The following is a 71,036-nucleotide window of genomic DNA, read 5'->3' on the forward strand; positions in this document are numbered from 1 at the left end:
AGGCAAGGCAGTAGGAGTGGTGTTGCCTTTTTCCTCCCTGATCCAAATCTAAATAAGTCATAGTTCTTAGTGGGTGTTACATGAGAGAAAATTAAAGAAAGATTCAAATAGTAAAGCTCATATGCTTTTATTGAAGTCAGGACTCACCAGTAAAACTCCATCATTAAATAAAAAATTTAAAAAAATAATAAAAAATAAACAAATAGTAAAGATCTCCTTTTTCACTTGTTTACCTTCAGGTAATTTTTGCAATTTTATTTAAATATCTATCATTAGATTTTGTTTTTAACTAGAAAGAAAAAGAATTCTGCAAAATGAATTATTAAATTTTGTACTTGTAAATATAACTGACATGTTTTTATGAACTCCTATATTATTCAAAATTCACTAGATGACTTCTAAAGATAAAATTATGTCATGGTTTGTACATGTTTTTGGTTTTAGTGAAGATGTACATTAGAAAAATTATGCATTATTCATTAAACACAATTTTAATAAATTTTATAAAATATTTTTGAGTTTATTCAATCCTAAAATTAGTTAATCTCAGGAAGTGCTTCCTGTTTTCTTAGCAATATATGTTTCTTGTTTATCTTATAATAATAAAAATTATTGTTAAGTATAGCAAAACAAATGGATTTATTTTGATTTTTATATATGATTTATATTTATTTAATCCCAAAATGTCATACAGGTTATAACACATGCATGCCCACATATGAATCACAGGGTTTTTGTGTTAATTGCTAAGCTATTGCCTCTCAGTTTCAAACCCTCTGTGCTGTGCTTGGGGATGCCTTGGCTGGGACCCCACTTTCCCTCTACCTGCTGGCTGGCCTTCAGACTCTGCCAGTAGAGGGCAGTAGAAACCGATGAGCGAGCTGCGGCAGGGGTAGAGGATTTGTTTATCTCATGCACCCTCTGTTCCTCTTGGTGTCACCCAACCACCTTCTGCTTTCATTGGCTGTAGCAGTAGATTCTAATAGAAACAGTAGGTTTTAAGTGGAATTTTTAAAAAATTGCTCCTTACCTTGAAGCAACCTCGTCGTGTTCTTCAGATGTACCAGCCCCACCTGGCTGGAATGCCTCCTCAGAACCTTCTATGAAGGCGCTTTCCTTGGCCAGAACCTCCTCTCTGAAGACCATTGCTGATTACAGAGGTTAGTCTAAATTATGGCTTGATTCCCACAGTGCAGAAAAACAACTCCCTCCACTCGCAACTAAGTTACCTTTTATAAAAGTAAAATTAAGAGTACCTAAGTACAAACCCCACTTCACTGAATCAATACTGACTAATGAATACACGAAGCTATTTGGAAAAAAGTAAAAGCTCCATCCACCTCATTAAGGAATAACATTCCAAAAACAAATTAGCCTTATGTACATAATTTATAAAATTTAAACATTATCATATTGTTTTCATTAATGGTTATAATAATTGTTCTAGTACAACATTTTAACATTTGCATCCCATCGTTACAGGAAATCAAATCTCCTTGTACTATTGGAAGTATGTAAGTGTTATAATGAGATATTCAAGCAAAAATATACATGTGGGAATATGAACCAACATCAAAGAGACAGAGCAATAATTTAGAATTTCTTTTTTTTGCTCAAATACTTTTAAATGGGCAGTGCTGAATTGCAAATTTCTAGGACATACAATTTCCACAAAATAAATTAAAAACCGTCTTCTGGGAGTTTTAATTTTAAATGTCAATATTCGCAAAACCCTAGAAATTTTGTCCTTTTCTTCTCTTTAAAATTTTAATGAAAATTCTCAGAGTCTTCTTAAGTTTTGAAGGGAATGTAGTGATTTGAAAAATCCTTTAGGAAATAGTGAAATATTTGAAGACAATATGAAATATTTGGAGACCACTACATTATGAAAACTTGAGAGGAGAGAGCTATGTTACAAAGTAAGAGAATTGAGTACTCTGAAGTCATGGAAGAAAAATCAACTATCCTGGAAAGGGCTTTGACATTGAGAATCCTTGGTGCAGGGACCAGAGAGATGGCTGGAGTTAGGCTGCTGAGGGGGTCTACCTAGAGCACTAATGTCATTTCCTACCAACCCTGGCTTCATGACAAACGAGCAGGACAGTTACATGGTGTCCATGCTCAGAAGGGGACTTGTGCCTAACTTAAAATTATGCTTTTGTCATATTCAAATTCTTGGTAATTTGATCTTTGAACTTGTGTTTTGTAAGTGAAGCCTACAGTACAATGATGTATGCACTTGTCCACCACCATTATTTGCTGCCCATGAGCATAGAATTCTGGTGGATTCACAGTGAGAAGGACTTCTAGGAGGCCCAGAAATAAAGAGAAGAAAAGAAGGGAAGAGACAAGGAAGAAAAGAGAAACAGAGAGATGAGAAGGGAAGATAAAACATAAAACAAAGTATTCCAGATGTTTCACTTCCACATTCCTGGCAAAGTCATCAAGGAAAATTCTCTTTCCTTATTTCTTCCTCATTTTAACACCCTCCGCCCCCTCCTTCTTGTTCTATCTCTCAAAGTGTGCCTCACGGGCCAAGTCCCTGGAGGTCACCACTTTGCTTTACACTCCAGAGCATCAGAGACAGTCCATAAATAAACTCCCTTATCAAGCCCATTGAGCAGAGGAGGCTGGGACATAGAGCTAAGCTGAAGACATTCACTGAGGCCACAAAACTCAGGTGAGAGAAAAGATCAGCTATTTCAACCCAGATTACACGTTCAGCCCCCTCTGCTCCCTCACTCCACATCCACCCAAACCTGCACAGAAACACAGCTTTCACCTCCTTCAGTCACAGCATGTGTTCAGATACACACCTCCTGCACAGGCTGTCACTCAACTACCCTCTTTCCCCTCAGGACACCTACAACCTCAGTGTGCCCCGGCCGCAAGTGTGTGTCTACCACACAGGTATGTTTTTGATACCAGATTCCAACAACTGTGTTCAATGAAATAACACCAAGGTAAGTAATTGAGGTCTAGGTCAGAAGGGGGACTCAAGGACAAGGCCCTGGGACATTTGGAAGGATGCCCCCATTGTGGACCAGAGTGGTACTCCCTCAGTATCCTTATAGCATTGCTTCCCAGGGGGAATAAATCCAACACTTCTCTAACCACAGTTTTTCTGCTCTTCAAACCTCGAATACCACAGAGAACCACTATCTTATAATAGCCACTTAAAATCTTCCTTAAGGGGCAAGAATAGGTTGGGAAGAGAGGGAAAGGGAAGATGGTAATAACTGTTGCTCTCTGCCCTCCATCATCCAAGCCTCTCTCCCTTACTGTCAATGCTCATGTCAAGGCTGAGACCAAGACACTTAAATGTCATCAGTGAAAGTCTCTGTCCAAATAGAAGAGGCTCCCCAATTCTCTTTATCTCTTTGGTATTCAGATAACTAATAAATTGATTTCAGCCCTATGAATTGATATTAGACAAAGTGCCTTGTTTGAAAGAGATAGGAATTCAGATATTGGTCATATTTATGCACACTTGGGTGAGATAAAACCTGAAACTCTGAATCATGACACAAAAGTCAGGACCCCTCATTTCAGTTGTGCAATTAACATGCTCTGTGATGTGGAGGACATCAGTTTACCTCTCTGGACTTTGTTCTCCTGTTGATTAAGAGTGCAAAAGATAATTACACTCTATTTTCTCCAGAAGGTTGTTAGGTGATAAAAAGATTGCAAACAAAAAAGGGGGGGCGATTATTTGTGGTGTCTAAATTTTTAATCTCTAGAATATTACTTTTTGCTCAACTGTAAGTTTTGTGAGGGTATACACCACATGATGTCTTTTTAAATTTAGTGATAGGAGAAAAAAAACAAAGACCCGAAAAGGTTGTGGGATTATTCCAATGCCACATAATGAGCAGATACAAAAGAGAGAATGAATTTTTCCAAATTACTTTTTCCAAATGAAGACTGCCCAAAGAAGAAGAACATTTCTTCAGTGTCACAATCAATTCTGTTAGAAAATCAGGACTAAAAGTCAAGTTTCTCAGAATCCTGTACAGATTTCTTTTTAGTAGACAATATGTTTACTAAGAGAGAGTGTTTGAAAATACCAGCTAGACTTCTATGACAAAAAAGATTCCCTTTCCAAAATACCCTCACTGTGAGCAATGCCAGGACACTCCATTTTCTCCCTGATGTGCCTCTATCAGCTGTGGGTCTTCTGATCTAGCCTCAGAAGGGGGAAAATAAAGACAGAAGACTCTGTAAGTATGAATGAAAGAGAGAAGGACCATCCCTTAATGTGAGTGGACTAGACATTAATAAATGGTGGACAGGATGTGTATGAGGTAAATTGTGAAGGATCCGATTAGAAAGATGTTTAAATGTTTGATGCTTAGGGGCGCCCGGGTGGCTTAGTCGGTTGAGCGTCCGACTTTCGCTCAGGTCATGATCTCGCGGTTCGTGAGTTCGAGCCCCGCGTCGGGCTCTGTGCTGACTGCCAGCTCAGAGCCTGGAGCCTGTTTCAGAGTCTGTGACCCTCCCCTGCTCACGCTGTCTCTCTCTCTCTCTCTCCTAGAAATAAATAAAAAACATTAAAAAATTAAAAAAAAATAAAAATAAAAAAAATAAATGTTTGATGCTTAGAATACAGAACTAAACACATCATTGTCAGGAATTAGCAGAGAGAAAAAAAGACTATATGTGATAGTATATTTCAAGACTCTTGAGCAACTTAAACATAATAAATATTTTCCTCAGCTTAAATAAATATTTTCCTCACCTTATTTTCCTCAGTCACAGAAAGTTCATCATTTTGTGTGACTGACTCAAGCACCTGATGTTACAGGGCAAGCATAACATGACCCCTTGGATGGGGGCCTTTATTTCCAAGCAGAATGCCAGCTTCCAATACCAGTGATGACAGTCTCCCAGTCACTCTCGTCCTGACGGGGATCCCAGGGCTGGAGTGGGCCCACGTCTGGATCGCCATCCCCTTCTGTGCCATGTATCTGGTAGCGCTGGCTGGGAATGCTGCCCTCATCCTGGTCATTGTGACAGACAGCACTCTTCATGCACCCATGTACCTCTTCCTGTGCCTTCTCTCACTCACCGACCTGGCTCTCAGCTCCACCACTGTGCCCAAGATGCTGGCCACCTTATGGCTCCATGCTGGACAGATTTCCTTTGGTGGCTGCCTGGCCCAGATGTTTTGTGTCCATTCTATCTATGCTCTGGAGTCCTCAGTTCTTCTTGCCATGGCCTTTGATCGCTATGTGGCTATCTGCAACCCACTGAGATACACAACCATCCTCAACCATACCGTCATAGGCACTATTAGCCTTGTTGGGCTATTCCGTAGTGTAGCCATTGTCTCCCCATTCATCTTCTTGTTGAAGCGACTGCCTTACTGTGGTCACCATGTCATGGCCCACACCTACTGTGAGCACATGGGCATCGCTCGCCTGGCCTGTGCCAACATCACTGTCAATATTGTCTACGGGCTGACTGTGGCCCTGCTGGCCATGGGTCTGGATTCCATCCTCATTGCCATCTCCTACGGCTTCATCCTCCATGCTGTCTTCCGCCTTCCATCTCAAGATGCCAGGCACAAGGCTCTGAGTACCTGTGGCTCCCACCTCGGGGTCATCCTGGTCTTCTACATTCCTGCCTTCTTCTCCTTTCTCACCCACCGTTTTGGCCAGCACCGAGTCCCCAAGAATGTGCACATTTTTCTGGCAAACCTGTATGTGCTGGTGCCTCCTGTGCTCAACCCGATCATCTATGGGGCTCGGACCAAGGAGATTCGGAGCCGACTTTTGAGACTCCTCCACTTGGGGAAAATTTCAACATGAAATTTGAGCACAGGTCCAGGATAAGGAAAGTAAATGAGTTCTGAGCTTTCTAGATGTATTTACATGGATGGAGACCTCTGACATGACAGAAATCTGTTTACTGTAGAGGAAGCAGTGAAAGCAAAGAGAAGGTCAGATGAATTGGAGGTATCAAAAATCACACTGAGGGACACCTGGGTGGCTCAGTTGGTTAAGCCTCCGACTTCGGCTCAGATCATGATCTTGCGGTCCATGGGTTCGAGCCCCGCATTGGGCTCTATGCTGACAGCTCAGAGCCTTGAGCCTGCTTTGGATTCTGTGTCTCCCTCCCTCTTTGCCTTTTCCTTGCTCATGCTCTGTCTCTGTCTCTCAAAAATAAATAAATGATTAAAAAAATTTTTTTTAATTTTTAGTTTTTTATTTTAATTCCAGTATAGTTAAAACATAGTGTTCTTTTAGCTTTAGGTGTAATATAGTGATTCAACAATTCTATACATCATTGACCAATGCTCATGATAATAGATGTGCTCTTTTTTTTTTACCCCTTAGGTATTTTATTTATTTATTTATTTTACAAATAGTGTTATGTGGAAACTAATTTGACAATAAACTATTTGTAAAAAAAAAATAAAATAAAATAAAATAATTTTTTAAATCATATTGAACATAACGCATTTCCTCAGGCTCCTTGAGCAACTCTGAATAACTCAGAGAGATGATAATATTTTCACTCTTGGGTAAATGTTACAATAAGCACACCTTGAAGAAATCTCAGTACCTATGATAGTGCCAGTATAAAATGCTCCTGTTTTTCTTTTCCTGCAAATGTTTCTGTGACTTACTAAAGATCAAAACAATTACTCTTCTTAAATGAGTCTCTGTTTCATAGTGGAAATATTCTTCTGTGAGCCCAAGTAAAAAAAAAAAAAAAATGAACATTTGAGGTAAATTCAATCTGATTTCCAGTGCTTTGGATAGTGATGAAGAGCATAAAGTCTCAAGTCAGAGTACCTGGGTGTGAATCCTGGTTCCTCTGCTTGCTGTCTTTGTGGTCTTAAGCATGTTACTAGATCTCTCTATGTCTCGGTTTGGCCAACTGTCAAATGAGTAATGTTAATATCTCACTGTTAATGCTGTGGTGAGGAATAAGTAAGTTCATGAGTGCAGAAAACTTAAGACAGTGCCTGACATGTAAAATGATCAACCAATAAATATGAGAATGTTAAGTAGACTCTGGACTTTATTAGCCAACTTGTAACTTATTTAGGATGATTTTATACAATTTTACAGGCTTATCATGATAACTATATTAAATAACAACTCTAAAATATTTAGACAGTGCTTGGGATATGTATAGTGCCTGTTAAAACTATATTTTCTCCCATTCCTCCTCTCATCTTCCATTTTTAAATCCTTCCAATTTTAAATCCTTTTCTGTTAGACATAAAATTATCCCTCATTAGGAATTCAGGGAAGCCTTCTCAAAATCCAAGTGCTTTTTTAAATAGCCTTCCTTTGCCCTAATAACCTCAGTTCTAAAATACACAAATTAGTCACTGGTTACTCCTCCTCATAATTCAAAACATGGTTAGTATTAGCATCTTTAATTAAGAGCCTATGATTCAGAGAAGCTAATAGTGCTATGGTTATGCATCTTTATGGACAATATCTCATACCTTCTTCAGTGTGAGGTACATGTGAGAATGTCTACCTGCACAAACACACAGTAATGAAGGTGAAGACCTGTTGTCATTTGAGGTAGTAAATGGTAAAGAGACCCAGTGGTGTGATGATCTCAGGAACTGAGAACAACATATATAAAGGAGCCAAAGGTGGGAATGTGGAAGGAAAGTGCTGTTTGGTTCCTGAAATGGGCTCCTTTGTGGGCCATATGCCTGCTCCCCTAAGATGTTGGCTTCATTTGCTCAAAAGGTCTACCTCACAAGGTAACGCTCACCATCATGCTAATCACCTGCTGTGAACCTCGCATTTCTCCTGGAAGAAAGTGAGGCTCAGTAACCCAGGAAGTTAGTATCAAAGGCAGGGCCAGGATTCAGGACTTTGGACTCTCATAGTAGTATTCAAAATGCATCCATCTGTGGACTAGATTTACAGGACCATAGAGCTACAGGAGACTGAGGTACTGGTAAGGAAGTTTAAGTTCATGAGTGGACAAATAATGTGTCCGATATAGTTTGCAGGCTAGCGCTCTCTCATCTCCCCAACAAATTTCATCAACCATTCTCCTCTTCCGTGTCTGAAACCTCAAAGAAGCTTAGAGGAGAAAGCTTAAAGGGAAAATAAAAGTGGAAAATAGCATGATTCAGAGTTAGTATGAAATCAGTATCAAATAGTATGATTCCACTTAAAAGTGGAAAATAGTAGACAAGGAGGGGTGCAGGATCACTCAGCTGCTAATACCTTGGTACTGGGGTCAGTCTAGCTACGGCCTGTACTCTGGATGGATACCCTGTGGATACAGCACTGGGCATGTCTTCCCCAGGGTTTCCCATTACTGAGCGAAGTCCAAGTTTCACATTATATAGATAAGAGACAGATGAAGGATTCTACAGCCCTGGCAACAAGCTCCACTCTTTAAAGTTCTGTTTTTGGCCCTTTTATCATCCTGAAGCTCAAGTATAATAGCTCCCTAGATGGGGAAGGGGTTTGTAGAAGTCAGTAGGCTTCTACAAAACTGGAGGTAACAGGGTCCAGTCTGCAGGAAGACTATTAACATTATTGCCAAGATTTCCCACCTCACTCAGGTGTCTGACTGTGGGACTCCACACGGTAAAAGAGTCAACGTGCTTCCAGGAGCTCAGGATACTGCCCTGCCCATCACTCACACTTGACCCCAGACTGTCACTCTTCCCTGGGACCAAATGTGCATCCCTGGTCTCAGAAATTCAGACTAACATCCTGGTGCCACAGAGTAATGAAGAATAGAGTGAGGTGTATCAGGATCATTGGCAGGACACGTGGTCCCGAAGGTATTGTGTCCATACTCCCTGACTGCCACAACCTCTGGTCTCTAGGTGAATGGGATGTCACAAAACAATTAAGTCACAGTGTGCAGCTCAGAGATGTCCCTCCTCTCCAGCCATCAGGAAGCACAAGATTCAGCTGTTGTTCAGCCCAGGGTCAATTGACCCCTGGAGCTGACTCTGAATCTATAGTCGATGGTTTCCCCAAAGTAATACTTCCAACATGTTTCCTGCCTCTTTCATCCGCTATTATCCTGCTGCATGGCTATATATGGCCACAGGTCTTCTGGGTTGTGCTTTATTTGCCTACACTCTGAATCACCTCACTGATAGGTGGCAGTATACCACAGAGAATGAGTGGATTAGGAAAGTATTGGTGACTTTCACTGAGAGAAGGAATGGGGTCCAGGAAAAGATGCTGAGCTCTTTCTGACCATGCTAGCCAAAGGCTCCTCTGTGACACTCAGGGGTAGGCTGGTAGGCTAAGGAAAGTACAAATGGACTGAGAGATTAAGGAACTACGAACATAGAAGGAAAAGCCACAGCCAAGGACATGGTCAAACTCCCTGAAGGGTGAATAAGGAATCAATCAGTGTTGCATACTCTCAGGAATAACTCTATAAAAAAATGGATAAGAAATGGACTCTATAAAAATGGGTAAGAAAATAGAGGAAATAAAACAGCTATATAGGTCAGTATATAAGACTCCGTACAAAAAAAAAAAATAATGGGGAGAGGAGGAATGACTTACTGGGGGTAAGCGTCTGATTGCAGAGGATGGGGAAACGTGGCTGTTGGAAGAGGAGGCACTTTCAAGAAACTCAGAGACAAAAGGAGAGAGAAGTTCAGTGGCTGATAAGGCAGCAGAGTCCAATATTTTATAACATTAGGGAAGATGCAGGCCTGGGGCTGGGTTGGGGGGTGGAATGGGGCTTCAGAAGTTGGGGGGGTTCACCTCCTAAGGCAGGATCCCAGCACAGGCTGACAGGACAGAGCCAGAGCTGAGAGGGACAGCTTTTCTGTAATACGGAGACAATGGACCCAAAAATGAAGAGATGCGGGCTTCCTAAGGGGAAGAAAGCTGGGATTCCTTTAGAGTCACCCTAGCATTGGACCAGAGGTGGCTTGTGATGATGATGGTAATGTTGATGGGGAACTATGTTGCTGGAAACACTTAGGATTTCCCCATATCACGTTCAAATTTGGAAAACACTCTGAGATTGGTGAAGCCCAGACCCAAGACTCTATAACATAATCAATCTCTACCCCAAATAATATTTTCTTTGCCTATCTACCCCCAAATTGACACCACACATGAGCTCCAAGCAATCTTTTTAATGTAGAACAGGCTTGGGCAGTGAGGGAGGGGGGGTTGTTCAAGTGTGCACATGATCTGAGTAGGGGAAATTCAAAATACACTATTTCCTCTCCCCACCTCTCCTTCTCCCTTCCCCTCCCTCTCTGTGAGGTGGTGGACTGAGGGCATCAGCTGCAGGCACCTGGGTCTCTGGTACCGCCAGCATCCTCTCAATGGCAGCATGAGTATCTCCGCCTGTAGTCATGAGGGCCTGTAGATTGGCATCATGATTAGTAAAACCCATGACCCTCAGATGTTCCAGTTCTTGCTGGTAGAGGCCTTCAGTGAGGGGCAAAGAGGGTAGTGAGGATTGAGCAGATTGGGAGCAGGCATTGGCCAGTGCGTGAAGAAGCTGAAGGACAGCCAAAGTGGGTTGCATGGAGTCTTCTCTCTGACCCTGCCCTCCAGCCCTAGCTTCAGGACACTGTCTAGTCCCGTGTGGCCTACCCTGGCCCCATAAACAAGGTCCCAGCCCAGCCACCTCCTTGGACAGTATCTGCAGGCCATTTTCTATCTGTATTAATGCCTGCAGGGCTCGTGGATTGGTCAGAATGGGAAGCAGTGGCATATGATGTCGCAGGGGGCTTCTAGTTGCCAACTGGTGGAGCAGAGTTGGATTCTGCTGCAGGACGTGCAAGGCTCTACGCAAGGCAGAAGGTGAGGGTCTAAGCTGACCAGTTAGAGAGGGTTTCCCTGCAGGCTGCTGGCCATCCTGGAAGAGAAGATCCTGGCCCAAGCTTACATCTGGCAGACCAGCCCCACATCCTGAATTGGCCTGATTTGAGGCTATGCTCCTGGCCCGGGTAACCTCTTCTGTGCTGACCTTTTGTGCGAATGGCCTGGCAGGTGCTGAGGCTATGGGGATGTTGGTAGTAGGATCAGTACTGCTGTGAGCATTGGCCTCCTCTTTACAAAGCTCTGAACTTGGGTTGTGGCCTTTGGGGGCAAATAATGGGGCCAGAGTGAAGAACATGAGCTGCTGGATATCAGGGCAGACTGGATGCATAGCATTGTCCCCACCTGGTACTGCCTTCAGGGCCTCTAGCCCCTTCTTGTCTGCCTGCAGGAGCTCCTGTTGCCGGGCTGGGTTCTGCAAGGTTTCCAGAGCCTTAAGAGCCAACTCAGGTTTCTGCACTGGCCTTGAGGACTCAGGAGCATGGCTGGCATTGGCTGGCTTCTCATTCGCCAGGCCTTGGACCATAGGGTCTTCCAAGAAGACCATTAAGAGTTGAGCCAGCTGGCCAAGAAAGTCAGCCAAATCAGGGGAGCTTCGGGCCAGCCGGCCCAGCCTGGCCAGCATCCCAGCACTGTCAGAGGCAGATGCTTCAGAGCCATGCATGCAGTGGCCGGTGGGGCCCAGCAGAGTTCTGGCACCAGGCGGAGTTCCTTTTGGACGGGTTCTCACCACCAAGTGGACCGTAGTGCCATCAAGGATGCCACGCTGGCTCAGTATGTCTTGATCCCGGAGGATCTTTCCAGTGAAAATGAGCACCAATCGGTCAGTGTTATAGTGAAGGCGTTTAGAGATCTGTTTCTTAAAGTGGTGGACGCTGCTATTTTCTGCCAGCATAAATTCCTGGCAGTCCTGTGGGGTCTTGACAGACACTCTGATGATGCGTGATGATGGCTCCCTACCAGACACCAGCTGGCTGTCCCCTGCTTCTTCCCTAGCCCGGGCCATATGTCCTCAAGAGCAGAATGCAGGGCCACCTGAGGACGTGTAGAAGCCCAGATGCAGCACTAAGCACCCCTGGGTGCAGGGACCATAGGTGTTCAGTGACGTCCACTCACCCACTAACTCCGGACACCGCTTCCTAATGCAGCCCTGCAGCCACCTGGCTCACATAGGGTGTCAGCAGCCCTTGGCCATGGCCAGCCTCAGGGGATATGATGTCAGTGGTGAGGTCACAGTTGAGAAGTAGACCAGAATGGGGGAAGGGCAGAGGGCTCTTCTCCCTGTGTGAGGTTGGCTCTCTGTACAATTTGACTTAAACAGCAATAGAAAAATTAAATCTTTCTGTCTAGAAACATGTTTTGCACCAGCCTATTTCACTGTTGAAAATCATACCACTTGCATTCGGTAAACGAATATAACTGAGCAGAAAAGGCACTGGCCTAAGAACTGGCTCAGGAAAAGCTGATTCTAGTCACCTGTCATTCACTGAATTATGATATACTGACCATGGCCCAGTCAAGGCCAGAGTGGAGAATAAAGACATACATACAGTCCATTCAGCCTTATCGACGGCTTGCAGGCACCTTGTATCTCTGAGGCCCACCACGCCGAGTAACTTACTGACATGGTTCTAAGAAAAACAGCATCACATTCCCCAGGAACTTGAGAACCAAATAGTTCTTAGAGAGATCAAGTATGATCTCAGCTCTCAAAGATCAGAGCGGAGACAAAAGAAACTATGAGAAAGTAATTCTACTCTAGGTCTTTATGACTTAATAATGATTAGATTTAAGATATGTTTGAAAAGGAAATTGTCACTTGGGAGGAGACCTATTTCAGCTGAAAAGGCAGAAAATGATGACTCTCTAAGGCACTGTTTTGACCACTTCAGTCAGGTGGGACCCCAGGTAAAGTCGGTCAAATCTCTGAGGTAATTGTGTTTTTTACTGTGTCGATGTCAGGCTGTCAGTCTTTTGCCATTCTATACTTGAACATTTTTCTGATTCTGTAACTTCCAAGGACTACAATTTTGACCTTGGCTGCCTACAGTACCACCATCAGAAGGTTCTGCTAGACGTGGGGAGCATGAGCATCTAGATCCCTCTACAACTAAATTGTTTATGGGACATTGATATATGTTCTTAAACTTGGACTAATTGAAAATGTTTTAATGTTTATTTATTTATTTATTTATTTATTTATTTATTTATTTTTATGTCTTTATTTTACTTTGAGAGAGAGAGACAGAGAGTGAGCAAGGGAAGGGGCACAGAGAGAGGGAGACACAGAATCCCAAGCAGGCTCCAGGCTCTGAGCTGTCAGCACAGGGCCCAACGCGGGGCTCAAACCCACAAACCGTGAGATCATGACCTGAGCCAAAGTTGGACACTCAACCAACTGAGCCACTCAGGTGCCCCTAATGTTTATTTATTTTTGAGAGAGAGAGAGTGAGCATGAGTGGGGAAAGGGCAGAGAAAAATGAGGAGAGAGAATCCCAAGCAGGCCTCATGCTTTCAGTGTGGAGCCCAATGTGAGGTTCAAACCCACGAACCATGAGATCATGACCTGAGCTTAAGTTGGATGCTTAAACGACTTAAGCCACCCAGGGACCCCAAAGTTGGATTAGTTTGAATCAGTATCTCCTGTATCAAACCAATAGCAAGACTCTGATATGTTGTAATTCCTGGGAACTCCTCCCTCCTGGGCAACTTCATATGGTGAGCCTCATGGCTGACTGGTAACAAGCAGCCTAGCGGGCCTTTCCTAGAATGCCCAGACCTCAGAATAACTTCTATAATACAAATGTTATCAGCGAAACCAATTCCTTGTGGGAATTTTCTTTGAGTTTCACCCAGCAGAACTGGATAATCAAATTAACTTTCCTGGCTTTTCCTTAGCTAATAAATTAATATGTACCAGGAGTTAAAGAACATTCCAGGTAACAGTTCTCCAGAATTGTCTTCGTATATCTCATACTTCCATGAATTCCTGGCCTCCTCATGTAGCTTATGAGGTGAACCATCTCCTCGTCTCCTCTCTTACATGTTCTATTCTCAGGATCTGAAATGTCTTCTTCCTGAGCACCCAATGACGGCCCTTTTTTGTACATTTACATTGTACATTTACACACTTGTGTCTCATTGAGAGCACTTTTCCCACATTGTCCACTGAGTTATTCAGCACAAGAATCTCACTTCATCCTTCCTGAGAAGCTGACATCATCTGAATATTTTACAGTGTACCTATATTCAATTTATCATTAGAACATAAAAGAATCAACTTGCTATTTTACTTAATTAATTTAAAACTCACTACTTAGGTGGAAAATGGGGAACATAGGCTCTCTGGAGTAGAATAGCCCTGGTTGAAACCCCACTCTTACCACTTTATAACCTTCAATAACTCATTTATCATTTTTTGAAGCTGGGGTTTCATCATGTATAAATGGTAGTTTTTCACAGATTCGTTTTGGAAATTCAAGGAGATCATTCATATAAAGTGCCATCCAAAGTATCTGACACAGAGCAGACCCTTGTCAAATATTGAGTGTGACTTCAACTTCACAGTTACTGCCAGGCTTTGGCACATCCTGCTGTCAAGTTTGTACCAGATTGGGAGACACAGAGAACAGATAAGTCTGTCAGAGTTGACCAAGTGCCCAGAAGCATATTCAGCTGCAGAGGATGGAGACAGCTCCAAACGACTGGGAAGGGATTTGTGGTATTTTCCCAGAGCCCAACCAGTTCAATACAGCACTGACTTTATGCACCTGCCTTAGAGCTTATTATATTAGGATCTAATTTCTGGAAAACATATTACATTCTCATATTCTTCACAGAGATTGGTTAAGGTTTTCCCATCTCAATAATAATTTTATTAGACATCAGACTCTATGAAAAGCTTAGTATTAAATGCAGTTTCAGTGTTTGTGTCAGCAGTTTGCTCCAGAAAAATCTAATGAGAGTTTCCTTTTTCTTTAACCAAGAAAGCTCCTGGCCAGGCTAACTGAACATGGACTGATATAAGGATTGCCCTGAAATGAGAAATACCTAATTCTGCCTTGCTAGTCAGCTATTTTCCATTCTATACTGCACTGAGTATGTTTGAGCCAAATGTGATTTATGATAATCTTATAAATTTGTTTAACTAAACCCCAGAAGTCCCTCTGGTGGGAGTAGCAATGACTACCTTCATATCACCTTTGCAATAAAATCCAAAGTCTTTGTCTAGTTATAAACTCTCCCCTGGTTGGACTCTTGCATATCTTCTTAACTTCCTGATGCTGATTTTCTCCTTCCCTACAAAACGTGGTCACACTGGCCTCCTCTTATACCTGAAACAGGCCAAGTGCCTCCTCATACTTAAAGCCATTGCAATTGCTGTTCCCTAGACCTTTAATACTTGTCCACCTAATCTTTACAAGGTTCATCCTTCTTACCTTTCAAATCATCTCTTCACAAAGCCTTTCCCAATCATTCTGTTATCTTATCAGTCTATTTTAATTATCTGCATGGAATTTATTATTATATCATATTTCTTCTTTACTATTCATTTTGTTTCCATTTCCCTTCACTAGAATGTAAGCTCCATGAGAAGAAGAACCTTATCTTATTTGCTACTGTAATACCATTGCCAGCAGGCCCTAAATAAAATACAGGTAGGAAGTAAGAAAGGAAAGGTGGGAGGGAAGGAGGAAAGGAAAGAGGCAGAAAGAGAAATTGAATTAAGAACACAGATAGTGATTTATTGTCATGGAAGTTTGTGATGTTTTGCTCACCTAAATAAAATCCAGCAACAGGATGAATGTGGAGCAAACATATATGAGAATCCTTTGCTGTCATGACAAATGGAATCATACAAAACAGTGAAACCTGTTTCTCCCGTGGTCTTCCCTATCTCGGCTAGTTTTACAAACAAGACAGCTGATGTCAGAACAAAATCTGAACTTACTGCTTCCCCTTGGCCCCTTCTCCCTTCTCAAAAGATCATCATTCACTTAGTTGTTCAGGCTTTAAACACAAGAATCACCCCTGAATCCTTCCTTTTCACATCTAATTTGTCAGCAATTAAGTCCTTTCTGTTTGCCTGACTCTGATCACCTCAACATTTTCAACACCGCATAGCCTCCTAGCTGGGTTCCCTATTTCCTCTTTTGGTCCATTAGAGTCACCACTTCCCACAGTAGCAAATATAGATCAATTAACCTTGCTCTTTCTGCTTTTAAAATGTTTATTTTTGAGAAAGGGAGAGAGAGACAGAGTGCAAGTAGGGGAGGGGCAGAGAGAAAGAGAGAGACATAATGAATCCAAGCACACTCCAGGGCCTGAGCTGTCAGCACACAGCCCCAGGCAGAGCTCGAACTCATGATCTGTGAGATCATGACCTGAGCCAAAGTCTGACACTTAACCGACTAAGTCACCCAGGTGTCCCTTAAATATTGATTTTTGAGAAAGAGAGAACATGAGTGGGGGAAGAGCAGAGACAGAGGGGGACAAAGGATCCTAAGTAGGCTCTGTGCTGACAGCAGAGAGCCTGATGTGGGGCTTGAACTCGCAAATTGTGAAATCATGACCTGAGCCAAAGTTGGACACTTAATCGACTGATCCACTCAGGCACCCCAAACCTCATCTCTTTATACAAAGCCACCAAAAGTTTTCCTATTCTACTTGGATCAATCTAAATGCCTTACCAAGACTAAAATGCTCCAGTGGTTTGGCTCCTGGCTGACCTCCTGACTGTCTCCTGGGCACCTTGCCTCAGGCACAGTAGCCTCCTTGTATTTCTGGAGCACACCCAGCTCATGCCTGCCTTCTAACTGACATCCCACTCGTGTGGGAACTCTTGCTCGTGACTTTCACTTGCTCACTCCCTTTACTGATCATATCTCTGCTCAAATGCTCTCTGCAGTGATGGTCTTGGTGATTACAATCTCAGAAGAGTCCTCTGTCAACCTTGGTCTCCTTGTTCTGTATTTCTTAGCCTCTCCCTTTGCTTGAATTCACATTACATAGTCAGTCGATGTCTGCCTCCTCTCTGTTGGGTCCAGGAAGGCAGGGCTTTGTGATCTAGAAACATCCTAACCTCTCTAGAAGGCTTTCATTTTCACACTGGCCTTTTTCTTCAAACATATTGAATTCTACTTTTTAAAATATATTTAATTTGAGAGAGAGACAGAGACGAGGGAGAGAGAGAACAAATGGGACAGAGACAGAGAAAGAGTGAGAGAAAGAGAGAGTCCCGAGGAGGCTCTGCACTATCAGCACAGGACCCCACATGGGGCTCCCAAACCCTGAGATCATTACTTAAGCAGAAATCAAGAGTCAGATGCTTAACTGACTGAGACACCCAGGCTCCCCAAACTCTAATTTAACCCAGGGAACTTCTTTATATTTTCCCCTCTGCCTGAAACATTCTTCCCCCAGCTCTTTGAATGTATGACTTCCACTTACCCATCAAGTCTCTACGTAAATACTCCCTCCAGAGAGATACTTAGTAAACTGCAAGAAAACCTTCATGATATATTCTCAAGTTAAAAAAACAGGTTATAAAACATTATGGATAATAGAATCACGGTTTTGTAAAATACTTAGAAGGACAAACATCATGGTAATAGCATCTCTGGTTTTTATAATATACCTTTGCTTATCTATATTATCCGATATATAAAGTTAACCCTTGAACAATGCGGTGGTTAGGGGCACTAATTCCGTGCAATAAAAAATCTGCATATAACTTGTGATTCCCTAAAAACTTAACTACTAATAGCCTTCTATTGACCAGAAGCCTTACCGATAATATAAACAGTAGATTAATACATATTTTATGTTATATGAATTATATACTGTGCTATTAAATAAAGTAAGCTAAAGAAAAGAAAACATTTTAAAAATCATGAGAAAACACATTGGCAGTATCATATGTATATTGAATGAAAAAATCTGCTGGCAAGCGGTCATGTGAGGCTGGGGCAGGGGAGGCGGCCATGGGCCTGGCCGGAGGTGGCAGCATTGGGCAGCAGCCCATGGGGTGACTGTGGGCAGCAACAACAGCCTGGAGACAGTGGAGCTGTTTCATCTGCCTGGAGCTGTACCACCCACCCCTGGCCATCCGCACCTGCTGCCACCAAGTGAGTAAGCTGGCTTTTCAGGGAGCAGAAGGGAGGAGGGTGCAGGTGGGGACACCAGGTGCAAGGCTCCCTGCACAGTGTCATCCCTGCCCTCTGGGTGTCTTCCTTCACTTTAGCCCAGCCTCCTGCCCGTGAGTAGTCAGAGGATGGACCTGACTGGCCTTTGGCGCACGAGATCACCTGCAGCCCAGCCTGGTCCTGGCCTTGGGGGCCACCCAAGGTATATAGAGGACACCCATATGACCTCTGTGCCAGCTGTCGTGTATTGGGTCTCACAGGGATGAGGGAAGGCAGTGCTAAATGAATGCCTTGTGGCTTTTGCTCTCAACTCTTTAAAAAAATTAAAATTCTACAAAGAAGTAGGCCCGCAGGGTTTGCACCCGTGTTATTCAGGAAGCAGCTATACTTCTATGTTGCTTTTAAACGGAGAAAACAAATCAAATTACATTTTAGAAAAGAGGCTTAACTATTAGAAGTGAGCCTTTATGACTGTTGTTCAAGGAGGCATACACTTGTTTTGCATGGGAATCAGCAAAACATCTGTGTAAAATAAAGTTTCATAATGTAACCACTGGTAGCACAGTTTCATCACAACCATATCCACCCTGAAAATATGGAAAAATATTCACTCAAAATAATCAGGAAAATGTAACATTTAAATAAACTCAAATCTGTGGGACTTACATAAAGGAACTATAGGTCTTTTGTTATTGTTGTTGAAGTATAATTGACATACAATATCCTATTGGATTCTTTTGCTCATTGTAGCATTTTGGTATTTTTACACATTGTCACCAAACGCTATTAATATGACTAACTACATTCCCTATACTGTATATTACATTCTCATGACTTATTTATTCTATGACTGGAGATTTATATGCCTCTTAATCCCCTTCACCCATTTTGCCAGCTCCCAGCCCCTCCCCCTCAGTTAACCAGCAGTTGGAGAAACTACACTTCTTTATACAGAAGCAATGGAAACATTCCCTATTCTAAATAGAAAGAGTGCCTATTATAAAACAGTCAATTCTCTTTAATTTATAATGTAGTGGAAAGCCAATCAAGATCTAATTTGGACTTTTCTGAAATTTGACATCTACTCTATGTGTATGCAGAAAAAAAGACAAAATTAGACAATGATATTTTGCAAAGGGATAAAGAGTCAAGCACTGAACATTTTGTCATTAAATATTTCAAAGTTAAGGAGTGCCTGGGTGGCTCAGTCGGTTAAGCGTCTGACTTTGGCTCAAGTCATGATCTCACAGTCTGTGAGTTCGAGTCCTACTTCGGGCTCTGTGCTGACAGCTCAGAGCCTGGAACCTGCTTCAGATTCTGTTTCTCCTTCTCTCTCTGCCCCTTCCCTGCTCATGCTCTGTCTCTCTTTCTCAAAAATAAACAAACATTTCGGGACACCTGGATGGCTCAGTTGATTAAGTGTCTGAATTCGGCTCAGGTCATGATCTCACAGTTTGTAGGCTCGAGCTCCATGTTGAGCTCTGCTCTGACAGCTCAGAGCCTGGAGCCTGCTTCAGATTCTGTGTCTCCCTCTCTCTCCACCCTTTCCCCATTCACACACACACACACACACACACACACACACTCTCTCTCTCTCTCTCTCTCTCTCTCTGAAATAAATGAGCATTGAAAAATTTTTTTTAATTTATAAACAAAAATAAACATTTTTCAAAAATTAAAAAAAATATATTTCAAGAAGAGTAGCACTAGTAGATTTTGTTTTGTTTTGTTTTGTTTTAATTTTTTTCCTTAAATAGTTTATTGTCAAGTTGGTTTACATATAACACCCAGTGCTCATCCCAACAAGTGCCCTCCTCCATGCCCATTTTAAACACACCATAAACACACATGTATAAGCATATATATAAGATATGGCAAAGGAAATATTCAGTCCAGTATAGATATTTGCAGGGAGGCAAAAATTCCAATTAAATACCATAAATCCCTGATTTGGGGAGGGGAGGTTAGGGATTAAAGCATGAATTAACTTGACTGAGTACAGTGGTTAAGAGTATGGACTCTGCCATCAACTGATGAATGGATCAAGAAGATATGGCTATCTACACAATGGAACTACATGGCAATGAGAAAGAATAAAATCTGGACACTTGTAGCAACATGGATGGAACTTGAGGGTGTTATGCTGAGTGAAATAAGTCAGGCAGAGAAGGAGAGATACCATATGTTTGCACATATAGGAGGATTAGGAGGAACTTAACAGAGGACCATGGGGGAAAAGGGGAAAAATAGTTGGGGAGAGGGAGAGAGGCAAACCATGAGAGACACTGAATGCTGAGAATAAACTGAGGGCAGATGGGGGAAGGGGAGAAGGGGAGGGGGGTGATAGGCATGGAGGAGTGTGAACTTTAGAATAGACTAATTTCAAATCCTGCCTATGCTATGCGGGAGCTACACAACTTTAAGTGACGTACTTTCCCCTCTCCCTAAGCCTCAATTTTTATCATCTGAAAGATGGGGATAGTAACAGCACCTGCATTAAAGGACTATTGTGTGGATTCAGATACGAAGATCTCAGAACAGGGGTGGCATTTGAAAAGCTTCAGTAATTGTTTACTTTTAAAATTAAGCACTAAAACCCTAAAATATCTAGGAAAAAAATGTATGCGTGTATTTATGGCAAAGAAGAGTATCTAAAAAAAAAAAAAAAGAACAGGTGCATAAAAACACTTTCTGTTGTTTGAAGAACACCTTCCTCTTAAATTACTGTCCACCTACTTTGCTGGCTATTTGTGATGCAGCCTTACAGGCTTCAATGTTGTTATTTTCAGGGGGGTTTTAGGCTTTTGGGCTTGGGTTTTTTGTTTTTGTTTTTGTTTTTGTCTTTGTGTTTTTGTTTTGTGTGTGTGTGTTTTGTTTTTGTTTTTTTATTTCTAGCAAATCTTTTGGTCTTGGACTTCAGCTAACAGAGGAATCAGAGCAAGGAGCAAATGAGACATCTTGGGAGGCCTGCTCTTTCAGTAACATCAGCCTGTTGGGATCCCCTCATCCCCAAACTCCAACGGTTGCCATTTCCCCAAGCCCCATCCTGTGGTTCTCTCTACGGATCCCTGTCTGCCTCGGCTTCCTAACCTCTTTCTCATTTGCTTGCTCATTTTCTCACTCATCATTCAGCATTCATTTATTCAATCTATTTGAGTGCTTTCCATGTGCCAGGCCCTACACTAGGTGGAATCCTAGGTGGTGGACAGGGACCTTCCCTGTCCCAGGAACCCCCTTCCTCCTGGACACTGCCATGAAACTGGACATGTGGTTAATGAGTTCAATCTTCTGATGAGGCTAGAGCAAAGATTCCAAACACCAGGTCCACTGTCCAGAGCTCTCCTATGATATGGCCAGAACCCAGTCTATTAAATAAATACTCCCCTCCCTAGCCAGAGCTTTTAGACCCAGACTGTCACCTGCTTTTTGCCCTGTGAACGTATTCCAAATGAGCCCTAATGCTTCCTTTGGCCCATATGAAAGACAAAGAAAAACCATATATCTTTCCCTGAGGTTTTTTGTCAGGCCTACCTGGCCTTCCGGGGATTGGAATTAGAGATTACCATGTATATCCTACCCGGTCAGCAGCAGCCCCCAGCACCTGCCTTGTTAGTTACTGGAAACAGAGAGGCAAAGACTGCCCCCTGCCTATCCCCAGCACCACTATAAGTAGTAGTTCCTATGATCAAGACAACCCTCCCACCCCGAGGGGCAGGGAAGAGGAGGCAGAAGGGAGGCTAGAGGCCTCCTGCTTCACCTAAAGACTGAAACCAAAACCAAGGGAAGAAGTTGCCTCCAAAGCTAATTTCATCCCTGACACATGCTGACCACTGAAAGACAGGTTGGTTTGTGCAAGCATCCAGGGTCCCAGGTAGAGGTTCTGTTTCTCCAAGTTCTTAAAAGGAGCCCCAATGCCGGGTCTCTGATATTTAAGTACACACCATGGCCACTTTTACCGTAGTGGTCCCCTCTGTTAAAGACCCTTTTCATCCTTGACAGGAATGTAACATTACTGTTTGTGTTTACACCTCCATTCTGTGATGAAACTTTAACAGACTGTGTTCTGTGTGTACGTGTGAGCACACGCACACAGCCATGGCTGTGTCTGATGGATATAAGTATGAATGTGTACTGTATGTTGGTACATTTCTCCAGAGTGTTCACTCGTGTGGGGGAAGTGTGATTTGCTTGTTTGATTCATGAACTGTATCCCTCTGACCCTGGAAGTACACGGGTAACAGGAAGCATTTCTGAGTGCAAACAAGAATGTAGTGTGAGATGCTGAGGGCACCTTCTGCGTGGTATGCGCAGCTCGCCTCAGCACCTTTGTCCACAGGGGCTCGCTGCTGGAATGCTCTTCCTTCTCCCGTCCCATTTTTGCCTCCTTCATTCTTACCACTTTTAAGATATCCGCTTGGAGCACATACTTTTGGAGCCTCCCCTGTCTCCCTAGACAAGATCAAGCCTGTTTGCCATTTCACAGCTCCTGCCCCTTACAAAACCTATCATAGTTGGTACTATATATAATGAGAATTCTTCAAGTACAGTTTGAACACTCCATGCCGCCAGACCATAACCTCATGAAGGAGGATCATGCATCTCACATTGACTTTCTAACCTCGAGCAGAATGCTGAGCGCAGGGTGAGCCCTCCGTTTCTGAGCTGCCAATTGTGAGAAAGACAACTTCCAGGATGTCTACCAGGGACAGGACTTCATGATGTTGGTGAGATTAGGGAATCTTAGAGCTCAGCCTGAAACACAGGGGATCTTTAGCTACTCAGGAATCAGCATCACGTCCAAAAAGTGAGAGCCACCTGTGGGATAGTCTTCAGGGGTGATAGAAATAAGAAACTGTGCCCACTTCTGGGCCTGGCTGGTAGTAGGAATACTCCAAAGAATGTTGTACATGGTGGCAGTTTCTACAGGACACACAATCTGGGAGACCTCTGGAAGGACACTGGGAAAACTGCAGCCCTCAGCTCACCCTCCTTTGTTCTCTATACCTCTGAATCTTTGAACTTCAGACTTTTGAGCTTCTCCTCCAAGCTCCGTCCCCCACCCATGTGGAGACAGCTCCAATTACCACCTTTCCTCCCATATCCTCCCCTTTACCCATAACCCACAAACAATTGGACTCAGGCAATGGCAGACACTGGAGATTGGATGTAATTGCATTTCAAGATAGGCATAAGCAGAGCGCAGACCGGTGCCCCTAGCTGGTACAGTGGCAGGGGTGGTTGGGTCCTCGCAGCACCCCCAACCTGTTTCTGGCTCTGATTCTTCCTCAATGACTCTGGAATAACATTGTCTCCACAGTAAAGGGCATCATAGTGGATTTGGTTCATAGTGCAGCTGCATTCAAGAACGAGGGAGTTAGGGTAGTGGGGTACGGAAAAGGACACAGGGGAAAAGATATGGTTTGAACAACCAGGGCTCCTATGGCTGCCTCAGCTTCTCCACAGCAGCATCCACATCACCCCCAGTGGCTATGAGGGCCTGGAGATTGGCTTCGGGGTTCAGGAAGCCCATTGCCCGCAGCTGCTCTAGCTGCACCCGGAAGTGAACCTCGGGCTGCATCTGCTGGGGACTGGCACCAGTTAGAGCTTGCAACATCTGGAGGAAAGGGGTAGAACGGAGGCCCAGCTGCACAGAGCCCTGTGCTGGGGGAACCTCAGGAGCTGGGGCTAGGGTAGGATCCTCGGGCATAAGGACACCCTCTCTAGGCTCTGCCGCCCCTGCCATACTTCCCAGTCCTGCTAGGCAAGGCGTGAACCAGAGTAGGAGGCGAGGTGCTTCCGTAGCCAGGATCTGCAGACCCTGCTCGATCTGCAACAGGGCGTGTATGGCGCGAGGGTTGGCCATGGCTGCCTGAAGGTGCAGCAGCAGGGGCAGCTGCCAGCACATCTCATCCTGCAGCTGTAGGACCTGGTTTGTGCTGGCGGGCCTCAGAGATCTTGGGTAAGCTACTGGTGGCAGCCAGGCATGCTCAGGGATCCCAGGGGGAGCTGGCATAGGGGAAGGTGGTGAAGGAACGAATGAGGTCCTATTGGCAGAATGCCCCAGCCCTAAGACAAGATCGGGCATGTTGGTTCTGTGGCCACTAGAGCCATTCCCTGAGCCACCTTGGCCTCCATCTTGCCCAGTACTGCTCTCTGGGGGATATCTCAGGAATGATGGGTAAGAGGGCTTTCCCTTGATGGCTACAGATTCCTTAGGGAGAGGCTGGCCTGACTCACGTTTCTGGGAGGAGGATGAAGTTGGGGGGACTTGGTTTCCTGGTGGTGGTGGTTCTTGGCTCGGATTCAGGGTGGATGCAGTCCCCTGCAGATAGGTTCCCAAGGGCTGGGGGGTCTCATGTAATTGCTGAAGATAGTCATAGAGCCCTATATTACCGAGAATGGTTGGAACCCTATTTCTAGTCTCGCATCCATCCTGGTCCCCAGAATGCCTGCCTCGCCTGCCAACAGAGCCTACACATGTAGAGGCCCATGGGTTGGGGAGAGGGTCACAATTCTCTGTCCTTGAAGGTTGGCTGCTGCTGCTGGTGGTATTCACAGTAGTGGCAGTGGCAAAGGGATTGCCACCAAACTGCTCCTGTACTGCATTAAGCATTGGGTCCATAATATCCGTGTACATGGTACGAAGCACATTGTAGCCACCAGGGATGCTCTCCAGGTTACTGAGCGCCCGGTCCTGGCTACGCATCATCTCTTGCATCATGGCTGGGTTGCGTAGAAACTCCAGTGTCTGCCGCATGATTTCAGGGTTGTTGAGAATATGTCCAATCTCAGGGTTGTGCTGTATCAGCTGCTGCATATGGGGGTTATCAAGAACCAGCTGGAGCATCAGGCCTGTATTGGACAGCAGACCCTGGATGAAAGGGTCATCAATGATCTGAGCCACGAACTCAGGCACAGAGACATGCTGCCACATCAGTGAGCTTGGCTGGTCAGGGAAACTTCCAGAGGTCAGGCCTAGTCCATTGAGGCCTGTGAGAACACCTAAGCTAAAGGCGGGTGGCCCATCTACTGGGTGCATGGAGCTTGGTTGAGGGAATGATGCAGGGCTGGGGGCTGGGGCAGGGACTGAAGCAGCTGGGCACTCAGTGCCCATGGTGCGGCGTTGCATCTTGATGACCAGGTGGACAGTGAGGCCATCTTGCACTCCACACTGTGCCAGTGAGTCAGGGTCCTTGAGGATTTTGCCAGCAAAGATTAAGACCAGCTGATCAGGGTGGGCCTTAAAGCGCTGAGATATCTCTTCTTTCAGCTGCTGGATGGTGCAAGTGTCTGTAACTGAGAAATCCTCCTTGTCCTTAGGCGTCTTCACTGTCACCTTGATGAGGTGAGGGTCCGGGATCGGCTCTGGGTTGCCCTGGGGCAGGGCCTCTCCGCTTTTGGCCATGGTGGGCAGCAGGAGGCCCAGGTCTGTGGGGACACAGCTGGGGGTGGGGATGGAGTACCAACATCATCCTTTCAGGCAGTGGCGAAAGTAGAAAAGGTGAGCAGGAAGAGGGCTTGGAGTCTGAGGGTAAGAGCATGGAAGGGGCAATGAGGTCCTCAGGATGGAATGGTTGTGGAGGATTATGGGTCTGAGAGGTGTTGGGGTCAGGAGAGGAGACCGAGTGCCCTGAGAAAGAGGTCTATGGTTGACGGGTGAAAGGCAAAGGCAGGAAGAAGGGTTCGGGTCAGGGCATACGTACCAATCAGCTGTGGCCCCGTCCTTCCTCTTATACAGGGCTCCAAACCACCCTCATCTTGCTAACAGCCACCCCTGAAGCCTTATGGGCCAGAACACACTCCATCAGGTCACTTCTATGACCTCAGCACTGACATCACAGCCTCACACAATGGATTCTGGAGACCTCGCCAAGGTGCTCTGTATCCCCAGGAACTCCAACCTCCCTCCCCTAACTCTACCTCTTCTGTTTCTTTTATCTTGATCTGCTTCTTCCTACTGAGGGGCCTGGGCTGACCCTTCCATCTCAGGCCAAGAATCCTACTTCCACACAACCTGTATGTGGTGTGTGGGGCCTCAACCTGGATTGGGCAATTAGGAAAGGCTTAGCCCCCTATGTCACTTAACAGTGACAGCTGCACCCTGAATTGCTCTTCTTGGCATTCTATGTTTCTGTATTCTCTTTGATTCAACATGAGCCATGAATTTTTTATATATTTTCAGAGTATTGGCTTTCTGATGGGTAGGTTCTAGAGCATGAGAGAGGGTCCAAAAATGACAAGAAGTTTTTATTTTACTTTTTTAAAATATTATTGTTATTCCCTAGAAGAACTCAAAGAGTGAACTGGCTATTATATTTTTTTAAAAAGACTAGGGAATAAGGTGGTTAAACAGAAAACCTGGGGTTCGGTGTCACACACACTTGAGATGTTTTATACCCAAATGGACATGAAGGGAGAGAGTTCATTATTGTGAGTCTACAGTTATCCAGCACTGACTATTTAGAACCATAAAATTAGTGAGTATAGGAACAAGATAGAGGTAAAAAGACCAAGTCATGGGTCTACATATTTCCAAGTCTGGAATATTAGATGCGTTCCACAAAGAAAGTTGAGAAGAAATAAAACATTAAGTCAGAAAAAGGACAGAAAGAGAAAGAAAGCAAATGATGAAGAGTTAAAAAAAAAATTAACCAATGGTGTCAGATGATGTCAGTAGGTCAGGAAGATAAAGGAAAGGGATGAGAATTGACCTCCAGATTTGACAAAAAAATGGGGGACCATGATGAGCCCAGGTTTGGAAGAGGGGAGGGTGGCAGAGGACTGACTGTAGGGGTTTTCAAAGCAAGTGCGTTGGAAAGGAAGTGGATTCAATAAGAGAATTATATGTAAGAGAAAGGGTATGATGGCTGTGTGGACATGTGGGGATAAAGACATTTTTGTTTTTGTTTTTTCTTAAACTGACAATGTTACAGCATGCTTTTAATCTGGCAGATATAATACAGTGAGGAGGGGGAAATGACGCAGAGGGAAGAGAAGATGATTGCAAGAGTACGCTGTTGAGTACATGAGTTGGCGAAGTTGGGATCAATGCCCTAGGGGAGAGCTTGATTTGGGTCCACAATTTATGCGTTACAACAAGATGGAGCAGAGAGCATGAGGGCTCTCAGTAGACAGTCAGATCTCAGTCATGGCAAAAAGGTGGGGATCATTTAGAGAAAAGGTTGTAGATACAGTAGGGTTTTGCTGTTGCTAAATTATGAGTTCTAACTATAGGGTGGAAAAGTTTGGAGAATTGATGACCAGGTGGAAAACTAGGTCAGATGAGAGATTTTCAGAGCATATTGGGATAAGAATCATAATGACAACTCAAAACAGCTTGGGCTTTTCATGTAACCTGAGGCAAATGGAGTATAAAGCTTAATCAGATTAATTGATTGGAGGGAGGCATCTTAAGGAGAAAACAGAAAATCCATTCTAGCTGTTATGTCTTTCTTGAGACCAGTCTTTTTGCTACTTTGAGGGCATAGAGTGGGATTCCGGCAGTAGATCCGCAGGAGCACTCGGAGTTTGGTGGACTCTCCTTCGCTCTCACTGATGGCAGTGTCAGACTGGTGAGGAGTGGTCTGTAAGGAGCACGTGGAATTCTGTGGGGACCCTTGGCAGACCAGAATCTGAACACGTCACCACCTCCACTGCTCCTGACACCGTCATCTCCCACCTGCTTCCACTGCAAGAGCCACCACACTTGCTCTCCTGCTTCTGCTTGCACTTCTACCACCATCTTTCTGTGCTCGGCAGCCGGACATCTACTGAAACACCTTTGTAGTTTGTTCCAAATCCAGCAGTGATTTTCTGCTGCGTTCATATTAAAATCTAGAGTCCTCACCAGACCTAGAAAGCTCGTCCTGATTTCTCTGGCATCCTGTTTTCCCTCCCACTGTTTTGTTCACTCCACTCCAGCTACACCATCTCCTTGTTACTCTTCAAATATATCAAGAATACTGCCACCTCACATTTTTATTCAAGGTCGCCTTCGCTGCCTGTAACATATTTCTCCCAAGGGAGTGTGTGCTCGGTTCTCCCAATTCCTTCTGGTTTCTGCTCAACTATTGCTTTTCCAGAGAGGCCTTCCTGGATTGCCTTCTATGTAGAAGAGCATATCCTGCTTTGATTTTCTTCATAGCACTTATTCATAAGTTAAGTAGGGTACAGTCTTATCCCGCAAAAGTAAACTCCATACATAAAGGAACTTTATTTGGTCACTCCTATTTCTTCAATGACTAAAACAGTATTTAACTCATTAAATAATTGCCACAAGGGTTTACATGCCAATTGGCTAGGATACTCTTGGTGAGGCCAGGAGAGGGAGAGATGGGACCTTGGCTAACTACAGAGAACTCAAGTTACAAATATTAGGTATGCTGAAGGATATGATATTCTTGGAAGGTGCTCTGCCCCCTCGAGGCTGGGTTTTGATGATGGGAATTATGCAGTGAAGGTAAGCAGCTGTATCTCTCTAGGTGAAAGAGACAATGGTAAGAGTCCAGCAAAGTCCTATGATTGTGACAATGACAATTAGTAAGAAATTCCTAGGAGAATAAATACTTACCAAGACCTGGCTGAAATGTGGACTTTTCCTACTCTGACCCATCAGATCCTTCTTCTTCCACCTTCAGATTTGAACAGTTTGGACTTGAGAAATTGAGGAAGTCTTTATGACTAAATAGCTGACTATTATAGACTAAATAGTCTATAGTATTTTTCCCTTTTTGTTATGACTGTCTTTCTCTACACGTGGATCTATGTCGTGTTTTTAGGTATTTGTGTGCTGTTGCACATGCCCATGGCTGTCTGTGCAGTGTGTTGAATGTATGTGCCTTTATATGTAAATGTTTGACAATGTGACCTTGTGTATGTGTACACACCTGTCTGGGGCTATATATACACTTTCTTGGGTATGAGAGTATGGTATGATATCTATGCTTATGGTTCTTTGTGTGCAATATGCTTCTCTATATTAATATAAGCATGGGATATGTGTGTGTGAGTGCGCGTGCGCACGCACGCACGCACACTCCTGTCTGCATCGTGAGTGAGACAGGGATATCACACACAGATGGTGGCCTTTCATGCAAAGGAAACAAAGCCAAACCTCAGATGGGGGCATGTGGGAGTAGCCATTTTATTGACAGATCTTCTAACCATGGCAATGCTTCCTGACTGAAAGAATCAGAAGAAGTGGAAGGGGTAGATGATGTAGTCAAATGGGTCAGTAGGCAGGTGACAAGCACAAAAGCAGCAACGGTGGTTAGAATCCCTGTGATCTCTTGAGCTTGCGAATAGCAGCACCAGTGTCCCCCTCAGCAGCAATGAGTGCCTGCAAATTGGCATGGTGGTTCCCAAATCCCATGGCCTGGAGATATTCCATTTGCTGGCTGAAACAAATCTCAGGGGCTTGTGGAGGGTGGGAAGGGTCTCCAACTAAGGACTGTAGCCTCTGGAGGGCTGCTCTGGATTTGTGGCAGCACTCAGGACCTTTGGGCTCAACCATATCTGGCACGTCCCAGACCCGGGGCATTGTGTCAGAGTAGTTGCATCTGGGTGAAGGAAGCCAACCTAGGCCCCACAGATAGGGTGCAACCCAGGGTAGAAGAACAGGAGCCTCTGTGGCCAACAGCTGCAGACCTTGCTCAATCTGCAGTATTGCTTGTGATGCTTTCGGGTTGGCTAGGGCTAGAAGTGTGTCTGAAAGCTGTGTCTGCTGCAGGAATGTGGGCAGCTGCTGCCTACACTGTTCACTCAGCTGGGGCATACTTATGAACAACATCATCTGAGCTGCCAAGTAGGGGTTGTTCAAAAACAACTGCATCATGCTTCCCGTGATCTGGGAGCTGGTCCTTTCATCCGACAGCTGGGGGTCTTCCTCTAATTTCTGGTCAGAGCTATTTAGAGAGATGGTGGCATCTTTCTCCTCTGCCTGGGGCTGCTGGGTGAGTTCTATGCTAGGTAGGGCTGGTACGCCAGCTGGCTGCTGTGTGGCACAGTTATGACTCTGGCTTTCAGTGGAGATAGCAGTAGTACTGGCACTGGAAGTATGGTTCACCTTGTCGGGGGCAACATTGGCTGAGGTGATGGACGATAAACAACAGGAACTAGTATAAATGACTCGGGTTGTAGGAAGCTGTGAGAGCTGGCCCCGTCGTTCCTGGGGTTGTGGTGGAGATGGAGGGGAGGACTGAACTGGTTCTAAAATGTGTCCTTCCAGAAGAGCTGTGAAAGGGTTGCCCCCAAAGGGATCTTGCAAGCTGTTGAGCATGTGGTCGTTGTCAGCAGAATTCTGGCCCAGGGCATTGTCCCCACCTGGCATTGTCTCTAAGCCTGGGTATGACTCTGAGTTCAGTGGATGTCCAAGAGTCTGTTCAGGTTGATGGATCTGCATTATCTCTTGAATCATGGCAAGGTTTCTGGCCAGCTCCAGAGTCTGCCATAGGGTCTCAGAATTGTCAAGGAGTTGGGAGACTTCTGGGTTCTGCTGCATCAGCTGTTGCATGTCTGGGTGTTCTGAAATGAACTGTCTCATGAGGCATGGGTTGGACAGGAGCTGCTGGATGGTGGGATTCTGTAGCATCTGTGCTATGCACTCTGGACTACCCACTTCCAGATCCTGGGTATGCTCTTTGGGCACATCAGGCTCCACAGGGAGGGCTGATTCCACTGGGGTGTGACTCACATCAGGAGGTTGGTATACCCCATTGTTTTTTCCTTTGGTATTTCTGTCCCGGTGGCAGGGATCTTTGGTCAGCAGGTTCTGGGAGGAATGGGCTAGGGATCTGGACCTGTGTTTGGACCTGATGACCAAATGAATGGTGTGACCATCTAAGATGCCCCTCTGGCTCAGTGTGTCATAGTCTTTAAGAAGGTGGCCCATGAAGACCAGCACTAGTTGGTCCGTTTGACACTTAAAGTATACAGATAGCTTCTCCTTGAACTGACTCACCAAGGTGTCATCTGCTATCATAAATTCCTCCTGCTTGCCTGCTGTCTTCACTATCACTCGGGTGACACTCGGAGAGATGTTGTTGTCTGTAGGCAAACCTGAAGGATGCCCACTCTGGGCCATCCTGGGTATTCGAGAGATGACATGCGGCATGGACCTTAGTGGGAGGGCAGATGGTGAGCAGGTGGGAGCTGGGGCAGAAGGGGTGAGGGCAGAGAAATGTTTCTGCTGGCCTTCGTCTCAGGTGTCGTGTTCTCAGGCCAAAAGCTAGTTTCCTTGTTGCCCAAAAAAGGATAAGTGATGAGGCCAGGGCCAGGTATTTGCGATGTTATACCCCCCACCCCAGGTCTCCAGATATGGCCCAGCTGAGGCCTGTCGTGACTACTGACTCATACTTAGTACAAGGTGGGCTAAGTAAAGATGACTCCACCCAGGGATGCCCCTCCCTTTTGCCCCACCCACAGATACCACAACCTTTTCAAAAAAAGGGATATTGTGATGTCAACTCTAGTCTCACAGCCTCTCCCAGGACTAGCTGTGTGAGAAATAAGATGTATTTGTGTGGGGATGGGGGACACCAGATCTTCATAGTAAAATTAAAAAAACCATTTTCCAGAAAACAGGAGACAAAATTCTTAGGATGGATCTATTAAAAAAGAAAGGAAGGAAGGAAGGAAGGAAGGAAGGAAGGAAGGAAGGAAGGTAGGAAGGAAGAAAAGAAAAGAAAAGAAAAGAAAGAAAGAAAGAAAGAAAGAAAGAAAGAAAGAAAGAAAGAAAGAAAGAAGAAAGGCCAGATTGCTTATGTGAGATATGTTTCTCTGTGTTGCTGTGTGGGGGTCCCTGTTGGGATGATAGGCTTGTTATAATGGAAAATTGAGTTCATTGAAACCATAGATAAAACTACATACCTGTAAGAATGGAGTATCTCCTGTAGGAAGGATCTCATCACTTTTGTTAGTGATCTTGAAAAAGTGAGTTAACGCCAGTCAGAGCGGCTAAAATGAGCAAATCAGAGGACTCTAGATGCTGGCGAGGATGTGGAGAAACGGGCACCCTCCTGCACTGTTGGTGGGAATGTAAACTGGTACAGCCCCTCTGGAAAACAGTGTGGAGGTTCCTCAGGAAACTAACAATAGAACTCCCTTATGACCCAGCAATAGCACTGCTAGGAATTTACCCAAGGGATACAGAAATGCTGAGGCATAGGAGCACATGTACCCCAATGTTCATAGCAGCACTCTCCACAATAGCTAAAACATGGAAAGAGCCTAAGTGTCCATCAACAGATGAATGGATCAAGAAGATGTGGTTTATCTATACCATGGAATACTACATGGCAATGAGAAACAATGAAATCTGGCCATGTGTAGCAACATGGATGGACCTTGAGGGTGTTATGCTGAGCGAAATAAGTCAGGCAGAGAAGGACAAATATCATATGTTTGCACGTATAGGAGGATTAGGAGGAACTTGACGGAGGAACAAGGGGGAGAAGAAGGGCGGAAATGGTGGGGGAAAGGGAGAGAGGCAAACCATGAGAGACTCTTGAATGCTGACAAAAACTGAGGACTGATGGATGTGGGGGGGAGGGGGGATGGGCATGGAGGAGGGCACTTTGGGGATGAGCACTGAGTGTTATGTAGAAACTAATTTGACAATAAACTATTTGTAAAAAAAAAAAAAAAAGAAAAAGTGAGTTAAGTAAAAAACAAAGAAAAATAGAGTAAGAACAAAGTTCACAAGGGGAAGAGGAGGTCATGTTTTTCTTTGGCAGTAGGCTTAAGGATTCTGGACTTAACAGAGAGTGCTCCCATATGGGGAAGGATTTTCTTCAACCTAGGAGCAGGTGTGGGAGTCATAGAGGAAGTTCCCTGAGGGCCATTTAAAATGAAAGGTGAGTGAGCCCTTCCTTGCAAAGTATTTTTTATTCATCTATCACTTGGTCTTTTCTACATATCATTATAGCAGATCTTTAAGAAAGATTTTTTTCAATGTCTTAGCCCAGTCTTCAGTGCCCACCTTTGTGTCAAACCATTAGGGGGAGAAATGCTTGTAAATCAAGAGATGACGGCAGAGGTGATTCATAGTGAAATTCCTAACAGGGCAACTAGAAGAGATTCTCAGTTCCATGCAGCTTTAGAGGATGGTGCTTGATCTTTATTTGGGTAGCAGATGAATGTTCTGTTAATAGATACGCTAAAATGTATATTTATGTCTATGTAGATGGAATATTGTATATATATCTGATTGGATGTATATTTATGAATGTATATATATGGAGAAGTATAAGCATGAGACAGAGTGTATAAAATATTCCGGTTTCCAAAGTGACTGTGAAGACTTTGGGATCCGAAACCTTGAACACTCCATCCCACTGCATGGAAGGGAGGTGAACCATGCAGATAGATAAGTAACAATTGGAGTGTCTGGGTCTGTATGCTCTCATCTATATGCAAAGAAATTACAGATGGTTGGCCAGGAGACTTCCTGTGCCACATCAAATGATTCTCTATTGGGAATATCTAGACCACCCAGTCCATGTCAGACTCTCTTCATGCTCAGCCATTAGTTGCTCAATTCCTAGAATGGAACTCAAGCCTAAGCCCCACTCCCAGTTGCACTCAGAGTGAGATTTATTCAGGACAGTGAAACACTGATTTTCACACCAACATGCTGTGGTTTTCTCCCTAGCTACCCTGGAAGAGGTTGAGGATAAGAAAGGGGGCCACTACATCTTATTTTAATAGCAAGCTGTTCTGGGTCTTCTGCACTAGAACCAGAAGCTCTCAACCTAAGACTTGCTGTTCTAAGCTTAGTTCACAGAATTTTATAATTATAGGAGCTGGATTCACAGTTTTCAAAGCACAGAGCAGGAGATTTGTTTTCCAAATTGGAGTGCAGCTCCTACAACTGTAGGATTCTAGTAAAGAGGTGTCTAGTAAAAGGTTAGTGTTTTTTTCCCAGTCAAACCCCAATCAAATCCACCTAGGCCATTACTAAAAAGAACTTTAATGTGATGATTGAGTTATCAGTTTTACAGAATTACCAATTATAAAGAAAGATCAATCCAAAATATAATCAACATTTCTCAATCAGTAAGACTGATGGCCATTTGGGAGGGGGGATGATCCATCTGGATGGTGAAGAGGACGACATATGCTTCTCCCAATACTCTGCCGCAGGGGTCTCAGGGACTGGAAGTTTTGTTGGGTTTGACAGGCTTCGGTGTAGTAGGAAACCAAGAGAGCTTTTCAACTGGTAGTTTTGATGGCCTATGCTTCAGCATCTGGAAGCTGAGGTCATAATTGACCAGATAGCCATCATTGTAGACATAGAGCTTGTGATCCAAGGGGGAATAATTGATGCCATGCAGTGTTTCCAGCATCTTATCAAGCAGGATGCTGAAATGGCGCTCCTGCCCAGTGGTGGTATCAAAAGCATAGAAGATCTCTTCTTGGCGGGTACTCAGTGGGCGTAGGGCATAGAGCACTCCACAGACCATGAAGGCTCCTGACATGGCTGGCCTGTACTGGCTGGTGTGCCAGGTTTTCTCCACTTCTAAGGTGCTGGTATTGAGGCGACTCACAACCAGGTTTCCCTTGCTCTCCTCAGTGGCATAGAGCACCCACAACCCCTTCTCATCACCAGCGAAATCTAAATCTTTCCAGGACACACCAACATAGGAGAAGCGGTTGTTGTAGGTGGCACTTGGTAATGTCTCTCGTAGCACCAGGGTGTTGGAGGAAAGATCCACATTGGCAATGTCACGTGTGCCATAGTAGTTAAAATACATGAAGTTTTTGTACACGGTGTTACCACTGCCATCACCATAGCCCATTGACCTCTCCTTATAGTTCTTCATCAGTACTAGGACATCATAGGACTTGTACAACTGGTAGTAGTCAAAGTACATAGGCCAAGGCCCACACCAGAATTATCAGGGCTCATTATCAGGGAAACTTTGGAATCGTACAGAATTGATTGGTAATCTCTCTTCTACTTACAACATACTGTGACAAAAAATAACTAAAAAAACTAAGTAACAGCGATAACATTAACATCAAATGCAACAATGTCTCATGGACACTGTGTGCTCATTATCACATTTAATTCTAGTGAAAGTACCGTAAGGTAGGTTTTATCGCCACAGATTTGGAGACTGGGTCTCAGAAAGACTAAGTAATTTACTCAAAATTCCTCAGCTCATAACTAAAATCCATTAAAAGATTAACAAAAGAATCTATCTCATTGATTGTCATGACTGACCAAAATAATGCAAATAAAACAATTAGTAGAATATTTATCTCAAAGCAAGCAATTAACAAGTGATGGCTATTATTCTTTTCTTCTTTATGGATGCTCTTCAGTACCGAGATTCCACTGCCTTCCACCTGCCCCTGAGACACCAGTGTCCTGTGACAGGACGTAGTTCTGGAGTTGGATTTGGAAAGATTTATGCTCATTGAGGTCACTTTGGAAAGTCTTTTAGATTACTGAATGAGATGCCTGAGTGGGTAGGTCAGTTAAGCATCCAACTCTTGATCTCAGCTCAGGTCATGATCTCATGGTTCCTGAGTTCAAACCCCACATCAGACTCTGCACTGACAGCTGACAGCTCTGTCTCTTCTTTCTCTGCCCCTTTCCTGCTTACACACACACTCTCTCTATCTCTCAAAATAAATAAATAAACTTTTAAAAATAAAAAAATATAAATCACTCCTGAATGACGTGTTGTCACTGTTTGCCATTGGTCAGTAAGTCTTGTCTTACCCACAGAGATTGGGAGAAGGTTTAAAAAGCAAAGGCATGTAAATGTGCTTCAGATGCTCCAAGTGCCTATAGGAAGTGGGAACAATATGATCTGTAACACTAATCTTTCTGAGATGAGCTTCCACTGAGGCTCTTCAATGACAGTTTAAGCCACGTTCATCCTTCCCTCCTGTGTCCCACTCAGTTGGATCTTTGTTGTATTCCTGTATAGACTACCTTTAAATACCCTGCCTGTGAGTTGAATCTAGCTCGCTAACCAGGCTGCCAGTTTATTTAAAGACTCATTCATTTACTCACCGATTCAACTGGCAATCATTTCATCTAAAAACAATTTATCAGCACTGACTATGCTATCCACACCTTTCTATATAATCTCATGTAATATTCTCTAATTTAACTATCATCATGTTCCAGATGGCTAGAATGGATCTGAGATGTTCATGCACTTCTTCAAGTTCACTTAACTTATGAGGCAGTACTCAGATTCAAACTCAACTCCATCTGAGTCCACGTCCCAGGTATAGTCAAGTTCATCCTTTAAATTTCTTCTGAGAGGGAAATACAAATCAAAACCACACTGAGATACCACCTCACGCCAGTCAGAGTGGCTAAAATGAGCAAATCAGAGAACTCTAGATGCTGGCGAGGATGTGGAGAAACGGGCACCCTCCTGCACTGTTGGTGGGAATGTAAACTGGTACAGCCCCTCTGGAAAACAGTGTGGAGGTTCCTCAGGAAACTAACAATAGAACTCCCTTATGACCCAGCAATAGCACTGCTAGGAATTTACCCAAGGGATACAGAAATGCTGAGGCATAGGAGCACATGTACCCCAATGTTCATAGCAGCACTCTCCACAATAGCTAAAACATGGAAAGAGCCTAAGTGTCCATCAACAGATGAATGGATCAAGAAGATGTGGTTTATCTATACCATGGAATACTACATGGCAATGAGAAACAATGAAATCTGGCCATGTGTAGCAACATGGATGGACCTTGAGGGTGTTATGCTGAGCGAAATAAGTCAGGCAGAGAAGGACAAATACCATATGTTTGCACGTATAGGAGGATTAGGAGGAACTTGACGGAGGACCAAGGGGGAGAAGAAGGGCGGAAATGGTGGGGGAAAGGGAGAGAGGCAAACCATGAGAGACTCTTGAATGCTGACAAAAACTGAGGACTGATGGATGTGGGGGGGAGGGGGAGATGGGCATGAAGGAGGGCACTTTGGGGATGAGCACTGAGTGTTATGTAGAAACTAATTTGACAATAAACTATTTGTAAAAAAAAAAAAAAAAAAAAAATTTCTTCTGAGAAAAAGCTAGGATTCTGAAACCCAGGTAGAGAACAGTTTGTTCTTGAGATAAGATCAGACTATCAATAAAACCAGTTTGTATTATGATGGGATTAGAAATGTCAGACAGCAGGTTTGAGAAGGAGCTCCTAGCCATCTGGGCCATTCTTAATCATGAGAGGAGCTCTAGGAGGTGTCAGACCTAGGTTAAGTTTATCCAGGGACATACCTAAAACAGAGAGAGGAAGTTGTGCTGGGGCCACAAAGAAACCCATTCAGGTAAGGTAGCAAACATTTGGAACGAACCTGGTTACAAAAGAGAAACCATCCTGAACTCACCTGCCCTCTTTACTCAGAGAGACAACCCAGTAGAGGGAAGAGTCTGGATTGGGTGCTGAGTCGCGACCCCAGGCACCTGTCTTGTGTGAGAAGCCTCTCCAATTGAGTTGCACCACAAAGGGTCTGCTGACCTTCTGGAGGCCTCCATGGGCACAAGAACCTAGGGAAAAGAGCAGACAAGGTAGAAACTAGGAGTGAAGCACAAAACCCACAGGGAGAGGGCAATGAAAGTATAATAACAACGTGTATGTTTCAGCTTGCGTCCATACATCTGAAGACATGCACAGATGTATAAGCAGGCATGACTTTGCACAAACAGAGGTCAGTTCGTATGTCTGATTTAAGTGATTTAGCGATGCACCAAACAAGGAAGTAAAAGATTTATTCTACATCAAGACATTCACTGCCCACCCCTCAGTACACCCTAACCAACCCTGCATTCTCAAATCATCTTTCAGGAGGAGAGATCTTCAGAAGTTCAGTCTGATGCCTCACCGGGGGACAAGGTGGAGCAGAGTGTCTGGAGGCCTCTCCTTGCTTCTCCCTCTCACACTCTCTTAGCTGGCTCTTGAGACTATCCACCTCCTGGTGAAGAGCACAGACACTGCGCTGGTCTGAGTCAGCCAGCAGCTTGAGTGTGAGGCTGGCATTAGCCACCTATGGAAATGAGATGCCAAGGATATGGGTGACTGTTCTTAAGAACTGATGTCAGCCTCCCATATTGCTCAGCTACATGTCTTTTTTTTCCCCAGAAATAAGTGATTTTGGAAATCATCAAATTTATGAAAGTAAGACAGGAGACTATGGAGGCAGAGGGACTCTCTAATCTATTCATGTACATGCCTCTAGAGGTGAGAGAGGAGGCCCTTAGCTTCACTAACTCTTCCCTTGGGCATAAGTCAGGTTACCAACTCCCATACTCTCTCCAGCTGCAGGCACAGCAGGTTGTAGGTCAGAGCCTCCTAAGAGGAAGCAAGAGCAGTGGAATTCCTGGACTTCAGGGCATAGTTCATTTCCAGGACCTGGTTATCTTGACCAGTGATGAATGCATACTCATTGACCTGAGTGCAGAGGCATGAACCAGCAATTCCCCGAAATCTTAACACCCATGGTTCTTTTATTTGCATGCCTCCGGCACCACATAGCCTACAAAATACTCTCTTGGATCTGTCATTTTATTTTGTTCCATTGAGAGGAGTTAAAATGGTGGAGCAGCATGGAAACCCTCAGCTTATCTCATTCCTGAAAGGCAGCTAGATCAGCACCAAACCATTTTTGAACACTTAGGAAATTGATCTGAGGATTAATGCAACAACCTTGACCCACAGAACTTGGCAGGTACATGGTGTGGAGAGGTGAATTTGGGGGAGAACCAACATAGTACACCCAAAGATATGAATCAATTAATTACAAACATAAAGAAACTCATTGATAATAATACCATAATAGTAGGGGACCTCAACACCTCACTTACAACAATAGACAGATCACGTAAGCAGAAAATCAACAAGGAAACAATGGCTTCGAATGACACACTGGACTAAATGGACTTAATAGATATATTCAGAACATTTCACCCTAAAGAAACAGAATATACATTCTTCTCAAGTGCCCATGGAACATTCTCCAGAATAGATCACAAACTGGGTTACAAATCAGCCCTCAAGAAGTACAAAAAGATTAAGATCATACCTTGCATATTTTCAGACCACAATGACATGAAACACAAAATGAACCACAAGAAAAAACTTGGAAAAGGGATACAGGAGTGCTGATGCATAGGGACACATGTACCCCAATGTCCATAGCAGCACTTTCAACATTAGTCCTATCATGGAAAAAGCCTAAATGTCCATCAGCTGATGAATGGATCAAGAAGATGTGGTTTATCTATACAATGGAATACTACGTGGCAATGAGAAAGAATGAAATCTGGCCATTTGTAGCAACGTGAATAGAACTCGAGGGTGTTATGCTAAGTGAAATGTCAGGCAGAGAAGGACAGGTACTATATGTTTTCACTCATAAGTGGAACAGGAGAAATTTAACAGAGGACTATGGGGGGAAGGAAGGGGTAAAAAATAGTTGGGGAGCGGGAGGGAGGCAAACCATCACAGTCCTGGACTTCAAGATGTATTACAAAGCTGTAATAATCAAGATAGTATGGTACTGGCACAAAAACAAACACATAGATCAGTGAAGCAGAATAGAGAACCCAGAAATGGATCCACAAACATATGGTCAACTAATCTTTGACAAAGCAGGAAAGAATATCCAATAGGATAAAGACAGTCTCTTCAGCAAATGGTGTTGGGAAAACTGGACAGCAACATGCAGAAGAAAGAACCTGGACCACTTTCTTAAATCATACACAAAAATAAACTCAAAATGCATGAAAGACCTAAACTTAAGACATCAAGATCCTAGAGGAGAAATCAGGCAATAACTTCTTTGACCTCAGCTGCACAACTTCTTACTTGACATGTTTCCAGAGGTAAGGGAAACAAAAGCAAAGATGAACGACTGGGACCTCATGAAGATAAAAATTTTCTACACAGCAAAAGAAACAATCAACAAAAGTAAAACATAACTGACAAAATGAGAGAAGATATTTGCAAATAACATATCAGATAAAGGGTTAGTACCCAAAATCTACAAAGAACTTAACCGAACTCAACACCCTCAACATAAATAATCAAGTGAAGAAATGGGCAAAAGATATAAAAAAACACTTTTCCAAAAAAGACATCCAGATGGCCAACAGACACAAGAAAAGATGCTCATCACTCATCATCAGGGAACTACAAATCAAAACCACAATGAGATACCACCTCACACCTGTCAGAATGGCTAACATTAAGAACTCAGGCAAGAATAGATGTTGGTGAGGATGGGGGAAAGGAGGAATCCTTTTGCAGTGCTGGTGGGAATACAAACTGGTGCAGCCACTCTGGAAAACAGTACGGAGGTTCCTCAAAAAAATTAAAAATAGAACTACCATATGATCCAGTGATTGTCTACTAGGTATTTACCCAAGGGAATCAAGAGTGCTGATTTGAAGGAGCACAAACACCCCAATGTTTATAGCAGCACTATCGGCAATAGCCAAAGTATGGAAAGAGCCCAAATGTCCATCAACAGAAGTTATGACATATATGTACAAGAAAATTTTACTTGGTGATCAAAAAGAATGAAATCGTGCCATTTGTAATAACGCGGATGAAACAAGAAGGTATTATGCTAAGTGAAATAAGTCACTCAGAGAAAGACAAATATATTGTTTCACTCATATGTGAAATTTAAGTAATAAAAGAGATGAACAAAGAGAAAGGAAGCAAAAATAAGATAAAAACAGAGAAGGAGATAAACCAAAGAGACAATTAAATACAGAGAACAAACTGAAGGTTGCTGGAAGGGTGCTGGGTGGGGGGAAGGACTAAATGGGTGATGGGCATTAGGAGGGCACTTGCTGGGATGAGCACTGGGTGTTAGATGTAAGTGACGAATCACTAAATTCTATTCCTGAAATCATCATTATTATACTATATGTTAAGTACTTTGGATTTAACTAAAAAACAAACAAAAATCAACAACAACAACAACAGAACAGCCCTTGAGGTGAGCATTAGTGTTATTTCCATTTCACAGCTGAGGACACCTGTGTCCCTCTTTGCAGCAGAAAAAAAATGACTCTCCTCTGTATACCCAGTTCTCTCTCCCCCTTCCCAGTTACAGCCACACTCTCAGGAATGTCTTGGTGAGTGAATGAATGGACACAGACTGCTAGCTTTCAGGCCCTCTCCCATCAACCTTCCCCAAGTGCCCATTACAAAAAGCAACTACCCATATCACATGCTGAATGCCACATTTCTACTCACTCCTTACTCTACTGACAGCATCGATTCCAAGCTCCCTGGCCTGGCCCACAGGTCTCTCCAGATATTGTCCCTATTTTAGCTCAACTCAAACTCTTTTCTGTCTCCTTTGCACTGGCCATTCCACTTCCTTCTTCTTCTTCTCTAACCTCTTCCCATCCTCTACTGCACTTACACCCACAAATTGGCCTGTTAATGTGGGAAAGCACATCCTCCACAAAACTCTCCATATGGTGACGGCCACTGGGAATCCCAAGGACAATACCTAGGTTTTCCTTCACAATCAGGATTCACCTCAAAATGAAGGGGGCTATGGTTACTCCAGCACTTTCTCTACTGCCCCAGCTCATCCTCATGCTGGATATAGGAGAGAATGTGCTCATGTAACTCCCAGCCTCAGCCTGCAGCTCCAGCACTCACCTTTGAGAACTGATCATACTTGTCCATGAGCTTCTCGGCTGTACTTTGTAGCTGATCCAACTCCTTTAGGGGAATGAGGTCATTGGTCAGGTGAACCACACAATGGCACAGGCCATCCTCACCCATAGAGCCTGGCACCAGCTGCCAAAGCAAGATCATAGGCATGTTAAGCATAATGAAATACATTGGAACATGATGCATTATTTAGGAACATGAAGCTGAAGACCCGACCCTACTCTGGAGTGTCTAAGAAGAGCTCTCTTTGCGCAGGAGGTTGTTCATGACTGTCTACATCTCCTTCTGCCATGAGTTTGAGTGACCCCTCCCTTTATTTCCCAGAGCTGAAGCACTGTCCCCTTCCCTCTCCTACTGGTAGGACCATCCTCACCCTACCTCATATACTGACTGAATTTGGCTGCAGCTCACAGAACTGGGAGTAGACTCTTCTCCGAGGCCCTGTGGAAAAGAGGAAAGCTGATCTGAAAAAAAGTGTTCAGAGACTAGCTTGGTGGCTTCAGTACTTCTACTCTGGACATTAGTAGATTCCCACAAGTTCACTTTGTCTTGAAGATAGCAGGAACAGAGACTTCCAAATTGTCAAAGAAGTGGAATGAATATTAACAGCATCACGAGGCACCAAAGTCTGGACTGATATTTAGCATTCACATGAACATGACAGGGTATGACTTGAATCCTTCATCTTATAGTTGTAAACCAGAGGTTCTGAGAATGTAAAAAAAAAAAAAAAAAAAAGAACCAGCTGCAGTTTCCTTACAAATTCTTCAAGAATCAAGATGTGTGGCCACTGTTCTTCTCCAAATAGTCCCACACATATCTTCTGTGGCCCTGGGAGCTAATTTGGCTATGTCCTCAGTCTGCAACTCCATCCCAATGGTTTAGCTTTTGGGGATCATGACCCAAAGGGTGGATGCCTACAATAGCCCGGGTTGGCCTCCCTTGGCTCCAGCATCCTTCACACAGGAGATGGGTGGCATATTTCTGCAGGAAGTGAGGCCTCATAAAAGAGCAGGGTAGACAGCCCAGAATTCATCCTTGTTCTCCCTCTCTCACTCTATGCCTACCCAAGCCCAGCAACAATCAGAGCATATTGGGTATGCCATCCTCCTTTCAGACATCCCTGGGTCTCTCCACCTTCACTCTCTCTCAGAACCTGAGGCTCTTGAAACAGATCAGAGTGATGAGGGAAGTCAATCCAGAGCCCAGAACCATCTCCTCACCCACTTGAGATCCCTCCATCCTCTGCCTGTACCTGAGGCTGTCCTGGGAGCACCAGAGGCAGCAGTAGGATAGCTATCAGGAGGGTCAGGGAAGACTGCATCTTGCATCTGCTACAGGAGGGAAGCAAGACCTTTGAGTTCCCCTAGGCTTTTATCTCTGGTCCACATGAATGGTCTCGGCAGGAGAGATATGGGGATTTCAACATATGAAAGGGCTGAGGGTGTGTTTGGGGGGGGGGGGGGTTGGAAAGGGCCAGAGCCAGGGCGGGGCATGGGAAAAGAGGTGTATAACATACTTGTGCTTACAGAGAAAGGCTGGAAGTGACTTTTTTACACAAACAAGGTCTTTCCCATCATCTTCTCGAGTTGAGATCTGTCCTCAATCTGCTGGGCCCTCCCATCCAGTCCAAATAGATTAAGGCTAACCTGAGACATACTGTAGGGGCCTTGGGATGGGTCCCTTTCAGAAAGGTCTATGGTCTTTCCCTAAACTTTAAGAAAGAAATATTCTAGAGGAAAATGTAACCCTACCTGTTCCATCTCCAAGACAGAAGCCATTTACTTAACTAAATGACCTTGGATGAGGGCCAAGCTGTGAACCTTGGGAGAATGCTTCAGCAGCACAGTGCTGTTCTGCTCTGTGCCCTCCTCACACCTAGAAGTTTGTCCTCCTCACTATTCTGAGTACTCTAAATGTTTCCATTCCATGCAACTAGTATTCAAATGTATCTGCTAATTCAAGCTCCAGATGTCAGCAGCCTCCAGTACCTGTCCTTCAAGAAAGCCCCCTCTCAATATCTTCTTGTCAAGCCTCTGGTCCTCTGGGCCTGGTACCTGGGGTACCCTAAAGAAAAGGAAGAGCTGGGGCGCCTGGGTGGCTTAGTCGGTTGAGCGTCCGACTTTCGCTTAGGTCATGATCTCGCGGTTTGTGGGTTCGAGCCCCGCGTCGGGCTCTGTGCTGACTGCCAGCTCAGAGCCTGGAGCCTGTTTCACAGTCTGTGTCTCCCTCTCTCTCTGACCCTCCCCTGTTCACGCTGTCTCTCTCTCTCTCCTAGAAATAAATAAAAATATTAAAAAAAAAAAAAAAAAAAAAGGAAGAGTTGGTTCCTGAGTCATAGCTCAGTGTTCCTGGGGCTGACCACCAGAAATTACCCTTTTCTCTTCCACCACGTCTCTTGAGTACTTCCTAGGCAGTGGTGAGTCTCAAACCACCAAATACCTAAGAGGATTTCAGATTTCCTATGAAGACTGCACTTTCCACCATTTTCCTATTGAGAAACTTGTAGCCCTTATTATTTCCCTACTTGTCATTGCTTCCCCAATTCAGATATCATAGGCATTCCATATAAAGGCCATTTGCTAATGCATCCCATCCTTTATAGCCCTTTACCCAGCACATAATACCTATTAGAGAAAGGCATATGAAGTCCCTACTTTTCCTCCTAGGGAAAGGATGGGAGAGCTTAAGTGAATTCATGACTCCAGGAAGACATGCTTTGGGCTCTCTTGGGCAATCTTTGATGAGAGGCCATACTTTCATCTTGCTTTACAGATTTTCACCCTCTGAATCCCTGCTCGCGGCCTGGGATCCATTCTCCATCAGCTCCTCTTGTCTACTCTTGTAGCCATGGGTCCAGAGGAGCCACGAGTTTAGGGAGGAATGCGTTGGGAACCCTAAGCTACATGGAGCAGGAAACCTATCTTGAACCACTGCGCAGGTGGGTGTAACTAGAACATTATGGAAGGAGGGATGGAAAGGAGGAAGTATGGAAGAACACAGAGCATGAAGCATGGCAACTAGTGCTGGGGTCATTTTCTTATATTCTGCAAACGAAAACTAGTGAGTGGATCTAGCTGGGAGAACAGGGGAAGTCTCAGCATGTGAGCAGACAGGATAAATAGCTTAGGTGGGCAGCACTGGGTAGTCCACTCCTTCCAGAGTTGGTAGCTCTTCCAAGATTTAGGTGTTAGTCCCCAGGAAACCACACCAATTTCCAGAGCTGTGTGCTCTTTTATTCATAAATTGCCATTTCCTCAGCCCCTCCTTTGTTCATCCCTTCAGCAAACATGGAGTTTCTGTTTAGTGTCACACACTATACAAAAGGCCTCACTCAGAGCAACCTTTTTAATCTGGCCCTGGCTGGGCAGAGTGATGGGGAAAGATGAGATCTTGGTCACTAGGCTAAATCCTGGGCCTCCTTGTTTGTCATAGTCCAGGCCCAGCCTGTTCTGTGTGTGTGAGATGCAACTGCGGAGATCATTACAGAGTTAGAAAGAGCAGGAAAAGTCTATAGACACAGTAGACCCCAGCAGGGCGAGATGTGTTCAGTGTGCAATCTATCCACATGATGGAAACAGGGCTGGGGTGACCATAGCACTGTGGCCTATCAGCAGATGGTGAGGATGCCTTGGTCAGAGCTCTGCCCAAAGGATTGCTGCAGCACTACTTGGCCATCTGAGGGCACAGGCTGCAGAAAACATGTGCTCATTCACTGCTATGGAAGGCCCTCTCAGGGCCTATACCCCTTATGGCCCCTGCCCAGCACAGCCGAAGCAAGTTCCTGAGCCTCTGAGCGATCTGCTGGGTACGTACTCCATAGACCATGGGGTTCAGGGCAGGGGGCACCACCACATACAGGTTAGCCAGTAGGATGTGGATGTGGCTGGGCACCGTGTGGCGGCCGAAACGGTGGGCCAAGAAAGAGAAAAGGGCGGGTGTATAGAAGAGAGTGATGACACTGGCATGGGCCCCACAGGTACCCAAGGCTTTGCAGCGGGCACCATGGGATGGCAAGCGACAGACAGCACGGAGAATGAAGGCATAGGAGGTGGCGATGAGCCCTAAATCCAGAACTGGAGACAGCAGTGTGGTGGCTAGTCCATACCAAACGTTGGGGCGTGTGTCACCACACGCCAGCCGAGCCACACCCATGTGTTCACAGTAGGTGTGAGGGAGCTCCCGCTGCCCACAGTAAGGCAGTCTTTGGAGCAGGGCCACAGGGGGTGCCATGACACAGGCACCACGAGTCACGGCAGCCACCGCCACTATGCCCACCACACGCTGCGTCAGCAATGCCCCATAGCGCAGAGGCTGACAGATGGCCACATAGCGATCCACAGCCATGGCCAGGAGCACTGAAGACTCAGCAATGAAGGCCACATGGGCAATAAAGAGCTGGGCTAGGCAGGCCGTGAAAGAGATCTCAGCTGACAGGCCCCACAGCACAGCCAGAGCTTTGGGTACCGTGGATGTGGCCAGAACCAAGTCAGCAGCTGCCAGAAGCCCCAGCAGCTGGTACATGGGTGCCCGAAGTGTCTTGTCAGCTGCCACCAGCCCCAGCAGGAGGGCATTCCCTGCCAAAGCAGCCATGTACAGCAGGCACACTGGCCCCGCAAGCCAGGCGTGCAAGGGCTCCATTCCTGGCACTCCCAGCAGGACAAAGGACCCAGGCCCAGAGGTGAGCACAGTCTGGTTGAAAGCAGGCCGTGCAGGGTCCAGTTCCATCTCCTGGTACCGCCTGGCTCTGTCCCTGCAGGGTATGAACAAGGCCTGTGAGAAGCAGGCATCAGTTCCCCAGAGATTTCAGATAGGTGAGGGTGAGGGTCCAGGCTTCAGGTGCTAGAGCATTTGCTGAGAGCCGTATGCTAACCTATGGATTCTCTAGCCACCTGTGAGTTTGCTAATGTTCCCATATGATAATGAAGGAATCTGGCTTCTGACAGGTCAACAGACCTACTCCAGGACACTCATCTGGTAAATAAAACTAGGATTTGAATCAAAACTCATCTGACTACAGACCACACTGTTCTGACAGTCATCTCTGGATGGAATGTCTCCTCAACAGCCCAGGCACATGGGAGTATTGGAATATGCTTTTCCTGATGACATCCCAGAGGAAGTTATTCATGTCATCCAAGCCCAATCCTGCCCACCTTCTCTGTGGCCCCTCTCCCCCAGGGAAGCTATAAGTTAGAAGAAAGGATATATAGAATGGCTATTTTTTCCTTCATTCACCCACAGATGCTTAGATAAAGCTCCTCTTCCAAAGTCCTTTTCTAGAAGCTACTTTATTAGCTCACCTACTCTCCCAAGCAGTGTATTCCTTTCAGTTTGTCTATACTTTGTCCCAGCTGTCAATGGCTTTGACATTTCTACCTCCATCTCTATTCATAATAGTTTTAAGTGCCCAGGTTGTGAAAATTAACCCCTGCTTTGGCCATTGTAGGCACTCATCCCCTGACTCAGCTTTGCGGCTCTTTTTTCTTCTCTTCTCTGTCCATGAGCAGACCTTTTGGGTTCTGAAAAGCTCAGTCTAGAAAAGTTCTGATCACCCAGAGAACACAGAAGAGCATCAAGGCTGGGCTGCAATGGAAGGGACTGGGGTCAGATATCCCAGTGACAGTGCAGGTTAAAATGGTGGACCTGGACACACTTTACTTACCTGGGTTTAGGTGGATAAGGAACAGCTTACAGAAAGGATGCAAGCTAAATGTGCTTTCTATGCTCTGCCTAAAGACCACAGTATTTCCATGAATTTCATGAGATACTGCATTTGGTATTTTAAGCTGTTCCAGGGAGTGAAGGGCAGGTGAGCAGAGAATACCATGGCCAGGGCACGGGGGCAGGGGCTGGCTATCAAGCATTTCATGGTCCGTGTGTGCTCTAGGGTTCTCTGCACCAATGTCTCCTGGGCCTTTTTTTCACAACCCTACATTTTGACTCTTGAAGCGAAGAGTTGGGTGATAAACCAGGATAGACTGTCTCAAATAAAAATCTTACTGGTTTAGAAACCAGAACTTCCTCCTGAAGAATGAGGCTTTGCCAAGTTACAGGGTCTGGTCTTGCCACTCTCATGGTGGGGGACCCACGGGCTCCTCTGCACCCTGGGAACATCATTCTAACACCAACAAGGCAGGGCCAGCTTTTCCAAAGAAAGAAAGAAAGATGTCAACACCTTTAGGGCCTGGAAATGTCTCTCCCAAACCACAGGCAAACATGACCTATACCAAGCAGGGGTCCCATAAAACAGTCCTGAACTCAGGGTGTGCGCCCTATCAACATACTTCTTTATGGCAAAATTCCAGGGACAACTGCCCCATATCCCACATGCCCACAGTCCACACTTCTGCTCCTTCTCTACTCTCAAGGGCTAAGAGAAAGGGCAGGGGAGAGAGGCAGAGACCCTGCTCCCAACCTCCAACCTCAGTCTCTGCTTTGTGTCTGACTTTCATTAGATACAGTTGCAACTTCTCATCTTTCACTGCCCTTTCTCTCTGTCCAGTCTCACATGGTCTCCAGGCCTCACCCAGCTCAGCCGTCCCCTTTGAGTCAGGAGTTCACAAGGGACATGCCAAGAGGGTGGAAGTAGGATTCCCCCTCCTCCTGAGCTCCAGGCAAGACTGTCTCTGAGCCATGGGCTGGAGTCCTGGGACCTCTCCTATGTGCTGCCGCATGCACAGTAGCACCCTGTCTAGTGCCCCTTTCTGTGATCTGGAAACCAATGCACGGAAAAACTAAGGTCCTAGGCCTCACTCCCATGCTGAGAGTATCCTCACTCTGACTCCATTCACACATGTGCACCTTTGTATTGGCGAGGTTCACTAGGGACACAGAGACCTGCCTGCACCCACTGCAGACTGAGACCCGTCTCCCTCCATCGATGTCTTCACCTTATGGGTTCCAGGCCAGGGCCTGTGTCCTCCCTTGTCTTTCACTGTCGATCCTTCTCAGAGAGCCTCCCTGTCCTCAGAGTGGCTCACATACTGTGTCTTGCCCAAGAGGCTTGAGGGACAAGTGTCCCCTCCTGGAAAGAGCAGAACAAGGACATATTAAATGTGGCTGGCAGCAGTAAGACAAAAAAGAAGGCAGAAGGGGAGAGGTCCAGAACTGAACTCCAACAGCATGCTTTCAGTCCCTTTGTAATTTGTAATAGGATTTGTAGCTTTGTAATAGGATTTGGGATGAATCAATTGAGCACTTTGAACCCCTTTTAATCAGAATTTGGCAGGGGCGGAATTTGACAGGGGTGCCTGGGTGGCTCAGTCAGTTGAGCTTCTGACTTCAGCTCAGATCATGATCTCACGGTTGGTGAGTTCAAGCTCCGCATTGGGTTCTCTGCTGTCAGCATGGATCCCTGTTTGGGATCCTCTGTCCCCCCTCTCTATGCTCCATCTCTGCTCTCTCTTTCTCTCTCTCCCTCTCTCTCTCAAAAATAAAAAACAGTTAAAAAAAGAAAAAGAACTGATCAGGAAGAGAAAGAATTTACTTTGCCAATGGAACCAAGAAAAGGGTGTTGAATACAAGACTGCTTCCATATAAAATAAAGAATGCGGTGGTGCTGTCCTCTAACCCCTACTCCTGGTCCCCAGCCCGCACCTTTTACATTTTTCTGACCCAGAAATGGTGAGAAGGGGGTGGTGATATCTCACTCTCAGTTCTCAAGTTTAACAGCCATAATGGCCTCCGCCACATGCTCTCCTTTGCACCCCAAAGTTGTTCTCTGAAACAGAGTCTCAACACTTATTTCCATCAGGACAAAGAGGCTTCTCAGACCATCCCATGGGGGTTGGCATTTTAGCAGACCCTTCAGTGCTTGGCTCACTATGGGCTAAATCCAGGTAGGGCATAGGGAGGAGACCTTTTCAGGAGACCCCAGACCCTGTCTAGGGTGTGCCTGATCTTGGCTGATGAACTCTTATGCCAAGGGCTCAGGAGCTCTCACCTCTCTGCTGGAGAGGTGGGACTAGAGATGAGGAAGGGCATCCAGCCTCCAGTACCCAGTGCTGCTCCAGTCCCTGCTGCTCCAGCTGGTCCATTCAGGAGCTGGTGCACTGGTGACCAGGGAGACTCCACAGGTGCTCCCGGGGCAAGCTGGGGGAGAGCAGAGATGGGTGGGAAGGATTTATGGGTCTCTTCTCAGGGCCCTCAGGGGGGGTTGGACCCTGTGTCCCTCGTGAGGGATTGAGAGCCTGCTGGTCCCAGCTGTGCACCGCTAATGAGGAATTAGCAGCTGTCTGCAGTCCTGCCTGCTGACTTTCCTGGCCCCAGGGTTCCATGCCTGACGTGCTCAGGGAGGAACAGACCGAGCAGGGAGGTCTCTGCAGAACCACTGGACAGGGCACAGCAAACTCGGATGGAGACGTGTCCCACCACACACAATAACACACCCAAGTGCCACCTAGACATGGGCAGTCATCATCACTTGGCATCGTTTCTGCCTCCCCCCCCCGGCCTAGAAACAGACAAGCAGTACGGTGGGAAGAGCCTGGGCTGTTGAGTCGTGCAGACTGGGAGTGAGTAAGTCTCCACTACTACACACTCTGCAGCAAGTTACTTAAAGATTCTGGCCGCAGTACTTCCTTTGTAGGGTGAGGGTTCCGTATCTTCCCAAAGCTGATGTGCAGCTGGAGCAGCGAGCGCAGAGCCCCGCAGGCACCCGAGCAGGAGAGCAACACCCCGTTACTCAAGGCCGGGGCTTGCGGTCAGCTGAGGCAAAGTCTGGCTGTCGGACACGCCTGCTGGGTCCACACGGGGCGTCCTACCAGACACTCATAGGACGCGTTCCTTTCACGGCATCGCCCCTCCCTCAAAAATGGCCTCCCGTCCACGAAGCAGGGCCTGAGAAGATGTGGTAACGACAGATCTTTCACAGTATTTCCCCCACAGTGTGGATTGGTTTGTAGACCTACTTTGAATGAATTGTCTTCCGTTTACAGTGTCACAGAACAAACGTACAGGTTATCCAAAAAAATTCTCATACTATTACAAAAGTGTGTTTTCATATTCTAGAACAGTCCAATAACCTCCTGTCATGTCCAGCCGTTCTCTTGCAGAGTGAGTATGCATACAGTGTAACAGGAACTGTGAAAGCAGTTGTTGCTAGAAGGCGGGAGACCATCAATAGCAAGCCCACTCCGCAGACATGATGATTTATTCCTAAGAGTCCTCAGCGAGGAAACCTCCCTGCACTTGTGGGGGGTGGGGTGGGGGTACCTGCCCTAGGCCGGCTCCCCATTTTACAGTGACAGCACACCGCCACATGCTTAGGACTAGGTCATGTTACAGAAGCCAACTCACAGAGCAAATAAGGCTGTAAAGCATTTCCCATCGCCACTGGATGAATGCACAGATATTGCTACCAAGATAATTATTTTATTATGTGTGACTTGAACATAGCAGTGACTTGAAGGAAGAGTTATTCTTTCTTTTTCTTTTTTTTTTTTTAATTTTTTTTAATGTTTTTTTTTTTTTAATTTATTTCTAGGAGAGAAGAGAGAGAGACAGCGTGAGCAGGGGAGGGTCAGAGAGAGAGGGAGTCACAGACTGAAACAGGCTCCAGGCTCTGAGCTGGCAGTCAGCACAGAGCCCGACGCGGGGCTCGAACCCACAAACCGCGAGATCATGACCTAAGCGAAAGTCGGACGCTTAACCGACTAAGCCACCCAGGAGCCCCAAGAGTTATTCTTTCTAAAGTTGCCCACAAACCCGACTAACTCTGACATGTTATAAAACTATGAAGGATACAATATCGGCAAATATAGTTTTGGTTTTATGTTTGGTGTAGAAGTATGTTCTGATGCAACAGTGATAGGAACAGATGAACACTGTAGTAGCTAACAAAATTACAGACCTTACATCAAAACATAAATCAAAAGACAGGCCCTAAAAAATAAGTTAGCTTAACTGAGGAAAGTGATTGTTGCTATAGCAAGAATCTGGAATTGCATGAAAGGTAATGTGTTAAATTCAAGATGATTCTCTTTGTTGTGTAATAGCACAGAAACTGGTCAAAAACAAGAAGTACTGCCTGATGTAGAGTAATAACTATTATGGAGAAAAGTTCTACCGAGATGCTTGAATTATGGAATGAACTTTTAGGAAGTTCCCACAAAAATGTAGGAAACATTTTTGGTCTCACCTCCTAAAGCTATGAATGGGGCAGCCAGATTTTCTTATTTGACTAATGTTGGAATTCTTACTATGCTTAATACTTACCTACCACATACTTTCCACTAGTGGATGAGTTTTAGAGGTAAATCTAGAAGTTAGAAGTTTGGAGGATCAAAACTTCTACAGAATGTTATGATATATTTCATAAAATAATAATCTATAAAATGAGTGAAGGGCTATATATATTAGGCATCAGCAAAATATTAATCAGTGAACAGCACACAAATTTAATAGAATGTGTTGAATTTTATTTTCCATTAAACAAAATCCACATCAAGGAAATTCAAGAGTCCTGACTCCGTTCTTTTCATTGAAGGATCATTTGAATTTCCTGTAAACGTCTAGCATAAATTGTCGGAAGTGGTTACTAAAGAAGCATAGAAGGTAAATAATGAAAATACAATGTTGTTTGCCTACATTTCAATAAAAGAAGATAGAAATGAATGTCTTTAAAAATAATGAAATGATGCTCTTAAATAATAGCCCTTAACTTCATGTCTTCTATCATTGTTAATAGACCTTTTGGAGATAGGTTTCCTGACTACTAACAGTAAAAAAGCAATACCTAAGCTTTTGTGAAATCATTCACAAAAAAATGGTTTAATCATAAATTATTGCCTACACATAGCTTTGACATCAAGCCAAACTATGTTACAAAAATTAACAAGAAAGATGTGAGCTCATTTCATACATTAACATTTTAAATACAATACACACAGCATGGCATTGCTTCAAAAGCCTATATATAGGCTTTTAATACAAGGTTTTCTCTATGCCATTCACTACTTTAACTATAATTACAAAATGACAAAATTTTATGATGTAATATAAATTCTCTATAGTAAACACCGATAAGCCCACTTTCAAGATACAGTGTGCCCATTTCTGCAGTCTTTTATTTGTTTCCTGAATTTAGTTTAGTAATCCTTATTATATTTTGTGACTTTGAACTCAATAACAGAGATGAAAGTTAATAATTTGTCACACATTCTTTATTTCCTCTTGCAAACTAATTAAGTTAGACAAATTGATATACTAATGTGAACATTATTTCTGGTAGTGTCTAACTCAAGAATGTGATATGAGTGTGTATTCAGGTTGACTTCCTACTAAGTTAAGTGGAAACTTGGGAAGACATACCCTAGAATTAGTCAAGATCTACCAAACAATCACCCTGGCTCACTCTTCTGTTGAAGAAAACAATAGCATCCAGGTATGAGATAGTTCACAAACCTCATCTATTGATATTCTAACCAGCTTCCTATACCCATGGAAGATAAGTTTAGAGTCCCCTATTCTCACTCCCCAATACCTGCAACCTCTCTGAGCACAATGCCGTCCTCACTATGGATGATTCCTTCATCAAACTAGATTTGCAGATTTTTGAAACACCTGGTTTCCTACTTAGGCTCAAGCGATCCCCTCTAGCTGTCAGGTCCTGCTCCCCTTATTCTTGAGGTTCAACATCTTAATGTTCTTCTAGACTATCACAGAAATGAACTTTGTCAGGAAGCTTTCCTTGCCTCAGAGGAATGATTGAGTACGCTTCCTTTGTGCTTCTCTAACACCCTACCCCAGTCATTACAACACGTAAGATTAGCTGAGCAAAGCATATATATAGGTGATCCTCCCCTTTTGCTAGCCTAGAAGCTTTCTGATTGTAAACAGCAATGAGTAATACTTGCTACGTATCAGTACTGGCAGTTTGTATGCATTTTATTTCCTAGACAGGTAATTCATGACTGTTACCGAACTGAAATTATGACAGAAAAATCATTGTACATTTATTTGAAGAATATAGGTTCAAAATGATGGTGCAAGACATAAACCCCTCCAACTTCCCCCTTTCTTCTAAGACAGACATTATAAATCCATTCCATTACTCATTTTTATAAGGCCAACCGTATTCTTCTGAACACAATAACGGCATTCAGTTGCCATTGGCTTAATATATAAAACATATCTACACAATCAGATCTAGGTACACTGTACAAGTGGGTGGCTAAGGTAAAGCCCAATGGGGTGGTGGAGTGAATAGGGCTAAAATCACAAACACCTAAAGAATGGTGACATGTGGGATGTCTGGAAGAGAAGGTTTAGAGACAAATTCATGGATCCATAAATTTGTAGAATGTGGCTAGCTTTAAATTCTGAGAATGGGAAGGTAAAACAGCTCAATTCCTTACTGCTATGGTTTTAATCCCATATCTAACATAAGGAATGAGGAATCTGCAAAAAGAAAAACATATATGATAAGATAATTTAAGGGTGAGAAAATTCCCTGCTGATATTTGTATAATTATTCTTTTTAATTGTTTTTTAATTTGAGAGAGAGAGAGAACAGAAGAGGGACAAAGGAAGCAAGAGAGAGAATCTAAGCAGGTTCTACACTCAGCATGGAGCCCAACACCAGGCTCCTTCCCATGATCTGGGGATCGTGACCTGAGCTGAAATTGAGAGGTACGTGCTCAACCACCTAAGCAACCCAGACACCCCTAATTATTCTCATTTAAATCCAACCAGAACACATAATTTCATTCGGAGTCTGACACTGGAACACAATATTTGCAGCCAGTGTCACCGCAAAGAGTCATCGTCAGCTGGGTCAGCAGATTTGACCTTGGGGGAGAAAAACATGAGATTTAGCCTGTTTTCTCCTCCCATAAACAGTACAGTGGGGTAAGGATTTTAAATGACAATGATGAGCTCAGATTTGAACATGCTGCTGAGATTTCCCTTGCAGATGAGAATGGCAGTGGTAATTAGTGAAATACTAAGCCAACAGCTAACATTAAATTAGTATTTTACAATCTGCAAAGCACAAGATGTACATTATTTGTTGAATCCTAATGCCAATCCTCTGAAGTAGGAAAGCAGACACTTACATTCCTCAGGATGATCATATATGAACACTAGGACATAGATTTACCAGAAAAGAGACCATAATTCATAAAAACAAATGAACTCTTCTGGGGAGAAGTGGTAGAAACATAATAAGAGATAACTGGGCCAAAGACAGAGGGTGAGGAGAAGGTACAGGAGACAGAGCAGGACACAATTCCTTCATTCTCTGGTTTTTCTAAGTCACAAAGCTTTTGTGGGAGTGACTTGTGTGTGCTGGTGAATAACCACAAATTTAAGTTCCTATGAGGATGAAATGAGTATGTATGTACTTCTGAATTAGCTCAAAATTTATTTATTTACTCTCCCTTAGTAAACCTCTAAAAACATCAGCTCTTGGCCATCCATGTTCTCAGTAGGATGGACGTAACCAGGAGAGAATAAGAGATCATCTCTTCGGGAATTGTCAGCATTTCTTGCAGCTGGCGCAGAAAGAAGAGTCCTCCTTTAGAAGGATGTGGCTTAATTTAAGGCAATGAGGCTTCACAAAAACAAACAAACAAATGGGCTCTGATTTCCCTACTCATTTTGTCTTTTTCACGAGAGTGAGGTTATGTCAAGTGGGAACATCTCTGAACCGGGGGTTGGCAGATTCCATTCTAGCTCCACACTGACGACTGCCCTGCTGTGTGCCCTGGAAAAGTCACGTTCACTCTGTTGTCTCAGGTTCCTCCTCCTAGAAGGAGGTTCAGATGATTCCAGCCCCATAGGACCCGGCCACGCTCCCCCTCCTCCCTGCCCCGGCATCCCCGCCTCACTCTGCTCCAGCCTCACCGGGCTCTGCTCTGTCCACAGTCAGGTCACACTGTGTCCTGCCCCAGGGCCTTGGCCTTTACCGTCCCCTCTGCCCTTGTCCTCCTCGTCCCCTTGTAGTGCATCACTGTGCTCGCTGCATTTTTCTATCAGTTACATCACTCTTTGAAAGTATCGAATTTGTTCTGTCCTTTCTTGTGTGTCACTCTCCTGAGAATACAAGCTCCACAGACGCAGGGCAGAGTGTTTGTATTACTAGCCTTCATCTCTCAGATGCTTACATCCACGTTGCAATATAGTGGGGACTCAACAAATAATTCCAAATCAGTGGATAATTTTAAAGAAAAAAAAAGATTTATTGCAAGAGCTCTAGATCTTATTTTGACCACAGCAGTGTTGTCTCTAATCTAATCCTGTGGAACTAGATGCATTTCCCATGGATGCATTACGTTCTTGTAGACTTCCTCTCCTCGTGCGCCCTTCACTGCACTGACATGTCCTGTACTTGGTACTCTCCTCCAGTCCAAGAAACACACTCTGTAGATAGGAGCCCCACAAGTCTTCTGCAAATGGGGTTAAATGTCTACTTTGCTGTCTCACTGAGCTGGCTTGAGGTCTCCTGGCACGATCCCTGCAGCTCACTTTTGCAGTGTGTCTCAAAGCCTAGAATCTCCTCTCTTCCACCAGCACTGGGGCTAGAATGCAGATGTGGAGAAATACATGCCTCTCTCCTTTCCATTACAGCACTGCTGGCAGACCGTGCTGCACCTAGCTCTTGTACTGCAAGATTTTATGTGTGTGTCTGTTGAGGGTAGAGGGCATATAAAGTGAATGACAGAAGCACATCATGGACACTAATGAGAATTGAATATTATCATAAATGTCCTAAATCCATCTACAAATCCCCTCAATAATGAATTATTTGTTGATATTTTATCTTTTAGTCTCACTTCTTCAGTGTCTCTGTCATATGTAACATACTTTTCAATCTCCACAGAGTCAAATGTCAGTTTCCAAATTTGTATTCCTTTGTCCATTTACACTAAGTCAGCTCTGTTTTAACCTCTTCTTCCTGGTCATATCCAATACAACTTCATATTCCAGAAGAAAACATCCATCGAGGAATTTTTTTATACATAGAATAATGAATGTCCTTTATAGAGACCACACCATTTTCCTCATATGCAAAAGGACCAACAGGTAGTTCTCACCTTAATTAGAATTAGCTTTTTTCTCATTCTTGCTACATGAGTATCCCCTTGCTACATGATGTCAACTTTTCCATAGCACATTGGAACATCATTCTGCAACCTTGGTAGAAAACAAAAGCATGACCTTATCTCGGATCTGCTTGGTCTTCACTCCATAGACAACAGGGTTGAGTGCAGGGGGAATGACAATGTAGAGGTTGGCAAACAGGATGTGGAAAGTGCGGGAGACATTGTGTCCAAAGCGATGGGCGAGGATGGAGAAAAAGGCAGGTGTGTAAAACATGAGGATGACGCAGACGTGGGAACCACACGTGCCAAGGGCCTTGTGGCGGGCGTCCCGGGAGGGGAGGCGGAAGACGGCACAGAGGATGAGGCTGTAAGAAACGGCAATGAGAATCACATCTGAGATGACTGTCATGATGGGGACACAAAAGCCGTACCAGATGTTGATGGAGATGTCAGCACAGGCGAGCCGGGCCACACCTATGTGCTCACAGTATGTGTGTGGTATGATGCGTGTCCTGCAGAAAGGCAGGCGTGTGAGCAAGAATACATCTGGAAGGATAATGCAGAAGCTTCGAAAGGAGATGCCCACTGCAATCTTGATGATGGTCCTGGGGGTCAAGATAGTGGTGTACCTCAGGGGGGAGCAGATGGCTGCGTAGCGATCAAATGCCATGGCCATCAAGATGGCTGAGTCCAGGACAAAGCTATAGTGGAGGAAAAACATTTGTGTAAGACATTCCGGGAATGTGATTTCTCGAGCCCCGAGCCAAAAGATACTAAGTGTCCTGGGAACCCCGGCTGTGGACAGGATGAGGTCAGTCATGGCCAGCATGGAGAGAAAGAAAAACATGGGTTCGTGAAGGCTATGCTCTACCGCGATGAGGTAGAGAAGGATGCAGTTTCCCACAATGGCTACAATGTAGATGATGCAGAAGGGAATCCCAATCCACACGTGATATTGCTCCAGGCCTGGGATCCCCACCAGGATGAAGGGTCCAGGGTTATAATTGCTCAGGTTGAAAGTGACCATCGTCAAACACGTTGAGATAGGCCCCAGGTCCTAAGGACAGAGGGTAGTAGAGAGTAGTTAGGGTCATGTGAATCGCTCTCTCTTCCAACCACTCATCACTATTGACTCCTAGAGATAGGATGACTTATCATGCAATGTGGGACACCTTTGTAGGGAAAATAGGTTGGTATTAAAACAACTGCGGGTAACTTGCATAAAACAGGATTGCCTCAGATATACTATGACATATAGGCATTATACCTAACGAGAATATGTTTATTCTTCTGGCCACCTTTTATGTACACAGCTCCTCCAGGCAGCCTTCCAGATGGGCTACAATCACTCTTCTCATTTATGTTATGCCACTGATACAAGTTTAAAATTATAGCACATAATTTTTCAAGGTGGAAATAGTTTCTGTGAATTCATAGGCATTATTCGTTGCTTCCTCTTGACAAAATTTTGACAAGTTCTGCTTGCTCTATCATGTGGAATTTCAAAATTTGTCCCAGGATACTTGCTTGCTCTTTCAAGGATCCCTGATGACTACAGCTCTTAGATAAATCTAATCAACTCAACAAACCAAGCTGAGTTCCTACACTATGAAGTAATATATAAAACAAATAAAAATTAGCAAAGTTCCATCTAGTGAGGTTCATGGATCCTTGCTCCTCTCTCCCCACAAAAAAAATTTTTTCAAGTAACCCTTACACTATACAGGTGTATAACATCCTAAAATTTTGACTAATTACACTCCTGAGATTTCTGCCCAAAAGAAGAGTGTTTTCTCATAAAATCATATCTTATTGGGAAGATACACAGACCCCTCGACATATATTCTCTCAGATACACACACATTTATATTTATGATGTCAAATATTCCCTGATCTATACTTACATTCTGTCATACAGTTCACCATAGCAGATTCACTCACCTATACTCCCACAAGATACATTCCCCTAGCACCTCTCTTTCTCTGTCACATATACTCACACAGACTTCACACACATGCAAACACCATACACACCATACACAATGCACACACACCAATCAAACACATGGCAAGAAAACTTTGAACAACATATTTCGCATTTGAATTATGCAACTGCTGTTTGTTGTATAAATTCTGAGTTTTTACTTGGAGAGTTGCCCTTTCAGAAACAAGTTTCCTCACCTTCTTCCTTCTCCAGTGATATGAATACACAGGAAGTTATTTATAGTCTAGTCTACACATAACCACCATACAGCAAGGGCAAGTACTCCAGGAGTAACACTGGGAGAGGAAGGAGGTGATGTTCCTACACCTCCTATTCCTGGACTGACAAGGCTAAGCTCACATTCAGCCTTATGCCAACCCCCACATTTTAGCTCATTCTTAGGCTCAGCTTTCAGACTTACATTCACTACTCTTCTGCTTTCTGAAAAGGGAAACAAAATACTCTCTTCTTTTCTCTCTGAACTTCCCTTTTCTATAAGTAAACACACTTTTCCTGAAGGAACAGAACCCTCCTCCATGGCATCTCCTTTATATTGGGCTCTGGGCTCTGGAAACAGACGCAGAGTTCAGCAGGTGGCCACAGTCCAGCCCCCATCTGCTGAGTATTCCTGCTCTCCTGCTAAGTGACTTTTATCTGGTTCTTATGCACAGGAGACACCTAGGACTCACCTGTCACACACAGGAAAGATCTGATTAGGGTGTTCAGCCTCCATGTGCAAAGCTCCATCCATGTGCTGCTCATGACCTAGAACAACACCCAGCACAAGGTCCCTGAAACCAGCACTAGGAATCCCTGCTCTCCCAGCTCATGTGACTTCACCTCTATTCACACATGTGCGAGGATGGGTCTGCTCTAGTGTGTGTGTGTCGTGTACTGAGACACAACCCAGATGCTCATACAGTCATCCAAAACACCTATAAACACACACATGGGCGCACATGGGTTAAGTGAACTCTGAGGCCTGTCATCCCAGGGTTGAAGAATCTGGAATGTGGGGCAATCTATGAGACAGTCTGGTCTGTTCCCAAGTCAATCATCAATAGAGTGCAGGGCACATAGGTTTTGAAAATACTTTTCTAGATTAAATAAATTTAAGAGTGAACAGTGAAAGCCATTCTTAATTGGATTCTGTTGAAACAAACCAGTAATGGAAGATGATGTATAATTGCAGGAACTTAAATATGACCCAAGTAATGGATGATACAAAGTATTAGTATTCATTTTATTAAATTTTGTGTGCATGGTAGTATGTTAGATAAACACACACACATTCACACACCCACACCCATACATACACAGATACCCACAGTATCTCAATAAAATATTGCACCAAGGATAGGTTGTGCAGCCAGATGGCTGGGCACTTTCATCCCAGCTCTATCATTTACTGTCAACTGGGGTGAATGTATGTGAACCATAATCCTTAGGTCCCACATTTGTCAAAAGAGCCTAATATCTCTAATTCTCATTTATTATAAAGACAAAAAATGCCCCCAAAGCTACACTTTAGTGTAGTGCTAGACACATAGTAAGCACAGACTGCTGTATTTCTTTCAAGAGACCATATCTTATATCATCCGTATCATTCTTCTCACTCTGACCACACAGTGAAGAGACAACAGTGACAAACAGATGCATATAAACCAACCAGAGCAGCTCAGGTACACACACACACACACACACACACACACACACACACCTGCACACTTATCCCACTTTATAGGTCAGGGCAGTGAGTCCTTGTCACATCTCTGACCCAGATTTGCTGAACACCAATTACTTGGCCAAGCTTAACTCAGGTGTATAATTGTGTATCCATTCGAATCTTTTGTGGTCCATTTCATGGAGCACATGCACAAGTCTTGTGATGATGACCTGAATTTCTAAGTGGAAGTCACTCCAGAAAGGAAGCAATGGTCTCAGTGCATGGCTCCTAGAAACAGAGCCCTGAGCATTCACCCATCCGCTCTTTCTGTCACACCCCCCACAAACAACCAACACTCACCTACTTGTGGGGTTGGGTCAGATGAGAAGAAGAAAGGTCATACTGACAGAAAGCCAGAAACTGCAGGAAAGGCAGACATACCAAACAAAGAAACAAATGGAGGGGAAAGCCTGGGACTGGTGGACAGGTAGATTCCCTGCTCATTTATTATTTCTGGTTGATGTTCCATGAGGGGAAGAAGTAAATAGTTAGGACCTGAGGGACCCTGTGTCCTATCACTCTCAGGAGAGAATGGAAAGGAGTTCATGTTAACCCTGTCTATGCCTGGCAGTTCCTACTGCCTACAGTTGTTTATTTTTGTGTTTTGCATCACGTGAGGACCCGTATGCCTGCGGGACACGGCTAGGCACGTGTCAACCTGCCAGATCTTGTCGGGTTTCAGCTCATGCCCTCACTTCTCTGGTAAAGAGCTTGGACAACGCACTTAGTGTGTGTAAGAAGTTGGTAACATAGTACCTATGTCTTGAGATTATAGAAGGGTTGACAAACTAGATAGAACAGTACTTGTGAAAATGTTCTAACACAGCGCAGGCTCACTGATCACATGGCCCACATCAAGATGTTCTACTGCCTTCAAAGTGAGGCCCCAGCATCTGTCTTCACAGGCTCTGCAGTGGATCTTTGTGCCTTGCTTTCCCCTGGGGACCCAGTGCATATGTCCATGTGAGCATTAAAACCAGACAACTGGAAAATGGATTGTCGCTGCCTCTACCGGGTAGGAGGGGAGCAGATCCTGGACGCTATTTCTTTTGATGACCAAAGTCAGTGTGTTCCCCTTGTCAATCAAGTAGCTGCCACTTTGCAATATCTTTGGCTAAACATCTCATTTTTACACGAAATCCATCACTTCCTGAACTGCATCCACTCCCCACCCTGGCCCTGCCCTCAGTGCTCCCAGGGTCAGCAAATGTCACTTCTTTCTCATGAGGATTGGGGATTTCTTACAAAAATGTGTTGCTGATGCCTCTTAAAATCCCCTCAAGCCATTCTCTTCTCTGTCCCATTGTCAAGCTACCTTCAGTTCTTACCTACATCACTTTCATTGCTTCCAAAAGAATCAGCTTATTTCCTTGTGTCTCCCTCCTGCCCTTCCCCTCTGCGCACTGCTCCTCCTGCCGTGTGTATCTGATCACATCTTCCCTTCACTTAAATCCCATTCTGTTCTCACCTCCGAGTCCTGGCACCTGCTACTTCCTGTAGTTCTGTCAGTCTTCATCCTTATTTTCATCTTATCTTTACGTTCTCCTTAATGGGACTCAACCCCAATTGAAACAGGGGTGTTTATTGGGAACAGCCAATATGAACAGTCAAGTACAATCCTGTGGCAACACTGTCAGATATGCCCTCTGACACTCTTGGTGGCTTGGAGGCCCAGGTCTGTTAAGACCTGACAGATGCTTATCCCTCAGATCAGGATCCAGGTCACTGTCCCTGGGACCTCACAGCCAGAGCCTCTGTCTCTATGCCTGCACAGATACGGTCAATAACCCTGAGTAGGGGACCTCCAAATTCCCAGATGTTTGCCTTGGTCTCATCCACAGGCATATTTCCTTCTGATTGGTCACACAGTACCAAACTTTCATTTCCCATGGCCGTCTTTTTAAAACCTATATTGCAGGACTGTTGTAAATAACACTCAAATGCACAATAGTGTTTTGTTTGATGTACTAGAAATGGAAGTTTCTTGGCCAATATTTTACAGGAAGAGGAGGCATTTTCAAGTCATGGAAATTTACAGCTCTTACCTTTGGTGTACTCAGTCCCCTTAGGGAAACTTCTGTCTACCTGTGTTGCTTATGTGGAGCAGAGCTGGTTCTGGGAAACTTGAATGCTTTTCATTTGGTCCAGCTTTGCGCAGAGGCAGTATTGTAGCCAATGTGGTTTATCCGAGGCACAATTATTGCTAATTGAAAACTTTTCCCAAAACATTTGAACACATGGTCCAATCAGAAGTTTAGGCAGAAGTTGTAGTGTAATGTCACAGCTTGGGCTAATAAAAATAGTTTCCTCATCTCAGTGAATGATTTCCACTGGACTGAGTAGGAGTGTGCTCTGGTGCCCCTTCCCACTTTATTTATAATTCACATCTTAAAAAAATTGAGTTACACCCTTCAGCCTTCACACTTATTTAAGTATCAGCAACAAACTCTTATTTTACACACAAATGTTATGGTTCTATTCACATTATTGACGAGTAGCACCTTAGTAGACAAGGCCCTTTGTCTAGGATGCCTCATAGGAGTCCTGACCAACTATTTCAAAATGGTATTTCCTGCAATTCAGTCACCACCACGTCTATAGCAATTTGTGTAACTTAAAATCATGTTACTTTAAAAAAATGATTTATTGGTTAAATGAGTGAGGAGGAAATTTCCTTATGCCTGTTTGAATATTTTATACATGTTAGTTTTGGCCCCTATCAATTACTTGAACTGCCATTTCACTATTTTACACAGAATAAGATCAGAGTATTTTTTCACTTAGCCTTGGCAAAGCTTTCCTCTTGGTTTGTTTCTAATTTGTAGTGGCATTTTCTTTCATTCAGATGGTTGAGGGATTAAGTTTTTTCTTGATCAAAGAGGCTGCTCACCTCCTGAGGGTTGAAGTATATTAGAAAGGGCAGTAGAGTGGCCACCGACTCCAGTGAACCCCCACCCCCAAACTATCACAAACCCCTTAAAACTATAGATTTAGGAATAATGTTTTAAAATATAATTTGGATTTAGTTGCTGCCCTGATTAAAATTCCTATGACTTCCGGGGCACCTGGATGCTCAGTTGGTTAAGTGTCCGACTTTTGATCTTGGTTCAGGTCATGATTTCATGGTTTGTGAGATCAGGCTCCACGTTGGGCTCTCCAATAATGGTGCAGATCCTGCTTGGGATTCTGTGTCTGCCTCTCCCAGCCCCTCCCTGCTCGTGATCCCCCTTCTATCTCTCTTCCTCTATCAAAATCAATTAACTTTAAAAAAATTCTAAAAGTTCTATGACTTCCCATTGTTCTTAGAATATTACACTCCTTAAAATGATCTGGGTTTTCCAATGTTCTGAAATCTTACCATTTTGTATTCTGTCTATCTAACCCCTCTCCCCACATTAGACTCCAGTTCCTGTAATGCACAGAGACTTTTCAGCTCTGTGTCTTCACATGTTCTATTTCCTTGTGTTTTTGCCTGCCTGCTTTCATTCCTTCCTTCTTTCTTTCCTCTCTCTTTTTCTTTCTAAATAAACATCTGAAAGTCTATTCATCCATAAATGTTTATGTTCTTGTTTTTTCAGATTTATTCAGGTATAAATGGCAAATAAAATTATATATATTTAAATTGTACTAAGTGATGATTTCATACACATTGTGAAATTTTACCACAATCAAGTTGATTAACACGTCATATACTTAGTGTGTGTGTATTTGGTGAGAACACTTATCGTCTACTTTCTTAGCAAATTTCAAGGAAACAATACAGTATTATAAAGTATAGTCATTGTGCCTATCATTAGATCTCTAGAACTTATTCATTGTATAAGTGAAATTTTGGACCTTCTCTCTAATATCTTGTCATGTCCCCCAAACCTAGCCCCCAGGAACAATCATTCTACTCTTTGTTTTTATGAGTTTGATTTTTTTATCTTTAGATTACACATATAAATGATACCACGCAGCATTTGCTTTCTCTATCTGGCTCATTTCACTTAGCATAATATATTTCATCCATGTTGCTGCAAATGGCAATATTTCATTCTTCCCATGTCTAAATAATATTCCCTTGTACAAAATGGAATGTACATATATTTGCTCACGCAAATGTGGACACAAGTTCTTTCCATATTTTGCCTATTGTGAATAATGCTGCAATGAACATGGCAGTGCAGATATCTCATCAAGAGACAGATTTTGGTTTCTTCTGATATATACTCAGAAGTAATATGGCTGAATCATATGACAGTTCCACTTTTAATTGTTTTTGAAGATCATTCATACTGTTTGCCATAATGGCTATAATAATTTACATTCCTGCCAGCAGTATACTTCTTTTTCTCCACTTTCATACCAACATTTTTTTTATCATCTTTTTGATGTTAGCCATCCTAACAACTGTGATATGATATCAGACTATGGTTCTGATATGCATTTGTATAATGTGCATTTCCATTAATGATGTTGAGCACATTTTCATGTACTTGTTCGCCACTCAAATGTCTTCTTCCTTCTTACTCCATACATAAAAATAAACTCAAAATTGATGAAAGACCTAAATGTAAGACAGAAGGCATCAATATCCTAGAGGAGAAAGCAGGCAGAAACCTCTTTGACATTGGCCACAGCAATTTCTTACTCTATGTGTCTCTGGAGGCAAGGGAAACAAAAGCAAAAATGAACTATTGGGACCTCATCAAGATAAAAAGCTTCTGCACAGTGAAGGAAACAATCAGCAAAACTAAAAGGCAACTGACAGAATGGGAAAACATATTTATAAATGACATATCAGATAAAGGGTTAATACCCAAAATCTACAAAGAACTTACCAAACTCAATACCCAAAAAACAAATAACCCAGTGAAGAAATGGGCAAAAGATATGAAAAGATACTTTCAAAAGAAGACATCCAGATGGCTAACAGACACATGAAAAAATGCTCAACATCACTCATCATCAGAGAAATATAAATCACAACCACAATGAGATACCACCTCACACCGGTCAGAATAGCTAAAGTTAACAACTCAGGCAATGACAGATGTTGGTGAGGATGCAGAGAAAGAGGATCCCTTTTGCATTGCTGGTGGGAATGCAAAGTGTACAGCTACTCTGGAGAACAGTATGGAGGTTCTTCAAAAAATTAAAATTAAACTGCCCTATGATCCAGCAATTGCACTACTAGGTATTTATCCAAAAGATACAGGTGTGCTGTTTCGAAGGGAAACGTGCACCCTAATGTTTACAGCAGTGCTATCAACAATAGCCAAAGTATGGAAAGAGCCCAAATGTCCATCGACTGATGAATGGATAAAGAAGATGTGGTATATACAATGGAGTATTACTTGGCAATAAAAAATAATCAAATCTTGCCATATGCAACAGCATGGATGGAACTAGAGGGTATTATGCTAAGCAAAATTGGTCAGAAAAGACAAATATTATGTCTTCACTCGAGGAATTTAAGAAACAAAAGAGTTGAACAAAGAGAAGGGAAGCAAAATTAATATAGAAACAAGGAGAGGGGAAACATAGATTCTACATCCTCTTAAATGTAGAAAACAAACTGAGGGTTGCTAGGGGGGTTGCTGGTGGAGGTATGGCTAAATATGCAAAAAGCATTATGGAAGACACTTGTTGGAATGAGCGCTGGGTATTATATGTAAGGGATAAATCACTGGATTCTGCTCCTGAAATCATTATTGCACTAAATACTAACTTGGATGTAACTTTTTTTAAGTTTAAATAAACAAATAAAATGTAGCATATCAAAGAATGTACTACTATTCAGCAATTATGAATAACCTATCCCAAGACATACAGATAAAATTTATAAGTCACTATTAAATGAAAAAGCAAGTTGCAGGATATGTACATTTTTAAATAAACATATCATTAATGATAAGAATAATAACATGGCAAAGCAATAAATGTTGTTTATGGATATATAAAGTATGAGTATTACATACTAATTTAGGATAATATTGACCACTGGGAAGAAAGATTAAAACCCTTCAATTACATGTGTTTTTCCCCTTAGGCTCAACGGTAGCACATGGGTATTTATTATGTTATTCTCTATATTTCTTTATGATTGAAATTTTAAAAAGCTAATAAAATCTTTCCATGTTTTAGCTATTGTTGAGAGTGAATGCTGACAAAAACTGAGGACTGATGGATGTGGGGGGGAAGGGGGATGGGCATGAAGGAGGGCACTTGTGGGGATGAGCACTAAGTGTTATGTGGAAACTAATTTGACAATAAACTATTAGGGAAAAAAAGCTAATAGAATAGAGATACTTATAAATTACAAACCTCAAAATAATGTGTTCTTCTTTGGGGGACAAAAGTATATTAGGGTCTTTTGCCCATTGTTTTAATCAAAATATTACTATTTTACCCTTGAGTTGTATGCATTCCTTACGTATTTCGAAAATTAACCCCGTATCATATGGTCTGGAAATACTTGCCTTTTCCTTGTGGTTATGTTTCTTTTGCTGAGCAACTTTTTAGTTTGTTGTAATGCAACTTATTTTATTTCCACTTGCATTACCTGTGCTCTTGGTGTCATATCCAAAAAACCATTGCCAACAGCAATGTCAGAGAGCCTTCCTCCCATGTTTTCTTGTAGGAGTTTTATAGTTCGGGTCTTATATTTAAGTCTTTAATCCATTTCAGGTAAAGCTTTGTGAGTAGTATAAGACCACGGTTTAGTTTTATTCTTTTGCATGTAGATACGCACTTTCCCCGACACCATTTCTTTTTTTTTTTTTTTTACAAATAGTTTCTTGTCAAATTAGTTTCCACATAACACTCAGTGCTCATTCCCACAAGTGTCCTCCTCCATGCCCATCCCCCCCCCCACATCCATCAGTCCTCAGTTTTTGTCAGCATTCAAGAGTCTCTCATGGTTTGCCTCTCTCCCTTTCCCCCACCATTTCCCCCCTTCTTCTCCCCCTTGTTCCTCCGTCAAGTTCCTCCTAATCCTCCTATACGTGCAAACATATGATATTTGTCCTTCTCTGCCTGACTTATTTCGCTCAGCATAACACCCTCAAGGTCCATCCATGTTGCTACACATGGCCAGATTTCATTGTTTCTCATTGCCATGTAGTATTCCATGGTATAGATAAACCACATCTTCTTGATCCATTCATCTGTTGATGGACACTTAGGCTCTTTCCATGTTTTAGCTATTGTGGAGAGTGCTGCTATGAACATTGGGGTACATGTGCTCCTATGCCTCAGCATTTCTGTATCCCTTGGGTAAATTCCTAGCAGTGCTATTGCTGGGTCATAAGGGAGTTCTATTGTTAGTTTCCTGAGGAACCTCCACACTGTTTTCCAGAGGGGCTGTACCAGTTTACATTCCCACCAACAGTGTAGGAGGGTGCCCGTTTCTCCACATCCTCGCCAGCATCTAGAGTTCTCTGATTTGCTCATTTTAGCCACTCTGACTGGCGTGAGGTGGTATCTCAGTGTGGTTTTGATTTGTATTTCCCTGATGAGGAGGGATGCTGAGCATCGTTTCATGTGTCTGTTGGCCATCTGGATGTCCTCTTTGGAGAAGTGTCTGTTCATGTCTTCTGCCCATTTCTTCACTGGGTTGTTTGTTTTTCGGGCGTGTAGTTTGGTGAGTTCCTTATAGATTCTGGATATTAACCCTTTATCTGATATGTCATTTGCAACTATCTTTTCCCATTCCGTTGGTTGCCTATTAATTTTCTGGGTTGTTTCCTTGGCTGTGCAGAAGCTTTTAATCTTGATGAGGTCCCAACAGTTTATTTTTGCTCTTGATTCCCTTGCTTTTGGGGATGTGTCAAGTAAGAAGTTGCTGCGGTGGAGGTCAAGGAGGTTGTTTCCTGCTTTCTCCTCTAGGGTGTTGATAGTTTCCTGTCTCACGTTCAGGTCCTTTATCCATTTTGAGTTGATTTTTGTGCATGGTGTGAGAAAATGATCTAGTTTCATTCTTCTGCATGTTGCTGTCCAGTTCTCCCAACACCATCTGTTAAAAAGGCTGTCTTTTTTCCATTGGATATTCTTTCCTGCTTTGTCAAAGATCAGTTGGCTGTATACTTTTGGGTCCACTTCTGAGTTCTCAATTCTGTTCCATTGGTCTATGTGTCTGTTTTTGTGCCAATACCATACTGTCTTGAGGATGACAGCTTTGTAGTAGAGGCTGAAGTCTGGGATGGTGATACCTCCCGTTTTGGTTTTATTTTTCAGTATTACTTTGGCTATTCGGGGTCTTTTGTGGTTCCATACAAATTTTTGGATAGTTTGTTCTAGTTTTGAGAAGTATGCTGGTGCAATTTTGATTGGAATTGCATTGAATGTGTAGAGTGCTTTAGGTAGTAATGACATCTTAACTATATTTATTCTTCCTATCCATGAGCATGGAATGTTTTTCCATTTCTTTGTGTCTTCTTCAATTTCCTTCATAAGTTTTCTATAGTTTTCATCATACAGATCTCTTGTATCCTTGGTTAGGTTTATTCCGAGGTATTTTATGGTTTTTTGTGCAATTGTGAAGGGGATCAGTTTCTTGATTTCTCTTTCTGTTGCTTCATCATTGGTGTATAAAAATGCAACCGATTTCTGTACGTTGATTTTGTACCCTGCAACTTGGCTGAATTCTTGGATCAGTTCTAGTAGGCTTCTGGTGGAGTCTGTCGGGTTTTCTATGTAGAGTATCATGTCATCTGCGAAGAGTGAAAGTTTGACTTCCTCTTTGCCAATTCTGATGCCTTTGATTTCCTTTTGTTGTCTGATGGCTGATGCTAGGACTTCCAGCACTATGTTAAACAACAGTGGTGAGAGTGGACATCCCTGTCGTGTTCCTGATCTCAGGGGGAAAGCTCTCAGATTTTCCCCATTGAGGATGATGTTAGCTGAAGGCTTCTCACAGATGGCTTTGATGATGTTTAAGTAGGTTCCTTCTATCCCAACTTTCTCTAGAGTCTTTATTAAGAAGGAAGGCTGTATTTTGTCAAATGCTTTTTCTGCATCTATTGACAGGATCATATGGTTTTTATCTTTTCTTTTATTGATATGATGTATCACATTGATTGATTTGCGAATGTTGAACCAGCCCTGTAACTCAACCCCAACACCATTTCTTGAATAAACTATTCTTTCCTTGTTGGGGTCCTTGTTAATAGTATAATCATGGGCTTATTTCTAGACTCTGTATTCTGTTCCATTTATCTACATGTCTGTTTTTATGCTGGTTTCAATAATGTTTTCATTGTCACAGCTTTGTAATATAGTTTGAAGTCAGACAATGTGATGCCCCCAGATTTGTGCTTCTTTCTTAACATGGGTTGGTTAACAGGTCTTTTGAAGTTCCATACAAATTTTAGGCTTATTTTTTCTACTTCCAAAAATATGCCATTGGTATTTTTATAGGAATTATATTGAACCTGTGGTTTTGGGGAGGAATATGTACATTTTATTAATATGAATTTTCCCAATCTAAACATAGTATACCTTTCCATTTACTTGAGACTTCTTCAATTTCTCTGATTAAAGTCTTACAATTTTCAGTGTACAGCTCTTCTACTTCCTCTGCCTGAATCATGCTCTCCTCTCTCCCCCAAACATCTTTGTTAGAGAAAACATCATTTCTTTCAGGAAGAGCTTTCTGCTCACCTAAGTGGAAGTTGGTTTTCTCTGAGAGTCTGTCTTCAGGAGCACCATTTTTAAATATTTGTTTGTTTCTGTGTGTCCTAAAACCTAACACAACCTGAAGTTACATGTCCATTGGTCTGGTCACACGATTGAGGCTCATTTCCCTCACTAAATTACAAACACCAGGAGTATAACTCCCATCTCTGTTTTGGTCAACATAGGATACAGTTTACCTAACACAGTGCTGCAGATTTAGAAAATATTTGTCAAATATTCTGTAAATATTGTTGAATGAATGAATGAGGATTGCCTGTTATCTACCTAGTACACAGAATGTTCTAGAATATCTGGACTGCACTAGACTTAAGGAGATATGTATTATATTGGCTCCCAACAAAATCTTTAGCCTTTGTTAAATGAAAATTTAGGATGATCTACTGCTCTATACTGAGATGAAGGACACAGAAGTCCCATGAAACTATAATTAGTAAGAATGTGGTTAATTACTTCACTGGAAGTTTCTCTCTAAGAACTCTCTGATGATATCTCTTTCTATTCTTCATAACAGGAACAGTTGTATTTCCCTGACTATCTCACTGTCTTCTTAATTATATGCAGTGCAATTATGAAACGAAGTCATGCTTATCTCTCACATAACATTAGAGCTTGAATCTTCACTCATGTGTAGTAAGAGAATAGGAACTCATGAAGCTAAAAGTACATTAGCCTATTTCTTATCTTATGTTTAAAATAGTCTTCACCTCGGTTTTTTGTTTTGCCTCTACTATCTTTTCTACTTATACTTCATAGACTTTTTATTTATAATATTCAAATTCCATCAAATACTTTGGGAAGAAAATATATATGACTGCTATCACATGTAAAAGTATACTCAAACTAGAGTCTTTGTGTCCACAAAAACATATCTTTTTTACTAAAATTATATGTTGAGAGTTACTGCAGAATGGTGAATCTAATCCCACATGAACGGCTGGGAAAGCAGTAGAAGTAGAGAGACCACATAGAACTCTG

General features: G+C 43.6%; 6 protein-coding genes and 1 pseudogene across 7 annotated transcripts; 2 read left to right on the forward strand and 5 right to left on the reverse strand.

Moving 5' to 3' along the window:
• The first annotated feature begins 4,853 nt into the window (after window positions 1-4,853).
• Window positions 4,854-5,810, forward strand: LOC120225589 (olfactory receptor 52D1). Its single transcript, XM_039223778.1, has one exon. The coding sequence runs from the start codon at window positions 4,854-4,856 to the stop codon at window positions 5,808-5,810; it is 957 nt and encodes a 318-aa protein (XP_039079709.1).
• A 4,299-nt stretch (window positions 5,811-10,109) lies between these two features.
• LOC120225593 (ubiquilin-3-like) lies at window positions 10,110-11,984 on the reverse strand. Its single transcript, XM_039223783.1, has one exon. The coding sequence runs from the start codon at window positions 11,809-11,811 to the stop codon at window positions 10,192-10,194; it is 1,620 nt and encodes a 539-aa protein (XP_039079714.1). The 5' UTR covers window positions 11,812-11,984; the 3' UTR covers window positions 10,110-10,191.
• Window positions 11,985-23,099: 11,115 nt separating this feature from the next.
• Window positions 23,100-25,750, reverse strand: LOC120225575 (ubiquilin-3-like). 2 transcript variants are annotated; one of them, XM_039223759.1, is made up of 2 exons: window positions 25,654-25,750; window positions 23,100-25,378 (listed from the first exon to the last, which is right to left on the reverse strand). In XM_039223759.1, exon 2 carries the CDS (start codon window positions 25,353-25,355, stop codon window positions 23,388-23,390), a length of 1,968 nt encoding a protein of 655 aa, XP_039079690.1. In that variant the 5' UTR covers window positions 25,356-25,378; window positions 25,654-25,750; the 3' UTR covers window positions 23,100-23,387. The 2 variants fall into 2 exon arrangements, with proteins under 2 accessions (XP_039079690.1, XP_039079687.1); XM_039223756.1 differs by having other exon boundaries at window positions 23,100-25,392.
• Window positions 25,751-29,064: 3,314 nt separating this feature from the next.
• On the reverse strand, window positions 29,065-31,292 carry UBQLNL (ubiquilin like). Its single transcript, XM_039223776.1, has one exon. The coding sequence runs from the start codon at window positions 31,059-31,061 to the stop codon at window positions 29,220-29,222; it is 1,842 nt and encodes a 613-aa protein (XP_039079707.1). The 5' UTR covers window positions 31,062-31,292; the 3' UTR covers window positions 29,065-29,219.
• Window positions 31,293-45,331: 14,039 nt separating this feature from the next.
• LOC120225578 (olfactory receptor 52D1-like) lies at window positions 45,332-50,887 on the reverse strand. The gene is made up of 3 exons (XM_039223762.1): window positions 50,840-50,887; window positions 49,569-49,717; window positions 45,332-46,376 (listed from the first exon to the last, which is right to left on the reverse strand). The coding sequence occupies exons 1-3, from the start codon at window positions 50,885-50,887 to the stop codon at window positions 45,332-45,334; spliced, it is 1,242 nt and encodes a 413-aa protein (XP_039079693.1).
• Window positions 50,888-56,749: 5,862 nt separating this feature from the next.
• On the reverse strand, window positions 56,750-57,697 carry LOC120225590 (olfactory receptor 52H1). Its single transcript, XM_039223779.1, has one exon. It carries the CDS (start codon window positions 57,695-57,697, stop codon window positions 56,750-56,752), a length of 948 nt encoding a protein of 315 aa, XP_039079710.1.
• A 4,829-nt stretch (window positions 57,698-62,526) lies between these two features.
• LOC120225604 lies at window positions 62,527-62,654 on the forward strand (annotated as a pseudogene).
• Window positions 62,655-71,036: the final 8,382 nt, after the last annotated feature.

This window comes from Hyaena hyaena, unplaced genomic scaffold, assembly GCF_003009895.1.
Source record: "Hyaena hyaena isolate Hyena2069 unplaced genomic scaffold, ASM300989v1 scaffold_1444, whole genome shotgun sequence".
Taxonomy (NCBI): Eukaryota; Metazoa; Chordata; class Mammalia; order Carnivora; family Hyaenidae; genus Hyaena; species Hyaena hyaena.

Coding starts and splice junctions, on each gene's coding strand:
- LOC120225589 (XM_039223778.1), top strand. CDS start 4,854: ATGCCAGCTTCCAATACCAGTGATGACAGTCTCCCAGTCACTCTCGTC.
- LOC120225593 (XM_039223783.1), bottom strand. CDS start 11,811: ATGGCCCGGGCTAGGGAAGAAGCAGGGGACAGCCAGCTGGTGTCTGGT.
- LOC120225578 (XM_039223762.1), bottom strand. CDS start 50,887: ATGTGGCGGTGTGCTGTCACTGTAAAATGGGGAGCCGGCCTAGGGCAG. Junction 49,718..50,839: donor GGGGAGCCGGCCTAGGGCAG/GTACCCCCACCC, acceptor GCTCTCCCCCAG/CTTGCCCCGGGAGCACCTGT. Junction 46,377..49,568: donor CCCACCTCTCCAGCAGAGAG/GTGAGAGCTCCT, acceptor CATACCCTGCAG/GGACAGAGCCAGGCGGTACC.
- LOC120225590 (XM_039223779.1), bottom strand. CDS start 57,697: ATGGTCACTTTCAACCTGAGCAATTATAACCCTGGACCCTTCATCCTG.
- UBQLNL (XM_039223776.1), bottom strand. CDS start 31,061: ATGCCGCATGTCATCTCTCGAATACCCAGGATGGCCCAGAGTGGGCAT.
- LOC120225575 (XM_039223759.1), bottom strand. CDS start 25,355: ATGGCCAAAAGCGGAGAGGCCCTGCCCCAGGGCAACCCAGAGCCGATC.